Here is a 71699-nt window from a genome sequence, read left to right on the forward strand (position 1 = left end):
AGCAATGAAATGCACATGGTCTATTTGGTCCAAAAACAGAGGTAAATATGGCCTAACTTCAACCCCCTCCCAACTCACCCCTTTACTTGGGAACCCTGAATTCCCACCAGGATGCACCCAAGCCCAAATTGGTCTATTTCAGGACCTCCATATTAGCACGGTGGCGGATCTACTAGAGAATAATGAAGCTCTGTCCTTCCAGGAGCTCAAAAACAAACTAACGGCCCCCCATTTCCCCATTTTTGCATTCTTACAGGTAAGACATTTCCACAGAGCTCTATCCCCGACCTCAAAATTCCCCCCCCTAACCAAATTTGAGTCCCTCTGCCAAGTGAGAGAATACCAAAAAGGGCTAATTACATCAATTTACGGTATAATCGAAAACTCCCTCCCCTCGCCCACACATGCTTATATGCAAAAATGGTGTATAGACCTGGGCATACCATTAGATCTTAAAGACTGGGAGGACATCTGGGAGTCAGCCCCCAAAACCTCAATTTGCTCGACAACAAAAGAAAATATTTACAAAATATTATTTCACTGGTACCTGACCCCGAGTAGATTGAGCCAGATCTTCCCCGGCACACCTGATTTGTGCTGGAGAGGATGTGGTCAAAAAGGAGACATGGCCCACATACTGTATGGTGGACATGCCCTGAGATCCAGAAATTTTGGTCCAGAGTCCAGAGATTGCTGGACGAGATCCTGGGCCTGGAAGTCCCACTGGACCCTCTGACATATGTGCTGGGCAGCCCAATAGAGGACATACCGGCCCCCACATCCAGGCTGATGTCGGCCATACTCACGGCAGCAAGATGCTCGGTGGTAGCATCCTGGAAACAGCTGAAAGCTCCCTCCAGAAGAGCAGTAGTAAACAGAATAAACGTAGTCATGAACATGGAAAAATTAACAGCAATGCTCAAACAAAAAATGCCACAATTTTACAATACCTGGGAACCCTGGACAAGCTCCGGAGCCCCTCCTCCAGACTAGGCCAGACAAAGGCAAACAACTCCCCGATGAAAAAGTCAAACAGAGTGAGAAAACATGACCTGTCCCCTTTCCCCCCACCCCTCCCCCCCTAATATTAAAGATGAGAGAGGAGAACCCGAACACCACCCACCCTCCCCCTCCCTCCCCCCCCCACCCCTCCCACCTCCCCCAGTTTACCCCCTACCCCCACCCCCCTTCTTATGTCATTCCCAACTATCTCCCCCAACCTGAGTCCCCCCCTTCCCACTTCTTACTATAGCTAAATGAGAAAATGTTTTATTGAGACTGTTTACGCGCTCTACAATCAAGTTCAACTATCCCAAAAATGTACAATGCTATACCAATGTAACCCCTGTATGTACCATTACTCATCTGTCTTCAATAAAAGAAAAAAAGATTGGAAAAAAAAAAAAAAGACATTGTACTATTCCTTCCACCAGGGGGAGGAAGTAGTATGGAACCGGAGACTGTAACCCGAGAGCATGCTCTTCAAGAGATTCACCCAGGGGAGGCTCACGGACGCAAAAGTTAGGTACGCCCACCTGATCAGTTAGGGGCACCCCACAAATGGTCTCAGCTCGCTTTGGGTAATTGGTGTGAAGTGCATTGTAACCTGATATTTACAGTAACGACCATGTGATAAGTTGTATTTCCTATGCAATGCATTTTGATTATATAACTTTTGTACCAGGTTATATCGTTCCCCAAGCGGGGACGTTGGATTTTTCATCAGGGGGAGAGAGTAGCCCTGGTCTCCAGCAGCTCCTTGAGACCCCCCTCCTTTGGAGCAGTGCGGTCCCGGGTGCCGCCGGAGCCAGCGCCGGGCCCGACGGCTGCTTCCAAGGGTGGGGGCCGGAGCAGGGAGCAGCGCGTCTCTTCATGTATGCGGCCGGTTGCCGGGGATACAATCGGGCCGTTGCTAAGGCCGCGGTCACGTCGCTAGGGTCCCGGCGGCTCGCGAAGCAGGGCGCCGCCATTGTGAGTGCGGTTGCGCATCTGCAGGAGCCCAACAGCGCTGGAGGCCCACAGAGAGCTCGCGCATGCGCAATGCAGGACTGTCAGCCCCCAGGGTGCCTAGGGGTAGAGCCACATGACCCCAGGGAGCCAATAGGGCTGGAGGATTGCCCTGGAGCAAAGAGATACATTTCGCGGGCTTGGAGCACGCTAGTTAGTGAAGATCAGGAGCAGACAAGGGAAGGAGGTAGGGTGCAGGAGTAAGGGACACCCTGTAATAGGCCAGCAACCCCCAAGGCCCAAGGTAGCTCTGAGTTGCCCAGTAGAGTGAGTGTTGCCAGGGATAGCCTTCAGGTTAGGGACCCTGCCACTTACGTGAGTGATAGCTGGGGAGCAGGAAAGGGTGCAGGGAGCGAGTGAAGCTCCTGCACCGCGTAAGGTCCTTCACATCTCAGGTAGGCCCCAACTCTCCACCAGACTAGTGGGTAAGTTGTAAGGGACGGCCCCAGATAGGGACGCTTGTCAGAGTCACGGCTGGCAGTGCCGTTAGGTCTGGTACGCAGGCACAGTGTTGTGCAGCACATTAGCTACAAGCACCCAGTGGGTTGCGGCATGTTGCTGCAGGCGCTGGGATACGTTAGCTAGTAGTGAGGTAGAGGGGACTTGGGAAGTACGGGAGGAGGTAGTGCGGGTGCGGGGGGAGGGGGTCAGGGACCCACTTGCATAAGATAGCTACCCCGTAGGCCCCTAGGAGTTTTCCCAAGGCCATTACAGGTTGCTGTGCTGTAGGGACGGGCTATAGTACAGAGCTTGTCACTTAGTTCAGAAGGAACCATATAGGGACACAGCGGCCGCTGCGCCACCGTGCAGCGAGTGGGCGCAGTTCTTCGTTGCGGCTGTTGCAGGCCTCTTGGTGGGATCGTTCGGGAAGTGGTTCCGGTGTTCGTCGGTCGCCGGATCCTTTGCGAAGCCAGTTGGAGATCCGAGCACGGGAGTGTTCGGGCAGGTACTATTAACTCTTCAAGTGCACCAATGGGCCCTTAGCTTAATAGTGACTGCGCAGTCACCCATATCCTCTCTCTGCAAGAGTGCGGGACATTGGGTGGGGATCCTTTGGACACTGGGTGGGATCATCCGGTGTTTGGAAAGCGTCCTGCGTGACGCCGTGGTCAGTGTCGCCTCTAGAGAGGGACACCCGTAGATATTCTATTCGTGTTGTATGCTGTTTCTTATGTTTCCTAAGTAAACGTTATTGGTTATCATACATTACGGTGTGTGAGTTATTGTATGTGTCCTGCGAGGAACCATTCCTGCTATGCTAGGAACCATCGCAGGTGGAGGCGCTGTACCGAGTACCAGAGTACTACTAGTCTTAAGATAATTGCCCCAGGTTCCCCGTGGCGGAAGCTCAGCCCTCCTGTGAGCCTAACAGGTAAAGCACCACACCTGGTAACACTGTATGTTCTCTGCACCCACACTGTATATGCGATTGGGTGGGGTGGAATACCCGTTACATGTATAATATATATCTATAGTAAAAGGTTACCTATATCTGTGGATTGTTATAGTTAGTCTTGTCCAGGGAAATCTTACATATCGGGGATCCTAAGCAAGTGGAGGCGCTGCCAAGTTACTTATTGTTGCCCCAGGCTCCCAGTTAGTGGAGGCTCAGATCTCTGTGAGCCACAGGTATATACAGCATCAGTGGACCCGTATAGTTATAAGGAAAGAGGGCTACACTTATATACTTTTCAACAGTCACCTGGCTGGACCAAGCAACTTAATTAGCACATGTGAGGGACATTAAAGCAGATGGGCAGGACAACACCCATCTTAGAAAAAAAATACAAGTGTGAAAGCTAAATTGAATTAAGACACAGCAAGGGATTGTTCATTAATATGGAGGTTGTGGCTTCCTCCTGTGGTACTACTATTGAACTTGATTCTTCCCTGGTAAACACAGAGGCAAAGAATTTGTTTAATACCTCAGCTTTTTCCTTATCTCCAATAATCTGCCTGCCCATCTCACACTGAAAGGGTCCTATATTTTTTTTTCTCATTTTTTTGTTATTAAGGTACTTAAAGAACTTTTTAGGGTTGACCTTACTTTCTATTGCAATCCTTTTTTCATTATCCATTTTTGCTAATTTGATTGCCCTTTTGCAATTTTTGTTACATTCCTTATAATTCTGATACGATGTCTCCGTCCCTTCTGACTTAAAGAATCTAAACGCCTTCCTCTTCTTGTCCATTTCCTCCCCTACCTGTTTATTTAGACACATTGGTTTTGACTTATTTCTTTTATACTTGTAGCCCTGCTTCCTATCGAACACAGGCCACTATCATATGCTGTATTACCAGTAGGCTCACAGGGTCTGAGCCTCTGCCACGGAGAGCCTGGTGTACACACAATACTTATAACTTGGTGCAGCGCCTCCACCAGCGACAGCTTCCGCCAGAGGGGAAGTGGGTCTTCGCAAGACTTATATACCTTCAACACACACACAGCCGTGTACCTTAACCAAACAACTTTACTTGCAATATCCTTACACATATATCCACAGGTGTCCCTCCCTAGAGGAGACACTATAATTAGCGTCACGGCGAACGCTCACCCTCCCGTCTCCCTCCACCGGGTGATCCCACCCCGTGTCCAGTTTCCCTGGGGAATAGTCCTCCCACCCTCAAGTGAGTCAGATATATATATATATATGAGTGTGACTGCGCAGCCACTGTGTCCTGAATGAACGTTGGTGCACTTGGCGAATTACCTGCCGGGTACTCCAGTACCCGGTACTGCTACAAATCTTCACAAAGGATCAGCGAGGTGCAGATGACGTCACCCGTGAATGTCCAGGGCGATCCCACCCGGACACGCTGCGGCTTGCTAGTGGGGTCTGAGCCCAGACCTCCCGCCACTTAGAACTGTCCTGGTGATGGTAGTGCGGCAAAAAAGGGAACCGGAACCTCACTATGGCAAGTCCTTAGCTCCGCTTGTCTCTACTGGGACTCAGGGCCTAATTGGGCCTGGGGCATGCGGCCTACGTAGGGGACGGTTGGCCTTCCCACACCGAAGCTCCATCTCCTCTCCAGCGAGCTCTGAACCAACGTGCGCGCAACCACTTCCTTTTCCTCCTAACTCCCAACCCATTGGCTCAGCTCTATCACGGGGACCCACGGGGGCTGATGGGACCTGTGTCTCGCTACCTCCCTCCAATCGGAACTCTCCTCCTTCGCGGGCTTTGCTTACTCTTGCCTGCGCATGCGCAACCTCTGGCTAGGTTAGGTCTGCACTGGTACCAACCATAACATGGCGCCTTGCACGACGCGGAGCCTCCGTATCGGAGCGCTCACTACTGCAGCATACTCACCCCCCTAACAACAACAAGGGCGAGAAGGGGGTCCCGGCTACATCCTCCCCCCTGTGGATTCCAACGGCCCCGCTTGGACAACACTTAAACTGGCACAACGTTATATAATGGAAAATGCCTAATATACATTCCTCCTTAAATCAGATTGTACATCTCGCTAAACATCACAATCACTGATTGCACTCGATTGCGAGCCCACTGCTGAGCCTCGTAGTGGCGTGCCCCAACCTGATCGTAGGCCATCCTCATTGGAGATTGCCCATTTCTCTGACTCCGCCTTAACGGCTGTTCGGTCACTCCCGTGGGAGAGTGACTGTCTGCGTCTGGTACTTTGAGTTCTTCCCTTGAGGGGATTGCGCTCTCTACCTTGTCATAAATTGGTACGAAGCATGGGCTTAGCGGGTCTAGTACTGAATCTTCCGGAGCCACCCCCTGGGGTGAGCACTTCCTGAGCCCTTTACCCGAAGCTCCACCGGGAGGTGCTCTCTGTTGAGGGCCCCTTTGAGAGGTTCCCTCTTGTGGATCTTCCGGAACCTCGGAGTTCCCTGACTCTTCTTCTGATGACATTTCCCCATCCAAGGGGGATGCCGGCCACTCCAAATCCCCCTCCTCTACTCGGGGAATAGGGAGCAAATGATTACGATGCCAGGTTTTTACCCGGCCCTCCGAGTCTTTGATGCGGTAGACCGGAAGACCGGGCATTTGAGAGGCTACCTCGTACAATCCCTCCCGCCATCAGTCGGCCAATTTATGTTTCCCTGGTACCCCCAGGTTACGGAGAAGTACTACATCACCAGGTTTAATGTCTCTGTGTTTCACCTTATGATCATACCGCCTTTTATTTCCGGCATTCAGTTTTTCAGTGGATCTTTCGGCTTGTACGTAGGCCCGTTGCAGGTTTTCTTGCAATCTCTGCACATAGCGGAAATGTGTAGTATTATGTACTCCATCAGTGGAGACTCTCAACCGTATGTCCACAGGCAGTCTAGCTTCCCGGCCAAACATGAGAAAGTATGCCGAGAACCCGGTAGAATCGTGTCGTGTACAATTGTAAGCATGGACTAGTGTTTCCACGTGCCGACTCCATTCAGTCTTTTCCACTCCCGAAGACGTGCCTAACATGTCTAGTAGGGTAGGGTTGAACCGTTCCGGAAGTGCATCCCCTTCGGGGTGGTAGGGCGTAGTACAGGACTTTTTGATATGTAAGGGGTTTAGCAGTTCTTTTATTAATTTGCTTTCGAAGTCTCGTCCTTGATCGGAGTGGAAGCGTTGAGGAAGCCCATAATGCATAAAATACTTCTCCCAGAGCACCTTGGCCACTGTAATGGCTTTATGATCTTTGGTCGGGAAGGCCTGGGCGTAACGGGTGTAATGATCCATAATGACCAGCACATTTCCTAATCGTTCATCGTAGGCACACCAGGCGGGGATCCTCTGCGTCTCTCCTGGTAAGAGTTTGGTCAACCCTCTCCGCCCGCAGAACAGCAGTCCGTAGTCCTCCGAGGGGGATTGAGGAGGAGCAGGATCTACCTGAACCAGCTGCAACTGTAGGCTGGACATGGGTAGTTCGTTAGCTTCGTGTAAGTAGGCCCGGGTGACGGCTTGCACAAAGTCAGCATTCGTACCGAGGATGATCGGGTACTTAGGTGTATCTTTGGGTTCGGGGCACACCAAGCCGTCCACCTTCATGGGGTGAGATTTCCCCGTGTTGAGCTGTTGTATCTCCAGGCCCACGGTTCCCAGGCCGTCGATGGGATAGTCGTCATAACTTAGGCCTCGTACTTTGATATGTTCGGCGAGTCTCAGAGGCTGCTTTTGGAGATGTCGATCATAGAATCCCTGATATATGATGGTGACTTGAAACCCCGTGTCTAGTAGGGCGGAGGAGTAGATACCGTCCACTAACACCCGGATCAATGCGACCGGTCTCACGCGGTTACCCTCTTCCGCGGGGTCTTCTCCACTTTGGGGGGGCCCCGGAGTTTCTGGACCGGACACATACACCCGGAAACCATGGCCTGGGGCGTGAACTTCTTGGGCGACGGGCTCCGGTGACGAGATTCGCCCATCCGACAGTCGTAAGAGATGTGTCCTTTCTTTCCGCATTTGCAGCAGGACATATCCCGGGGGGTGGTACAGCGGTCGTACGGAGGCGAGGTCCGTCCAGCGTATTTTGGCCTTTCGGGGCTGGGTTTGTCCGGTAGTTCCTCCTTCTTCTCAGCACTTCCTTTTGGTTTAGTGCTGCTGCTTTCCTTAGCCTTCTGGGGGGAGTGCAGCATCAGATGCGTCTCGTGCTCTTTGACTTGATGCAGGAGTTTGATAAACGACGGGGGGAATCTTCTAGTGAGATGATCGCGAATCATGTTGGCTATAGGGTGAGTAGGTGTGGACCCTCGTAGGTATTGCTTGCGGAGGTATTCGTCCATCTGAGAGGCAGTCACATATTTATGATGCAGCAGAGGCCCGAGGGAGATTTGCACTCGGTGTATATACGCAGACAGATCTTCACCCTCCTATTGATTTATGGCATAGTATTTGGCCCACAAGGCGCCATCATTCTCTTTCGTGTTATAGGCTTCAACTAGGAACTCGAGCATCATGCGAGAGGTTAGGTCGGGGTATTGTTCTCGATGAATGCTGATCAAGGTGGACGCCGGGGGTCGCAAGCACTCCATGAGTCGTTGCCGTTTCACCACGTCGGTGCAAGACCATTCTTCCATTACTCCCCTGGTCTGTTCCTTCCATGGATCTATCCCATCCTCTCCCGTGGGCACAGGTAGCGTCCCCGACAAGGCCTTTAACTTCCGGTAGCTTTGGGCATGGGTGGCTAAGGTAAGCTACCTTCTACTAGCGGCGGTAAGCTGGTGGGGGTGGTTAACTGGTCTATCTTGTCATTGAGTTTCTGTAGCATATCACTACGCACCCCTGCTTCCGTGGATGTGCTCGACCCGGGATAGCTGGATTCTGACCGACAACTAGCCGCCTCGCTCTCGGGATAGTGAGCAAAGGGGAGGGTGGGGTCGTCATCATCTAGTTCCCCTACAGGAGGGTCCCGAAGGGGGTAGACAAAAGGGCTACCGCCAGGTGGGGCAGCGGCAGATATTGGGGAGCGGCAGGTTCAAGTACTACTAGGTCTCGCCGGCAGTCCACTAGCAAGGTGTTCCATTTAGCATCTTGGTCTATGAGCACATCTACCAGGCGGGCTTTGGCAAAACCCGGGAGCTTTCGTAAGGCCGTTTGCAAAGTCTCTAAGGGTAAGGCCATGGGTACTCGGGTCACAGCTACGGCGCGATGGGCAGGCGTGCGCATTTGGCGTGCCCAGTTGCGTATTTTCTGCCGGGAAGAAAGGGCCATGGTGGCGGTAATTTCGTCTCGAGGGGGCACCCCAGGTCTAAGATCTCAGCAGCGCCTCCAAATGTAGCCCTGCTTCCTATCGAACACAGGCCACTATCATATGCTGTATTACCTGTAGGCTCACAGGGTCTGAGCCTCTGCCACGGAGAGCCTGGGGTACACACAATACTTATAACTTGGTGCAGCGCCTCCACCTGCGACAGCTTCCGCCAGAGGGGAAGTGAGTCTTCGCAGGACTTATACTGTATACCTTCAACACACACACAGCAGTGTACCTTAACCAATCAACTTTACTTGCAATATCCTTACAGATATATCCACAGGTGTCCCTCCCTAGAGGAGACACTATAATCAGCGTCCCGGCGAACACTCACCCTCCCGTCTCCCTCCACCGGGTGATCCCACCCCGTGTCCAGTTCCCCTGGGGAATAGTCCTCCCACCCTCAAGTGAGTCAGATATATATATATATGTAGCCATGCATAATAATGGTATACAACTTTCTCTCTGTTGGCAATAAGTCCTGGTAAGTACAGGTATGCCAGCAGTTGTTATGGAGGTTTTCCCTCACATCCTGGTGAGGTGCCCTATGTATGGATGGGAGTGGCTGCATGTTCTGAGTCCCTGGATAGTGACCTCAGAAATGTGCCTGCCCCCTGAGGTATATAAGGCACAACACTGTAGAGTTATAGTTGTTGTTGCTAAAGTGTTTGGCTCCTGCATAAGGGATTGTAGGATAACTTTGTGACCCTAATGCTGTAACTAGTGGTACAGGTTGACCAATCAAGTCTGTCTAGGCCACTCTGTGTCCAGGGACCTGGCACAGAGGTGATCTCCCTAAGAGGAAAGGGAATCCCACTTCAATACGGGAGGGCGTACCTGGCAAAGGGACAGCACGGAGAAATGTGCGGCTAGAGCCGGCAGCTGCATGGGGCAGTCTGCTACATCCAAATCAACAATAAAGATGGCCTTGTTAAAGATATCCCCACTGTGTGAGTGTGAGATTACTCGACAGTGGCAGTCACCACCAAGAAGGAGTTCCTCACCAGGACCATCTCCCTGCGGAAGCATAGATCCTGATGAGGTGGAGGCGCTGCACATGAAGTAAGTTGGACTCGCACCCACTACCTCAGCTACCTGTTCCTGAAGACATCCCCTAATACCATCAAGCGGGAGACTCAGGAGTCCTGTTACTTGCAGGTGCACCACCATACACGATCACGTAATGGGGACTGGTTAGACCACACGGGCCAATGTGAGATTGGGTGGGTCAGACTAGGGGGAACACCCGTTACATTTGTAGGCGCTGCTGAGATACCTGTCAACAGGACAGGCTTTTGCTAGGCACACTAGGAAACAGGGAGAGTGTCTGCTGCCACTTTGTGCTGCGTGGGACAGAGCCAGGGGTAGTTGGGGAGCTGCTGGAGCTGCAGACCGCACAGATGCCTTGGGATCCTGCTAGGGGTTAGTGAGTCTGGAGCAGGGGGCTATTGCTGTTCTAGTCGCCTTGAGGTAGCGCTAGCTGGGGATACCTGAAGGGATAAACTGGTAACTTAGGGCAGGAATTCTGGAAGGGTCCGCACTAGGCTAGCCAACAGTAGGTAGACGCCCAAAGTATTGCATGGAAGAGCCAGAGTACTCTAGTCTCCATTCCAGATCACTTACCAAGGAGCACAGACTGGAGGAAAGCATTACAGTAGACACAGAAAGAGTGAGCCTAGCCTGAGGTAGTGCAAACACGAGTCAGATCTACGTTAGGTACACAAGGTGGTGCACAAGGCATTTTTATTGTATCGATGTGGTAGCTGCCCCGCAGAGCGGAGCTCCATGTACAAGAATTTTATATTCAGTGACCGAGAGAGAACCGCAAGAATGGAGGATCTGCAAAGAGCAGAAGGTCCAGGATGGCGGACAGAGGAAGAGAGCGCACCTATTCTGTGCGCGGTTGATGAAGAACAAGCTACAGAAGAGACTTTTGTTAGCCTGTTGTAGAATGGCGTGAGAGCTGTGGCTGCGCCGTGTTTGTCCTGCTTATGCTCTTGGAATAGAACCCCCGAGGACAGTGAGGACGACAGTATTGTAAGATGGGAGGAACGAAATGGACTTGCTTATCATTCGATACACAAACAACCAAACGCTACCTCAAATGTGATGCAAAAAGACAGTACTAACCAAAATGGCGGTTCCCGCGTTCCCGGGCCACCGTGTGGGCCAGCTGCAGAAAGTCTAGCAACTTTGCAGTTTGCTGATTGCTGGCCAGGATTGGCGCCAATGAGAAAACCCCACCCTATTGGGGAGTTTGGCGCGAAAACTGGAGCCGCGCCCTCATGGACTATGACTCACTCCGCCCCTGTGCTGGGTCAGCCTACAAGTCTACAAGACATCCCCCTAGTTTCAACCAGAGGGACTGGTTTGCAGTTCCGCCGGATGCTGATGGAGAAAGTAGTAGGAGGGGTTGCCAAACCAGCCCCTGCACTCAAGTCGCGATGAGCCATTGATCAGTACAGACCTCTGAAGCGAGTTCCTCCACTTGTGAATATGGCTAGTGTCTCTGAACCAAGTGAACAGAGTCCGTTGATAACAACCCATCCCTACTCGGCTCCAGGAGGCTTCCTGATCCTCCGGGTAGAGGGTGTGGAGACGGTGGCGTGTCTCTGCCTGCAGTGCAGACTACCGGGCAGAGCTGTGGGCACTGCGGCCCGATGCCCTCATTGTGGACTGCAGTACCTGTGGCCCATGCCGACTTTTGTGCCGGTGCAAGCCGTGGAAGTCAAGGAGGATGTCCCGATGTTGGCTGCTGAGCTTCCGGGTGCATTATGGCAAGGGAATGCAGGTTCCGAAGAAAGGGGACCGGGTCCGGTTCTCAAGAAGGAGAAAACCAGTCATCGGAGGGGTGACAAGAAGGGGGCTCATCGCCAATCTCCTACTGGGATACCCCGCCCCGAATGCCAAGCTGGAGTCCTCAGACGAGGAGTGCGCAAGGCTGTCGGATGCGCTGGACTTGTTGCCCGGGTGCCATACCAGTGGTACGCCTTGGCGAGATGCTATCCCTCGTGGTGTGGAAACACGGATCGAGTGTCGCCAGTGCCGAGACAACCCGAGCGGCGGAGTCCCACGGCCGTGGTGACTAGCGGGTCAGAGGGAGGTCGATTCACCCCGACGCTACGAAATAGTAAGCTAACGAGGATAATAGTACAGGCTGAAAAAAAACTTAAATGCATGCTTACTAATGCAAGAAGCCTGACAAATAAAATGGGGGAGCTTGAATTAATAGCAACAAGGGAGCAGTATGATATCATAGGCATTACTGAAACATGGTGGGATGAAACTCATGATTGGACCGTTAATTTAGAGGGTTATTCTCTTTTTCGGAAGGATCGAACAAATAGAAGGGGAGGTGCAGTATGTCTATATGTTAAACCAGATCTAAAACCTATTATAAGGGATGATGTCTATGAAGGGAATGATGAAAATGTAGAGTCCTTGTGGATAGAAATTAGCAGTGGAGGTAAAAGTATAAAGAAAATGTTTGTGGGAATATGCTATAAACCACCAAATATCTGTGAGATTGAGGAAGCTAAAATACTTTTGCAAATGGAGAAGGCATCAAAACTGGGTCATGTTTGCATAATGGGGGATTTTAATTATCCTGACATAGACTGGGGCAATGAGATTAGCGTTACAACAAAAGGGAACAGGTTTTTGGGGGTGCTTAAAGACAATTATATGACCCAAATTATTGATGAACCAACCAGGAGAGGGGCAGTTCTGGATTTGGTCATATCAAACAATGTAGAAGTAATAACAAATATTCAAGTCTTGGAACATTTGGGTAACAGTGATCATAACATGGTCTCATTTGAAATAAATTATCAAAAAACAGATTACTTGGGTTCAACAAAGACTTTAAACTTTAGAAAGGCAGATTTTAATAAACTGAGGTCTAATCTAGTGGTAATACAATGGGATGATGTTTTTGCAGGGAAAAATATAGAAGATAAATGGGCAATCTTTAAAACATTGTTAGAAAAGCACACGTATCAGTGTATACCCTTGGGTAATAAGTATAAAAGAAATAAGTCAAAACCAATGTGGCTAAATAAACAGGTAGGGGAGGAAATGGACAAGAAGAGGAGGGCGTTTAGAATCTTTAAGTCAGAAGGGACAGAGACATCGTATCAGAATTATAAGGAATGTAACAAAAATTGCAAAAGGGCAATTAAATTAGCAAAAATGGATAATGAAAAAAGGATTGCAATAGAAAGTAAGGTCAACCCTAAAAAGTTCTTTAAGTACCTTAATAACAAAAAAATGCGAAAAGAAAATATAGGACCCTTTCAGTGTGAGGTGGGTAGGCAGATTATTGGAGATAAGGAAAAAACAGGGGTATTAAACAAATTCTTTGCCTCTGTGTTTACCAGGGAAGAATCAAGTTCAATAGTAGCGCCGCAAGAGGAAGCCACAACCTCCATATTAATGACCAATTGGTTAACTGAGGAAGAAGTTCATAAGCGACTTGAAAAAATTTAAGTAAATAAGGCACCTGGCCCCGATGGCATACATCCAAGAGTTCTCAAGGAGTTAAGCTCAGTAATAGCAAAACCATTCTATTTACTGTAATATTCAAGGACTCCATTTCCACAGGCTCAGTACCACAAGATTGGCGTAAAGCAGATGTGGTGCCTATATTTAAAAAGGGAGCTAGATCACACCCGGGGAATTACAGACCTGTAAGCCTGACTTCAATAGTAGGGAAACTACTTGAAGGTTTAATACGGGATAATATTCAGGAATACCTAATGGAAAACAAAATTATTAGTAATAGTCAGCAAGGATTTATGAAGGATAGATCTTGCCAAACTAACCTTATTTGTTTCTTTGAGAAGGTAAGTAGGAATTTAGACCAGGGTAATGCAGTTGATGTGGTCTACTTAGATTTTGCAAAGGCTTTTGATACGGTTTCACACAAGAGGTTGGTGTACAAAATAAAGAAAATTGGACTCAGTAATAATATATGTACCTGGATTGAAAACTGGTTAAAGGACAGACAACAGAGGGTTGTCATAAATGGAACTTTTTCAGGTTGGGCTAAAGTCCTGAGTGGAGTACCTCAAGGATCGGTACTGGGACCCCTGCTTTTTAACTTGTTTATTAATGACCTTGAGGTTGGGATCGAGAGCAAAGTCTCCATCTTTGCTGATGATACTAAATTGTGTAAGGTAATAGAATCAGAGCAGGATGTAATTTCTCTTTAGAAGGACTTGGAGAGACTGGAAACGTGGGCAGGTAAATGGCAAATGAGGTTTAATACAGATAAATGTAAGGTTATGCATTTGGGATGCAAGAATAAAAAGGCGACTTACAAATTAAATGGAGATATATTGGGGGAATCCTTGATGGAGAAGGATTTAGGAGTGCTTGTAGACAGCAGGCTTAGCAATAGTGCCCAATGTCATGCAGTAGCTGCAAAGGCAAACAAGATCTTATCTTGCATCAAACGGGCAATGGATGGAAGGGAAGTAAACATAATTATGCCCCTTTACAAAGCATTAGTAAGACCACACCTTGAATATGGAGTACAATTTTGGGCACCAATCCTTAGAAAAGACATTATGGAACTAGAGAGAGTGCAGAGAAGAGCCACCAAATTAATAAAGGGGATGGACATTCTAACTTATGAGGAGAGGCTAGCTAAATTAGATTTATTTACATTAGGAAAGAGGCGTCTAAGAGGGAATATGATAACTATTTACAAATATATTCAGGGACAATACAAGGAGCTTTCAAAAGAACTATTCATCCCACAGGCAGTACAAAGGACTCGGGGCTATCCCTTAAGGTTGGAGGAAAGAAAATTTCACCAGCAACAAAGGAAAGGGTTCTTTACAGTAAGGGCAGTTAAAATGCGGAATTCATTACCCATGGAGACTGTGATGGCAGATACAATAGATTTGTTCAAAAATAGGTTGGACATCTTTTAGATGGGAAAGGTATACAGGGATATACCAAATAAGTATACATGGGAAGGATGTTGATCCAGGGATTAATCCGACTGCCAATTCTTGGAGTCAGGAAGGAATTAATTTTTCCCCTTAATGGGGTTTTTTGTTTGCCTTCCTCTGGATCAATAAGTAAGTATAGATATAGAATACAGTATCTGTTGTCTAAATTTAGCATAGGTTGATCTTGATGGACGTACGTCTTTTTTCAACCTCATCTACTATGTAACTATGTAACTATGTAACGCAGTGTTCATCGCAGACCCCGGGGGTGGTACTGGAAAAAGAAGAGAGGATCCAGGGCCAAACTGGATCACGCAGCAGAAGGGCGTTGCTGGATGTCCTCGTGGAGGAAGAAGTCTCGATTGGGGACCCAACCCAAGATGGCGCCGAGGCACGTGCGTGCACGGAGCATATTCCTGCCGACCAGAGTGGCATCGAGTGGGAGATGATCGCGCCTCTGCGGTCGAGCAGCGGAAGCCGATCACCTACTGTCAGAAGGAATGGCTGTTCCAGTCGGAGGGTAAAGAGCCCAAGCACCGGTGAAGAGGAGAGACTTTGTGGTGGAGCTGAGTCGGGTATTGCTGGGGAGCAGGTCGTAACCCGGCCTATACCTACTGTTCGTCCCCGACCCAAAACCCGTCCACTCCCAAAGTTAGCCCCAAGGCCTTAGATAAAACCCCTGTTCCCGTTGTGTGTACGTTCGGGTCCACTTCTAGTTTAGGGATGTCAGGGGATTCCCGGGGCCCTTCCAAGGATCAGACTGAAAGCCTGGACTGGGGAACGTCGGATGATGGATCGGTGGGAGGGGGGAGGATTTCCCGACAAGTGTCGGTGTCTAGTGACTGCCCTAGTTGCTGAGTGTCACCATTGGGAACAAGTCACAGCTCCGGGGAATTGCTGCACTGTCTGAGGGTACTTCGGGTGTATCTTCGGGTGGGCCCGAGGAGGAGGAGTCCCTAGAATCTGGGCAGGAGGAGCTCAGGGAGACTAGATGGTGGGCGCCCCTATATCAGGGGTATGTAGTGTGGCTTGACCGCACCCGTTTCATTCTAGAGAGGGATGGGATAGTGGACCATTGGTGGGCTCCAGGGGAGTTCAACGATGACGCGTACCTCAAAGAGTTGCGAGTGAGGTTGAGCAAAATTAAGAGAGGGTTAATTACGCCTAAAGGTTCCGAAGGATTAGAGGGTCCCATGGAATCAGATTAGCCCCTATCATGGGTGTTGCCGGGGAGGGCGGGACAAGCTAAATTGACCTGGGCCTGCCGGGCCGAGCGAGCTATTGCGGCAAAGTATAAGAGGTCTCACGGGCTTGAGTATCCTTTTGTCCCCGAACCTCTAATGAGGGAGATAGAGGAGGACCGGGAGAGATGGCTCCGGACTGATATAGAGTATTACATCATCAATAAGGGAGGTGCCATTAAGGGAGTTCAGGCTGAACAAAGGGTTTCCCAACTAATAAGGGTTTGGAAGATCGGGCGCAGTATTTACATGAATAAAGTAGTGTACTGTAATGAACGAGGCCTGCCCCGGGAATATAGTGTGACAGTCACCGATGCAGCGGGACGGGAGGTGAGGAAACCAGACCCTCAACACTATTATTAGGAACCAAGACAGAGGGGTCTGCATTTTCTTTCAGCGCTCTCTGCTGGTCAGTGAGTGTGATGTTCTGACATTATTATGTAGATGTGATGATGTTTGACGCTTAATTTGTGTGTTCTTTTGCAGTGTTTCCTAACGCAAGGTACACCAAATTTAGGTCCCAGCTGGGACAGTGGGGATTCACCAGGGGGATTATGTAGCCATGCATAATAATGGTATACAACTTTCTCTCTGTTGGCAGTAAGTCCTGGTAAGTACAGGTATGCCAGCAGTAGTTATGGAGGTTTTCCCTCACATCCTGGTGAGGTGCCCTATGTATGGATGGAGTGGCTGCATGTTCTGAGTCCCTGGATAGTGACCTCAGAAATGTGCCTGCCCCCTGAGGTATATAAGGCACAACACTGTAGAGTTATAGTTGTTGTTGCTAAAGTGTTTGGCTCCTGCATAAGGGATTGTAGGATAACTTTGTGACCCTAGTGCTGTAACTAGTGGTACAGGTTGACCAATCAAGTCTGTCTAGGCCACTCTGTGTCCAGGGACCTGGCACAGAGGTGATCTCCCTAGGAGGAAAGGGAATCCCACTTCAATACGGGAGGGCGTACCTGGCAAAGGGACAGCACAGAGAAATGTGCGGCTAGAGCCGGCAGCTGCATGGGGCAGTCTGCTACGTCCAAATCAACAATAAAGATGGCCTTGTTAAAGATATCCCCACTGTGTGAGTGTGAGATTACTCGACAGTGGCAGTCACCACCAAGAAGGAGTTCCTCACCAGGACCATCTCCCTGCGGAAGCATAGATCCTGATGAGGTGGAGGCGCTGCACATGAAGCAAGTTGGACTCGCACCCACTACCTCAGCTACCTGTTCCTGAAGACATCCCCTAATACCATCAAGCGGGAGACTCAGGAGTCCTGTTACTTGCAGGTGCACCACCATACACGATCACGAAATGGGGACTGGTTAGACCACACGGGCCAATGTGAGATTGGGTGGGTCAGACTAGGGGGAACAACCGTTACATATATATATATATATATATATATATATATATATATATATATATATATATATATATGAGTGTGACTGCGCAGCCACTGTGTCCTGAATGAACGATGGTACCGTTGGTGCACTTGGCGAATTACCTGCCGGGTACTCCAGTACCTGGTACTGCTACAAATCTTCACAAAGGATCAGCGAGGTGCAGATTACATCACCCGTGGATGTCCAGGGCGATCCCACCCGGACACGCTGCAGCTTGCTAGTGGGGTCTGAGCCCAGACCTCCCGCCACTTAGAACTGTCCTGGTGATGGTAGTTCGGCAAAAAAGGGAACCGGAACCTCACTCCGCTTGTCTCTACTGGGACTCAGGGCCTAACTGGGCCTGCTGCATGCGGCCTACGTAGGGGGCGGTTGGCCTCCCCACACCGAAGCTCTGTCTCCTCTCCTCTCCAGCCAGCTCTGAACCAACGTGCGCGCAACCACTTCCTTTTCCTCCTAACCTCGCAACCCATTGGCTCAGCTCTATCACGGGGACCCACGGGGGCTGATGGGACCTGTGTCTCGCTACCTCCTTCCAATCGGAACTCTCCTCCTTCGCGGGCTTTGCTTACTTTTGCCTGCGCATGCGCTCACCTCTGGCTAGGTTAGGTCTGCACTGGTACCAACCATAACATGGCGCCTTGCACAACGCGGAGCCTCCGTATAGGAGCGCTCCCTACTGCAGCATACCCACCCCCCCAACAACAACAAGGGCGAGAAGGTGGTCCCGGCTACATACTTATTACCCAAGGGTATACACTGATACGTGTGCTTTTCTAACAATGTTTTAAACACTGCCCATTTATCTTCTACATTTTTTCCTGCAAAAACATCATCCCAGTGTATTACTTGTAGATTAGACCTCAGTTGATTAAAATCTGCCTTTCTAAAGATTAAGGTCTTTGTTGAACCCAAGTAATCTGTTTTTTGATAATTTATTTAAAATGAGACCATGTTATGATCACTGTTAGGCTAAGGCCCCGCTGCCTCAGACCATGCACCCGCACTGCAGACAGGCGGCACTTGGGGCTTTTTCCGGTCCAAAGGGACCATTTTTGCAAGCGGGATGGGGGGGGGGGGGCGGGCCAAAATGGGTGGGGGGGCGTGGCCATGACGTGGGGAGGAGCGAAGCCATGAAGTGAGGGGGCGGGACCGCCCGACAGCCGTTCAGCCCCTCAACTCCTCAGCCGTTCAGCCCCTCAGCCGCTGTCGCTGTCGCTGATCCCATCAACTCCTCAGCCCCTCAACTCCTCACACACAGACACGCACTCAGGCACACACTCAGACAGGCACACACATACACACACACAGACAGGCACTCACGCACTCACAAATACACACGGGGGTGGGTGGGGGGTGAATCGGAGCCTGGGGGATCGGAAGGGTGGAAGGAGAGAGTCTGTGGGAGGGAGCAGGGGGGACTTCCTTGGTGCTGCAGTTTATATAAAATCGCTGCTTTCCCCCCACACTCTCCTCCCCGCCTCCCCTCCTCATTGGCTCAGAGCCCTGGAATCAGTACGGTATATCAAATGTTAGAAAGCAAACTGTCACCACAGCAACTTATAAAATTGCATCCTTACTGCATATCTGGCTCGTTGGTCTAGGGGTATGATTCTCGCTTAGGGTGCGAGAGGTCCCGGGTTCAAATCCCGGACGAGCCCTATTTTTGGAACTCTATTACATAACTGATTCATACATTTCCCCCCCACAATGATTTCAATATAAAATTACTGTACCAATATGCTGATGGTATATAGAAAACATATTTATGAATTACAAAACATACATTAAACTGGTCTTGAGTGACAAAAGTAAGTTCTGCTTCTTAGGCTTGTAATATAGTGCGCGCACGTGAATGATAATTGCAGGGTGTGAGCCTGAAGTTGCTATACAAAGACCGCGCGGAGCAATCACAGTACCTTAAGGCAATGATCGCAGCCATGGACCACGCGAGGAATCAGTTACATTTGCCCCCCCTCGCGTCTAGCCTGGCCAGAAAAATATCCCGCTAAACGTGGGTGGTAACGTGGTTTCTTTGGATACAACATTCAGTATAAAATTACCTGTATGCTGATGGTATATAGCAGCACGCGCAATCTTTCTTGCTCGCGCCCCCCCCCCCTCCTGCTTCCCTCCCTGCTCGCGCCCCCCCCTCCCCTACTTCCTCTCTGGCATCAAATGACGATGTGGGGTCACGTGACGTCACGTTGCCATGCCAACGTGACGTCACATAACCCACAGCGTCATTTGCCGCGGCATTGCTATGGCGATGCGTCGCCGAAGAGAAGGTAAGTTAGTTGCAAAGGCCTCGCAATCCCCCGGCATTCATTTAAATGCCTTGGAAGAAGAGAACGGGACCCCTGCTACCACCCGCAGCCCCCCTGAATAATTTTGCGCCCCCCCCCCCCCCGGGAGCGCGCCCCCCAGTTTGCGCACCGGTGGACTATATAGAACACATATTTATGAATTACAAAACATACATTAAACTTGTCTTGAGTGACAAAGTTATGCTTCTTAGGCTTGTAATATAGTGAACGCACATGCGGTACCGTGCGCACGTCAATGATAATTGCAGGGTGTGATCCTGTAGTTGCTATACTTGAGACGCGCGTGTGCATGGCCGTGAACGTTGATGCGGCAGATCTGTGAAAATACAATACATTTTTATTTTCGTGCTGCGAGCCAATCACAATGCGGCCTAGCGCTGTGACATCAGAACCACGCCCCCTAGCCGCACACGTCCCCACTTGCGCTATAGCAACTAAATGCGCACGCCACGTGCACGTGCAACACAGGGCTCACACCAAGCGCATACTATATAACAAGCCTTAGGCTGAGTCCATAGAAGGACTCAATGAGTCTCAATGAGGATGTCTTGAGAGGGGGCTTCCGAGAGCATCCGCAGGCGTGCTGAGGCGCAGGGATTTTCAGCGGACATCAGAAATTGTATCTGAGCGCGCTGACGGCTGAAACACCCAATCGGAGCGAAGCAGCTTCATGACGTTGACGTCGGCGTTTCGCGGGCTATTGGCCCCATGACTTCAGTGCTCCGCCTCCTGATCGTGCATGCTAGAGGAGTACTGTCGGTGCTTCTATGGACGCCCGACAGCGCGGAGCACTCACAATGCTATAAAGGTAACGATCGCAGTCATGGACCACTCCCGCTAAACGCGGGTGGTGTTACGCGCGCTCGGTCTTTGGGAGCACGGACGCAGCCTAAATTTGTTAGTGGCTTTTTGGTCTGTCAAGGTATAATTATCGCGAGAGTTCCCGGCCCGGATTAAAATCTCAGACTAGTCCTATTTTGTTATTTATGTTTATTGTTATCCGATACGTCTATATCTATGCCAGCAATATTCGCCTTTCTCTGCAGTTGCCACTGGAAAACATATAGGTGTGTTTCTTTGGATATATATATTACCATTTCAAAAATTTTCAGTTGGCTCGTTGGTCTAGGGGTATGATTCTCGCTTTGGGTGCGAGAGGTCCCGGGTTCAAATCCCGGACGAGCCCTACTTTTACTTTTTGTAACTCAACTAATTTTAATTGATATATGAACTTTTTTTCCATGATTTCAATATAAAATGATCAATCTGTTTGTTTTAATTGTATCTATGTTTATAGTTACCCTATACGTTTTTACCAATGTCATAGCAATATTCCCCTCTCTCTGGAAGTCCTAGACTTGAGTGGGGTCTCACTGAAAAAAATCAGCACTGTTAAAATACCATGTACTGGTCCTAGACCCCAAATCTCACTAATTTGACCTGTGTGACTGTTTATTGATTTTGGGATCAGGGATCACGTTTTTACCTATGTCATAGCAATATTCGCATTTCTCTGGACTTGCTACTGTATTTAGCACAATACTGATCAAGCTATGTTGTGTCATGTGGTCTATCAGGATGCATATGGTATTTATCAAAAAGCCTCCAGCTGGCTGGCTCAGGCAGCGGTATGATTCTGTATGGTATATATATGCCATACAATAGGTAGGAGGTACTACTCCCTGGCTGTTGAAAGCATTGTTCTGTAATTCATTTTAAGTACATCTGGCAGCAAGCGTAATTTTTATTACTGACTTGAATTGAGTAAGAAATCATGTTTTCTTAATAAACCAGCACCTAAAGGATACGAGGTAATGTAGTATTTTCTCGTATTATGATACTGTCAATTATAACCATAACTGCACACTAGATTCTTTGTTGTGAACAATATCTATAATGGTAACAAACACTTTTACTATGTGGCTCGTTGGTCTAGGGGTATGATTCTCGCTTTGGGTGCGAGAGGTCCCGGGTTCAAATCCCGGACGAGCCCTATTTTTGTTTTTTCTCGATATGCTGAAGTTTTTTTAGAAATATAAAAACTGTGCTGTTTATTTGCAAATGTTTGTGCCTATTAATAAAAGAGACTCTAGAAGTGTAAAAATGCAGAAACAGAAAGTGACTACATTAGGTCAGTGTTTTCCAAACTATGACTTCCATTTTCTTTTTTATTTAAATGTCCTACATTATTACTGTATAAATTCGTTTTTTCAAACACTATACACTATCATTTCATCAGACTGCAATATTGATCCATTTAAACGTGTACATAGACACACTCTATATGTCCATACAAAAAAACAACCCTTCTGTCCTAATGGGACCTTTGTCAGGGCGACGAAAATGTATTTTCACGCATTCACAGGCCAAAACATTGCAATTATTCTACATGCAAAGGTGTACCTAGTGCAGCGGTGCGCAAAGTGGGGGGCACCCCCCGCTGAGACTACATTTACATTAATGTCGGGGGAGCTGCAGGGTCTCTGTAAACTTCTCCTTACCTTGTTTCAGACGCTCCTGGTCACGCGTCGCCATGGCAACGCGGCGGGGTCATGTGACGTTGCATTGCCGTGGCAACGTGACGTCATGACGCCCGGACGTCTGAATCAAGGTAAGCAGGGAGGGCGCGAGGAGAGGGGGGCAGACGGCAGGGGGGCGCAGGGGAAAAAGTTTGCGCTCCCCTGATTCGTAGTGCATAGTAAGGTATGTTCCTCTGTCTCTGTACATGAAGGAGTTAGAGGTATGTGCCCATAATACTGTCTCTGTTATACCTAGTGCATAGTAAGGTATGTTTCTCTGTCTCAGTACATAGAGGTATGTGCCCATAATACTGTCTCTGTTATACCTAGTGCATAGTAAGGTATGTTTCTCTGTCTCTGTACATGAAGGAGTTAGAGGTATGTGCCCATAATACTGTCTCTGTTATACCTAGTGCATAGTAAGGTATGTTTCTCTGTCTCTGTACATGAAGGAGTTAGAGGTATGTGCCCATAATACTGTCTCTGTTATACCTAGTGCATAGTAAGGTATGTTTCTCTGTCTCAGTACATAGAGGTATGTGCCCATAATACTATCTCTGTTATACCTAGTGCATAGTAAGGTATGTTTCTCTGTCTCAGTACATCCGGACGTTCCTCCTTCTCCTTCCGTGCACCCCAAAACTGGAACAACCTACCAGAGACTCTCATATCCACCACCAGCTTAAGTTCTTTCAAATCTAAGGCTGTCTCACACTTTAATCTGGTCTGTAACTGTTTCATACGCTCATAATATATATTTTCTTTAACTGTGCATGCAATGTCTTGTATATAAATGTATACCTTGTTCATTTATGTAACTGTATTTGTAACCATGTATTATTTGTTTTACTCTGTGCCCAGGACATACTTGAAAACGAGAGGTAACTCTCAATGTATTACTTCCTGGTAAAATATTTTATAAATAAATAAATAAATAAATAGAGGTATGTGCCCATAATACTTTCTCGATACCTAGTGTATAGTAAGGTTTGTTTCTCTGTCTCTATATATAGAGGTATGTGCCCATAATACTGTCTCTGTAGATATGCCCTTCCTGTGGGAGGATGAGGTGAGATAGATCTGCCACTAGTGTTGGTTAATATATCACCACTTCAGCATGAACAGTTCCTGCCCTGTGACCACGACATCTCTGAGTTGTTACTTCAAAGAATACGAGTACCTTTTTTAGCAGGAAACCACAATATAAGAAAAAACCCACATTAAACGTTCCGTATGGGCCCAGTATGACTGTGATGAATTATAAATAAAATTATACAAAGCTTAGGTAAAAGCTTTTGAGGGATATGAAATCTGCGCTGTCAAATCCTTTCTTTAGGATATTCTTTTATCGAGCAAAGTTTTGGGAAGACCAAATAAAGAATTGTGAATTTAGTTTTGGTCGTTTCTGTATCTCCAACACCCAACCGTGACGAGTTTGCTACATATGGCTGCGTCCCTGCTGGAGCTGAGCGTGCTGTGCAGTTGGCGCTTGCCGCTTTTACTTATTGCAGTCTTTATGTGGAAGTCTCTGCTCACGCGGTGCGCGCATGCTCACCCACGCTTGTAGCTTGAACAGACAAAAAAACCTGACTTTGAAGCGCAACGCCCCTCCCCCCCCCCCCCCCCCCATCCACGCTTGCAAAATAGGCAGGACACCCGGCGCTCATGCTTAGAGAGTTGGTGTCTCAAGCATGAGCGCGGTCAGAGCCAGGGGGGACGCAGCCTTAGGCTGAGTTGCCTGTGACGTCACCAACTCTCCAAGCACGAGCGCCGGGTGTCCTTGCTATTTCGCAAGCGCGTGCAGGAGAGTGTTGCAGGCAAGCTGAGCGCGGTTCAAAGTCAGATTTTTTTGTTTACACAAGCGCCAAGCGTGGATGAGTGTCCGAGCCCATGCACGAGGGCACACGCACCGCGTGAGCGGGGACATAAAATTTGAAATAGCCATAAGCAACCTCACCAAGCACCGCGCGCTCAGCGGCACAGGGGACTCAGCCTTAGAAGGGTTACTTAATGTACATAGCCTAGCACCAGCGAGCACTAAGCTCCTAAATTCTCTAAAAACTCAATTACTGCCCCAAGGTAGTATTTATTAAAGTCTCCCAAACTACTGCAATGGTTTATCAAAGAAAATTAATTCCATTGAAAACAATTCGATTTTTTTGCCTTTTATAAATCTTTAATAGACAGGTAAAACCCCTATAGTGCCTGTTTGTTAGGGTGAATGGTACCTTTAACACTTAATGTTTCTTAGATTGTAAGCTCTTCGGGGCAGGGATTTTCTATCCTATTGTCTGATTTTGCTGCGCTTATTGTATTATTATAATTTCCTGTACTGTATTCTTGGTGAAGCGCTGAGTACACTTTTGGCGCTATATAAATAAAGATATATATACAGTACATACACTACTACTGTAGATTACACATTTGAGTGTTTCACACATACAATGAAAGCAGAGTATATTCCATAGCAATACCACATGGTTCAGTGTCTTTTGCTCAGACCACAAGTTCTGCTGCTGAGCGATAAACCACAAACACACTGAGAGTGGAGTCTTCTGGGAAACTCTGAGCCGCAGGCTGCCTTGCGCCCCCATATATATCACCTGCAACATCTCTGTCCTTTATTCTGTCGCCACTGCATTCAGCTAGCCATGAAGTCAGTCCTTCTCTTGGTTTGTATGATACAGCATGCTAAAACAGGTACGTGAGTTCACTCGTTCATCAGACCGATTTTTAGTATCATTGTCTTCCTAGACATGAGTGGAGCCTCACTGAAAAAAAATCAGCACTGTTCCATTAAAATACCATTTATTGGCCCTAGACCCCCAAATCTCACTAATTTGTCCGTGACGGGTTTAGGTTTTTGAGATCAGGGATCAGTAAGTGAGTGGATATATTTTATATTAAAATGCATCAGAAGCCTCCCAAATCTGTTTATGGATTATCTGCGCACTGTACCTACCACCCTCTTTTCCCTCAGTACCTCAGTTTGGGGAGAATCTTTTCCCCTAGTGGATTTTCAAATAACGACTGTCTTGTGTCACCCTGTCCCTGAGACAGATGGCATTGTGGGTGGACAGGAGGCTTGTCCCCATTCGAAACCCTACATGGCACTACTTAATATATCGGCTTCACCACCTCAAAAAGACACCAGAAGATGTGGCGGGATCCTGATTGACCCTCACTTTGTCCTGACAGCAGCTCACTGCAAAGACCAGTAAGTATGTTAGGGTTAAATGCCCTCAGGGTTTCCGCAGGAGGGAAAAGATTAGATGGTGACATAGGTCTGGACATTGGACAATGTTCACATGTTTTGGTTTAATTCATGTTAAATAGTTACATAGTTAAATAATAGATGAGGTTGAAATAAGATAATAAATTAGATGTGGTCACCAAGACATTTTAAATTTGGTGAAGGCCTCCCATCTTGTTGAACTGCACCGCATGCTAAAGCAAGATGCCACATTGTGTAAAAACAAACCGTGGACCCCACTTGTAATTGTATATATCAGGGTTTCCCAAACTTTTTTTTTCCGTGACCCGGTTATTTTTTGAACTTCTCCTTCGTGACCCACTAAAAATTTTATCGCCTATACTGGCCTACACACAGCCACTGATACACACACACACAGCCACTGATACACACACACACACAGCCACTGACAGACACGCAGCCACTGACACACACACTGATACATACACACAGCCTCTGATACACACACACGCAGCCACTGACACACACACGCAGCCACTGACACACACACACGCAGTCACTGACACACACACGCAGCCACTGACACACACACACGCAGCCACTGACACACACGCAGCCACACAGATACACACGCAGCCACACAGATACACACACACACACACACTCGCTCTCCCCTATACCCACACACACTCGCTCTCCCCTATACCCACACAGACACAAACAGTGAATTACAGGCAACGACGGATGTGAGTGACTGGAGAGGGGGCCAGGGGCACTTGGGTGGGAGGGAGGGGGCCAGGGGCACTTGGGAGGGAGGGAGGGGGCCAGGGGCACTTGGGTGGGAGGGAGGGAGGGGGCCAGGGGCACTTTGGGGGCCAGGGGCACTTGGGTGGGAGGGAGGGGGCCAGGGGCACTTGGGTGGGAGGGAGGGGGCATGGGGCACTTGGGTGGGAGGGAGGGGGCCAGGGGCACTTGGGTGGGAGGGAGGGGGCCAGGGGCACTTGGGTGGGAGGGAGGGGGCCAGGGGCACTTGGGTGGGAGGGAGGGAGGGGGACCAGGGGCACTTGGGTGGGAGGGAGGGAGGGGGCCAGGGGCACTTGGGTGGGAGGGAGACCAGGGGCACTTGGGTGGGAGGGAGGGAGGGGGACCAGGGGCACTTGGGTGGGAGGGAGGGAGGGGGACCAGGGGCACTTGGGTGGGAGGGAGGAAGGGGGACCAGGGGCACTTGGGTGGGAGGGAGGGGGACCAGGGGCACTTGGGTGGGAGGGTGGGAGGGGGACCAGGGGCACTTGGGTGGGAGGGGGACCAGGGGCACTTGGGTGGGAGGGTGGGAGGGGGACCAGGGGCACTTGGGTGGGAGGGTGGGAGGGGGACCAGGGGCACTTGGGTGGGAGGGGGACCAGGGGCACTTGGGTGGGTGGGAGGGGGACCAGGGGCACTTGGGTGGGTGGGAGGGGGACCAGGGGCACTTGGGTGGGTGGGTGGGAGGGGGACCAGGGGCACTTGGGTGGGAGGGTGGGAGGGGGACCAGGGGCACTTGGGTGGGTGGGAGGGGGACCAGGGGCACTTGGGTGGGTGGGTGGGAGGGGGACCAGGGGCACTTGGGTGGGTGGGAGGGGGCCCAGGGGCACTTGGGTGGGTGGGAGGGGGACCAGGGGCACTTGGGTGGGTGGGAGGGGGACCAGGGGCACTTGGGTGGGTGGGAGGGGGACCAGGGGCACTTGGGTGGGTGGGAGGGGGACCAGGGGCACTTGGGTGGGTGGGAGGGGGACCAGGGGCACTTGGGTGGGTGGGAGGGGGACCAGGGGCACTTGGGTGGGTGGGAGGGGGACCAGGGGCACTTGGGTGGGTGGGAGGGGGACCAGGGGCACTTGGGTGGGTGGGAGGGGGACCAGGGGCACTTGGGTGGGTGGGAGGGGGACCAGGGGCACTTGGGTGGGAGGCAGTGACTGGGTGGGGTGACTTACCTTGCCGCCGGACGCTTTCCCCTGCTGCCCCCGATATCCCCTGCTGCCCGGGACGGGAGGTGGGCTTGGGGGGACGGGAGGTGGGCTCGGGAGGGGGTGCCACGGGAGGTGTGCTCGGGAAGCTGGCTGCGGGGGGAAGCTGGCTGCGGGGGGAAGCTGGCTGCGGGGGGAAGCACGCCGCAGTAGGAGCTTGAACTTCCCCCTCCGTCCCACGTTGGGAGCGGGGGGGGAGGAAGGGAGCAGGCCCTGCTTGCCCTGCGCAAGTGCGCGGGACCGCAGGGGGAAATCGCCGGCATTTTTTTAAAATTGAGCAGGGGGGACGGGAGACACCGCGCGGCCAGCCTTGCTGCGACCCGGCAATTTTGGTGCCGTGGCCCGGTGCCGGGTCGCGACCCACCGTTTGGGAAACGCTGGTATATATGTATATATATATATATATATATATATATATATATATATATATATATATATATACTGTATATATACATATATATATATATATATGTATATATATATATATATATATATATATATATATATATATATATTTGTGTGTAAATAAGTTTTGGTGCTTATCCCATAAAGCAATAACAGACCATACGATACCGGTTGCAACACGACATCAAGGGACAGCACGCAGGTAAGTAAATTATACATTTTCTATATTTGATAGAAGACACAAAAACCGACGTTTCGGTCCCCCAGTGGGACCTTTCTCAAGGTGGTGCCTAATATATTTGTTTATCACAGGTAAATGAATGTTTGGTTTGCTCTATCTTTGTAAAGTATCTGTAAAGTTCTGCCTTTGACTTGGATGGCAGGTCATGCAGGATTGTGATGAGATAACCCACATCTGAAGTTTCTAAATCTCCCTCTTTGTGGTCTTGTTTTTTTTTTTAGGAAAATCACTGTGACTTTGGGAGCACACAACATTGGTGTGCGGGAAGATTCACAGCAGAAATTAGAAGTCTGTGAGCAGATTTCACACCCGTTGTATGATAACAAGAAGCACACCAATGATATCATGTTACTAAAGGTATTTCCAATTCTATAAAGCCTATTATTCATGTAGCAATTAATAGAACAATCAGTACACAAAGATGTAGAAGCAAACATTGGGAGAGGAATTCCTGCCCCCAAAACATATCATTGAATTATCCTATATATTTCCCTTGGATTCCAAGGGCAATTAAATGGCCAAGGTGATGACCAAAAGTAAGATGGGAGGATGAAAGCAGAAAATGCCCGGAAGCCCGCACCGCCGCCGCCGCAAAGCAAAATATAACTTTCGCTGACGGCGACGGGTGACGTCACCCGTCCCGTCGCCGGTCGCGGGCACTATAAGCGCGGCCTAAGACGTGAATGCGGTCACAAGTGATCTTTTTATTTGCTATTTGCAATACGGTGGAGGTTTCTTGTTGCCTTTTTCACCCACCATAACTTGAGAGAGAGAATAAATGTGACAGCTGGCACACAAAAGGTAAGCAGTAGGTGCATGTCCCATAATTAATGTATAAAACACAATACCGTTTTTGCATGAAATCAGGATACAGCACTCAGGTAATGTAGATATAAAGTATGTATTGATGGTAAAACAAGGCACAATATACCGACGTTTCGGTCCCTAAATGGGACCTTTCTCAAGGAGATAGATAGATAGATAGATAGATAGATAGATAGATAGATAGATAGATAGATAGATAGATAGATAGATACAGTAGATAGATGTGATACACAATATGATATCATCCCTTAAAGTTGGAGCAAAGGAGATTTCTCCAGCAACAAAAGAAAGGGTTATTTACAGTAAGGGCAGTTAAAATGTGGAATTCATTACCCATAGAGACTGTGATGGCAGATACAATGGATTTGTTCAAAAAAGGTTGGACATCTTTTTAGAAAGGAAAGGTATACAGGGATATACCAAATAAGTAAACATAGGGAGGATGTTGATCCAGTGACTAATCTGTTTGCCAATATTTGGAGTCAGGAAGGAATATATTTTGACCCTTATGAGATGATGATATTTCACTGGGGTTTTTTGTTTGCCTTCCTCTGGATCAATCTATCTTAATATATAAAATCCAAAGGTTGGTACTAGCAGTGGTGAATCTGATTGTTCCTCAGCCTCTGGCCAATCAGATTGGTGGCTCTGACTTCACCCAACTGCCACTGTCTTCCCCCTCGGCCACACACACACACTCTCTTCTCTCTCCTCTTTCTCCTCTCTCTCCGGCGCTCACTCACATTCCTTCCCCGGCGCTCACTCACCTCCCTCCCCGGTGCTCACTCACCTCCCTCCCCGGCACTCAGCTCCTTCCCTCCCTCCCCGGCGCTCAGCTCCCTCCCCGGTGGGGGGACAGGCAGTGGGCAGACAGCTGTGCTCCTTCCCTCCCTCCCCGGCGCTCAGCTCCTTCCCTCCGTCCCCGGCGCTCAGCTCCTTCCCTCCCTCCCCGGCGCTCAGCTCCTTCCCACCTTCCCTCCCTCCCTCTTCGGTGCTCAGCTCCTTCCCTCCATCCCTTCCCGGTGCTCAGTTCCTTCCCTCCCTCCCTCCACGGCGCTCAGCTCACCTCCCTCCCCGGCGGGGGGATAGTCAGTGGGCAGGCAGCCTAGAGCTGCCTCGTGGCGCTCACCTCTCTCCCCGGTGCACAGCTCACCTCCCTCCCTGGCGGGGGGACAGGCAGTGGGCAGGCAGCCTACAGCTGCCTCGCGGCACTCACCTCTCTGCCCGGCGCACAGCTCACGTCCCTCCCTGGCGGGGGGACAGACAGTGGGCAGGCAGCCTGCAGCTGCCTCGCGGCGCCAAGTGCCTAAGATGGTGGCGTCCGGAAGGACCCACTTCCTCCCTCGCGGTGCCGAGTGCCTAAGATGGCGGCGCCCGGAAGGAGAGGTGACATATCTGTGTGTGTGTGTGTGTGTGTGTGTGTGTGTGTGTGTGTGTGTGTGTGTGTGTGTGTGTGTGTGTGTGTGTGTGTGTGTGTGTGTGTGTGTGTGACACTGTGTGTGTGTGTGTGTGTGTGTGTGTGTGTGTGTGTGTGTGTGTCACTGTGTGTGTGTGTGTGTGTCACTGTGTGTGTGTGTGTGACACTGTGTGTGTGTGTGTGTGTGTGTGTGTGTGTGTCACTGTAGGGTGTGGACCAGAGCTGCGCATGGGGGGGGGGAGGGAGGAGCAAAGAGAGAGGGGGGAGCGGTGAAACATGTCCACTGTCCCCCCCCTCCTGTCCACAGTCACCCCTCCTGTCCACTGTCCCCCCCTCCTGTCTACTGCCCCCCCTCCTGTCCACTGCCCCCCCCTCCTGTCCACTGTCCCCCCACCCCCTCCTGTCCACTGTCAGATAGATAGATAGATAGATAGATAGATAGATAGATAGATAGATAGATAGATAGATAGATAGATAGATAGATAGATAGATAGATAGATAGATAGATAGATGGGATACACAATATGATATCATCCCTTAAAGTTGGATATCATCCCTTAAAGTTGGAGCAAAGGAGATTTCTCCAGCAACAAAAGAAAGGGTTATTTACAGTAAGGGCAGTTAAAATGTGGAATTCATTACCCATAGAGACTGTGATGGCAGATACAATGGATTTGTTCAAAAAAGGTTGGACATCTTTTTAGAAAGGAAAGGTATACAGGGATATACCAAATAAGTAAACATAGGGAGGATGTTGATCCAGTGACTAATCTGTTTGCCAATATTTGGAGTCAGGAAGGAATATATTTTGACCCTTATGAGATGATGATATTTCACTGGGGTTTTTTGTTTGCCTTCCTCTGGATCAATCTATCTTAATATATAAAATCCAAAGGTTGGTACTAGCAGTGGTGAATCTGATTGTTCCTCAGCCTCTGGCCAATCAGATTGGTGGCTCTGACTTCACCCAACTGCCACTGTCTTCCCCCTCGGCCACACACACACACTCTCTTCTCTCTCCTCTTTCTCCTCTCTCTCCGGCGCTCACTCACATTCCTTCCCCGGCGCTCACTCACCTCCCTCCCCGGTGCTCACTCACCTCCCTCCCCGGCACTCAGCTCCTTCCCTCCCTCCCCGGCGCTCAGCTCCCTCCCCGGTGGGGGGACAGGCAGTGGGCAGACAGCTGTGCTCCTTCCCTCCCTCCCCGGCGCTCAGCTCCTTCCCTCCGTCCCCGGCGCTCAGCTCCTTCCCTCCCTCCCCGGCGCTCAGCTCCTTCCCACCTTCCCTCCCTCCCTCTTCGGTGCTCAGCTCCTTCCCTCCATCCCTTCCCGGTGCTCAGTTCCTTCCCTCCCTCCCTCCACGGCGCTCAGCTCACCTCCCTCCCCGGCGGGGGGATAGTCAGTGGGCAGGCAGCCTAGAGCTGCCTCGTGGCGCTCACCTCTCTCCCCGGTGCACAGCTCACCTCCCTCCCTGGCGGGGGGACAGGCAGTGGGCAGGCAGCCTACAGCTGCCTCGCGGCACTCACCTCTCTGCCCGGCGCACAGCTCACGTCCCTCCCTGGCGGGGGGACAGACAGTGGGCAGGCAGCCTGCAGCTGCCTCGCGGCGCCAAGTGCCTAAGATGGTGGCGTCCGGAAGGACCCACTTCCTCCCTCGCGGCGCCGAGTGCCTAAGATGGCGGCGCCCGGAAGGAGAGGTGACATATCTGTGTGTGTGTGTGTGTGTGTGTGTGTGTGTGTGTGTGTGTGTGTGTGTGTGTGTGTGTGTGTGTGTGTGTGTGTGTGTGTGTGTGTGTGTGTGTGTGTGTGTGTGTGTGAGACACTGTGTGTGTGTGTGTGTGTGTGTGTGTCACTGTGTGTGTGTGTGTGTGTGTGTGTCACTGTGTGTGTGTGTGACACTGTGTGTGTGTGTGTGTGTGTGTCACTGTAGGGTGTGGACCAGAGCTGCGCATGGGGGGGGGAGGGAGGAGCAAAGAGAGAGGGGGGAGCGGTGAAACATGTCCACTGTCCCCCCCCTCCTGTCCACAGTCACCCCTCCTGTCCACTGTCCCCCCCTCCTGTCTACTGCCCCCCCTCCTGTCCACTGCCCCCCCCTCCTGTCCACTGTCCCCCCACCCCCTCCTGTCCACTGTCAGATAGATAGATAGATAGATAGATAGATAGATAGATAGATAGATAGATAGATAGATAGATAGATAGATAGATAGATAGATAGATAGATGGGATACACAATATGATATCATCCCTTAAAGTTGGAGCAAAGGAGATTTCTCCAGCAACAAAAGAAAGGGTTATTTACAGTAAGGGCAGTTAAAATGTGGAATTCATTAACCCATAGAGACTGTGATGGCAGATACAATGGATTTGTTCAAAAAAGGTTGGACATCTTTTTAGAAAGGAAAGGTATACAGGGATATACCAAATAAGTAAACATAGGGAGGATGTTGATCCAGTGACTAATCTGTTTGCCAATATTTGGAGTCAGGAAGGAATATATTTTGACCCTTATGAGATGATGATATTTCACTGGGGTTTTTTGTTTGCCTTCCTCTGGATCAATCTATCTTAATATATAAAATCCAAAGGTTGGTACTAGCAGTGGTGAATCTGATTGTTCCTCAGCCTCTGGCCAATCAGATTGGTGGCTCTGACTTCACCCAACTGCCACTGTCTTCCCCCTCGGCCACACACACACACTCTCTTCTCTCTCCTCTTTCTCCTCTCTCTCCGGCGCTCACTCACATTCCTTCCCCGGCGCTCACTCACCTCCCTCCCCGGTGCTCACTCACCTCCCTCCCCGGCACTCAGCTCCTTCCCTCCCTCCCCGGCGCTCAGCTCCCTCCCCGGTGGGGGGACAGGCAGTGGGCAGACAGCTGTGCTCCTTCCCTCCCTCCCCGGCGCTCAGCTCCTTCCCTCCGTCCCCGGTTGATCCAGTGACTAAGGTGTGTGTGTGTGTGTGTGTGTGTGTGTGTGTGTGTGTGTGTGTGTGTGTGTGTGTGTGTGTGACACTGTGTGTGTGTGGGACACTGTGTGTGTGTGTCACTGTGTGTGTCACTGTGTGTGTGTGTGTGTGTGTGTGTGTGTGTGTGTGTGTGTGTGTGTGTGTGTGTGTGTGTGTGTGTGTGTGTGTGTGTGTGTGTGTGTGTGTGTGTGTGTGTGTGTGTGTGTGTGTGTGTGTGTGTGTGTGTGACACTGTGTGTGTGTGACACTGTGTGTGTGTGTGTGTTACTGTAGGGTGTGGACCAGAGCTGCGCATGGGGGGGGAGGGAGGAGCAAAGAGAGAGGGGGGAGCGGTGAAACATGTCCACTGTCCCCCCTCCTATCCACTGTCACCCCTCCTGTCCATTGTCCCCCCCTCCTGTCCACTGCCCCCCCTCCTGTCCACTGCCCCCCCTCCTGTCCACTGTCCCTCCACCCCCTCCTGTCCACTGTCCCCCCACCCCCTCCTGTCCACTGTCCCCCCACCCCCTCCTGTCCACTGTCCCCCTCCCATCCCTCCTGTCCACTGTCCCCCCCCACCCCTCCTGTCCACTGTCCCCCCCGCACCTCCTGTCCACTGTCCCACCCCACCCCTCCACTGTCCCCCCCACCCCTCCTGTCCACTGTCCCCCGTCCCCCCCCACCCATCCTCTCCACTGCCCCCCCTCCTGTCCACTGTCCCCCTCTGTCCACTGTCCCCCAACTCCTGTCCACTGCCCCCCCCTCCTGTCCACTGCCCCCCCTCCTGTCCACTGCCCCCCCTCCTGTCCACTGTCCCCCCACCCCCTCCTGTCCACTGTCCCCCCACCCCCTCCTGTCCACTGTCCCCCCCACCCCCTCCTGTCCACTGTCCCCCCCCCACCCCTCCTGTCCACTGTCCCCCCCACCCCTCCTGTCCACTGTCCCCCTCCCACCCCTCCTGTCCACTGTCCCCCCTGCCCCTCCTGTCCACTGTCGTCCCCCCCCCTCCTGTCCACTGTCCCCCCCTCCTGTCCACTGCCCCCCCCCTCCTGTCCACGGTCCCTCCCCCCCTCCGGTCCACTGTCCCCCCCTCCTGTCCACTGTCCCCCCCTCCTGTCCACTGCCCCCCCCCCTCATAGCAGGAAATTTAACTCACGGGCAACGCCGGGTCTCTCAGCTGGTAATATATAAAATCGAAAGGTTAGTGCTAGATGCAGTGAATCTGATTGGTCCTGAGCCTCTGGCCAATCAGATTGGTGGCTCTGACGTAACCCAACTGCCACTCTCTTCCCCCTCGGCCACACACAAACACACACATACACTCTCTGTCCTTTCCCCCCCCCCTCCCCCATCACACTCACTCTCACGTGCGCCGCCCTGCACGGCTCCCGGACGGAGGGGAAGCGCGGCGCGGCCCTCCTGCCCCAGCCGCAAACGCTCACTTCTCTCCTTCCCCGGCGCTCACTTCCCTCCCTCCCCGGCGCTCACTTCCCTCCCCGGCGGGGGGACAGGCAGTGGGCAAGCAGCCTCCGGAAGGACCCCCTTCCTCCTGCAGCTGCCTAGCGGCGCCGAGTGGGTAAGATGGCGGCGCCCGGAAGGACCCCCTTCCTCATGCAGCTGCCTCGCGGCGCCGAGTGGGTAAGATGGTGGCGCCCGGAAGGACCCCCTTCCTCCTGCAGCTGCCTCGCTGCGCCGAGTGGGTAAGATGGCGGCGCCCGGAAGGACCCGCTTCCTCCTGCAGCTGCCTCGAGGTGCCGAGTGGGTAAGATGGCGGCGCACAGCAGACAGGCGGAGGGTGGTATTCAGTCAGGAGAGAGGGGGGTGGTATTCAGTCAGGAGAGAGGGGGGTGGTATTCAGTCAGGAGAGAGGGGGGGGAGTCAGTCAGGAGAGGGGGGTGGTGTTCAGTCAGGAGGGAGGGGGGAGTCAGTCAGGAGAGGGGGGGAGTCAGTCAGGAGAGAGGGGGGCGGTCAGTCAGGAGAGAGGGGGGGGAGTCAGGAGAGGGGGAGAGAGAGTCAGGAGAGAGGGGGGAGAGAGGGAGTCAGGAGAGAGGTGGGAGAGGGAGTCAGGAGAGCGGGGGGAAGAGAGGGTCAGGAGAGAGGGGGGAGAGGGAGTCAGGAGAGGGGGGGAGAGAGGGAGTCAGGAGAGAGGTGGGAGAGGGAGTCAGGAGAGCGGGGGGAAGAGAGGGTCAGGAGAGAGGGGGGAGAGGGAGTCAGGAGAGGGGGGGAGAGAGGGAGTCAGGAGAGAGGGGGGAGAGAGTCAAGAGAGTGGGGGAGGAGGGAGTCAGGAGGGAGGGGGGGGAGGGAGTCAGGAGAGAGGGGGGGGGGAGTCAGGAGAGAAGGGGGGGAAGCCTGAACAGCTGTGAAGAGGGGGGAAGGGAGTTGAGAGGGAGGATGGGAGAGCCAGAACATTACATCACGGGCAACGCCGGGTATATCGCCAGAGAGGGAGGAGAGAGAGAAGAGAGTGTGTGTGTGGCCGAGGGGGAAGAGAGTGGCAGTTGGGTGACGTCAGAGCCACCAATCTGATTGGCCAGAGGCTGAGGACCAATCAGATTCACCGCTGCTAGTACCAACCTTTGGATTTTATATATTAAGATATATATATTTATTTATTTATATATATATATATGATTCTTGATTTACTCGCCACTTATCACAGATTTATTTCAATTCATTCATTTCATCCTCATTATTTGACAAATTACCTCTTGTCATGTTATCACTCTCAAAACTTCCCATCGTACCACTCAAATGTTCCTGCCCAATCCCATTCATTACACACAGACCGATTTCTCTCTAAATATAGCGGTATCTAATGGCGGATCTTTATTGGGGAGCAGTATGTAGGCAGGTTGTCTATGGTAAAATCATATTTAAATAAATATTCAAGTAATACATCCATTTATATAGGACCTGTAACTACATGCAAAATGCTGACATGTCTACAAATGCTGCCATTGTTTTTCTTTGTCTCCCGGTTCTCTCGCATGCTCACACGGGGCAGCTTAAGAACAGAGCGCAGCAGAACCGATATATCCTGGCCATACCGGTTTTCCAAAGCGGGAGGAAGCTGAAGCCGGGAGATCTCTGTAACGTTGCTGGCTGGGGAAATGTTAACAGTTACAATAACAAACAAGCTACAAATCTGCAAGAAGTTGATCTGAAAGTGGTTTCACCAGATACGTGTAAAGAGAGTTTTCCCGAAATCAATACCACACAGTAAGAGCTTTGGAGGGGAGGCAGTTGTTATCTCGTTTAGCATTATGGGCACGCAGGGATGACACGAGGCACATTATATCTGTCCTTGGTCTTGTATGTATAGCCCTGGTAGGTTTGGGCTATTATTCTGTCCTCCTTCTGTGCAATAATCCCTGGTAAGGGCAGGTTTGCCAGGAGTTAAGATGTGTTTTCCCCACTCACTGCAGATCAGTGAGGCAGAGAAAGCAGTGCAGTCAGGCCTGTGTCCAATAAGGGACAGGGCGGGCTCTTGTTGTATCTGTCTTAATGATCTGCATTTCCTGTATTGAGTCAGTTGCTCCTACCCTGAGAGGAGCTGAGTCTTACCTAACCGAGCTGTCAGGGACCTGGCAGGCTTGAGGCCCTCCCCCTGGGAGAGGCTGGTAGACTGTTCCCATTACTCTGATAGGGGGTAGTGGAAGAGCTAGGCCTGCTTCCAGGGCCCTGACCGGGAGTGAAAGGCCAGGTCATCCTGAGGGAGAACTCCTGAGAAGTACTTGCTGTGACTGTGTATGCTGTACAGTGTGCTGCAGAGGAAATAAAGTGTTCCTGATTACAAAGAAGTGGTTGTGAGACTGGAATCTCTCATCCCTGAGTGGGACGTTCTATTCCAGGGATTCCACCCCATATCCTGGGGCCTGCAATAGATGGAGGCACTGTCACCGTGAGTAAGTACTGGGTATGTCCCCAGAAACCTGTCCTGACCTTCCCCATAATACCATCAAGCGGGAGACTCAGGAGTCCTGTAAGCCAGCAGGTGCGCCACACTATTATGCCTTGTAACCAGAGTAGCATTTCCCCTAGGAGACCCTATTTGCGATTGGGTGAGGGGAAAACCCGTTACAATTGGAGGCACTGCTGAGATAATCAGGACAGGCTTTCAGCAACGCAAAAGAGAAAGATTGAAAGTATGCTTCCAGAACAAGTGCTGCTGAAAGGGGAAGTCTAGGGTTAGTCAGGAGAACGAAAAAACCTCGCAAAGCATGCCCTAGACTGTCCTAAAAGGTGAATAGGTCTGGAGACAAGGCTATTGCTGTTCTAGTCAAACCTGAGGCGGGTAGTCAGGATGCCTAGGGGGTGGCCTGGTTAACGCAGTTAAGAGGGACCCCTGGATAGGATCCATGATACTGGCAGCCAAGAGGGGGAGACACAAGAGTACTGCACAGGGAAGAGCCCAGAGTACTACTACAGAGGCGACACGTTTTATTTAAATTGGGCTAGAGCCGCAAGCCGGGAGGTTTCCCGGCTTGTTAAACAAATCCCCTCGGCGTGCCGCACGTCACCGATGCGCGGTCACGCTTCATCGGGTCCGTGCGCGCCATGCGCTCATGCCCAGGGCTCCCCGAGGGAGCCCTGGTGTCCCGCGATGTGGGGGATGGCGGTGGGGGGTTCCGGGGGACCCGGCGGACCCGGAGAGGGGAGGGGGAAGCCCCGATCGGAGGACCGTTCCTCCGAGGCTTCGGCGCGCGCACGGGACACCCCGGCGCTCGCCCGGTTTCTGTCGCGGCCGAGACCAGGTAAAAGTTAGAATAAACTCGGCCGCGACAGTAGCCAGTAGTCAGACTATGAACTGCAGAGCACATGTATGGACTGTTATCGTGTGCAGTGTACTACAGAAAGAGTTTTGCCTAGCCTGGGATATGCCGAGTTTACCACTTGCCAGAGGCTACATGTATTGCAGTGTTCACAAGAGAGCGAGTTCCCTGCCAAACAGTGAGGGTTGCGCTACAGTGAAAATTGTGGGTTCACCTAAGATGGCGGCTGCTATATGCGATAGTGCACCGCGCGGTGTGAAGAAGCTAAAATGGCGTTTCCCGCCGAGTCTGGATGACGCACGTGCTGCGTGCAAAAAGACTGTGAGCAGGTTATTTGCAGAGATTTGGCCGAGTCTATTAACCTCTTTGTTACAGAAGGAACTAGCTCCTCTGGCAGCAAACGGATTAAAAATCAGTACTTACAAAATATTTGCTCGTTCTGATAGATCCCACAAATTTACATAGTTGCAGAAATAGAAAGGATCTGTCGGTGAGTCCTCTAATTTCAGGGAAAGCCTGACACAGAGACAAAATGGTCTGTGGAAACTCCCTTTCACCGCACGGTGAGATAGTGACAGAAAAAGATGGGATGTATCACCTATTTATCGCTTTCACTTTTTAGTCGGGTCCATGTTATAATGGACAAGAAGCTAAAAGTGACACACTGTGAGTACTCATTTGCATTTCATTACCCAGAATCGTTGGCTGCACTGGAAGCATTGCCTGCTAAGAGAATAATGGGGAAAGTCAGGGTTGCAGACATGTCTGGGAGATCTGAATGTGCTCAAAAGTGGTATTTGTATTTACTTTTTAGTAACACACAGACAGGAGTTAAGCTATTTGTTCTATTAAACCTATCACATGGTAACAGACTGTATCCCTCTGCTGCAGTGATAGACAGAAGAGACTTATGGTTCATCAAATCTTTTCCTCCCACTGGACAGTGGTGTATTGACAGAGGCAGAAGGACTTATTAGCTTCCAGCACTGCATCTCTCCATAAAGATAACTCCACTTATTTTCCTACCCACAGGGTGATTCAGGGGGACCTCTCTTCTGTGGGAAATATCTTGACGGGATTGTGTGGGGGGGAAGGATTTCGCTAAACCTCCCCGACTATTCACCAAAGTCTCCCCCCACATTCCGTGGATCAACAAGGTCCTGGGTAATCCTAAATGCAAGAAATAGGAGGCCTAGCGACTCAACGGAATAGGAGCGCATGAGATGGGTTCAGTCTGGGCAGCATTTAACATCGCAACGCTGGGGCATGGAGTTCAAGCCCTACGGAAAGACACGGAGAAATGAAAACAGGGAAAATATGACCCAGCAAGTCTGTCGCAGTGTGTTTTGTTTAATTTCTTTATTACTTTATTTTCCCTGTATCAGTTTGTTAATAAAGATTTTTGGGAAAAGGTGCTGAATCCATCATTTTAAAGCAGCAGTTCCTCCTGCTCACTATTTTAAAAAATAGAAAATATTACTCACCTGAAACCGACAAGCAACGAGCATGTTTGTCTGGGATTTCTCATACTAAATAGCAGTCTCACTTATCCAAATATAATCTCTCACTGAGTGTAATCCTAAATCATTGAAACTAATGCCGCTCTTATAGTAGCGGCAAAACAAATACATGAAGTCCGTCGTGGGTGTCCATAGTGGACACGACAGCAATCGCACTACGCAGCGACAGAGCGTCCAAAATCACAGTAGTCAAGGGATTTTGTGATTTACAGCGATAGCCGCACCCCGTGACTGGAAGCTAGCCAATCACAGAGCTTCTGACTTCCCCCTTGCTGATGTCACCGCCCCTTGCCGACAGCCAAATCGCACTACTAGAGTGCAACTTTCGCTATAGCGACGTGTGACGTCAGCGGTCGCGAGCACGTTGCCGTCGCTGCTACTATAAGCACGGCCTAAGGCTTTGTATAGTGTTAGGGATCTTACCTCATTATAATTCAGGTTCACTTTTTGGTGTATTTATCACTTGTGGTAGTAACCAGGATATGCCCTGTTTTGATGTCTGTATAATGTTCAGCACATATATTAGAAACCGGCACACTCCCAAAATCTCTTCATAGGAATTTATCTGGGCTCCATTTCCCAGCTCACGGTGCTGGATCCACTTAAAGTAGCAATCCTGCTTTACTTGTATCTAAAAAAAGAAATAGCTTTGAAGCAAGAGACAACGGTGGCTGGACTGCATCCATTTCAGCTCCAGGGACCCCGTGCGGCCTGAGATAGGAGGTGTGGTAGCGGCTGGGCTATGTGTGGGAAACAATGGTGACTTAAATGTCTCACGTCACTCTGCCTAATAGGAAGCCGTGATGTCATCACTTGCGGCTTCCTATTGTCCCATGTGACCAGGACCTTTAAACCTCCGGAGTTGCTACCGACATCCACTACAGATGTATCTTGGTGAGAAGGGGGTCCCCAGAGCTGAAATGAACGCGGTTCAGTCCGGAGACCACCTACTTCCCACCTGTTTAAAAAATAAATAAAAAACATGTTCTGCCCCTTTAATGCACCAGTTCAAGTGGGGGGTCGGAGGGGGTTAAAAACAAATTAGCGAACTGAGAGGTGAGATGGGGATGGGGGGGGGGGGGTAAAAACGTTGCTGTGGGGGGGGGGGGTTAAAAACTGAGCTGTGGGGAGGGGGGAGATTAAAAACGTAGCTGTGGGGAGTGGGATAAAAATGGGGCAGTGTGGGGGGGTTAATTCAGAGCTGTGGGGAGGGGTGGGGGAATAATGCTTGAACTGCCCCTTTAAGGCTGCGTGTACACTGCCACTGAGCACTCTCACTTAATTTAAAATCAATTTGTACAGCCGCGCTCACACGGTGCTCGTGAGAATGCACGTATGCTCCCCCATGGGGAGATAAACCAAATTGATTTTCGAGTGTCACATGACCCTTCAACAACCAATCAGTGCCAGTCAATGCTCGGCCATGATACACGCCCCTCAAGCATGAGCGCGCTCAGCGGCAGCGTGGCCGCAGCCTAAGGCTTGTAATATAGTATGCGCTGGTGCGCGCGCACGACGTTGCATGTGCACGTGGCGCACGCGTTATGTCTATAGGGCAAGCGGTGACACGCGCGGCTAGGAGGCGTGGCTATGTCACAGCATTAGGTCACACTGTGATTGGCTCACAGTCACGTGGCGCGGCAACAGTGGGATAATACACATTTCTTCTACTTCCTCAGATCTGCCGCGCCAATGCTCACGGCCGTGCGCACGCGTGTCTCAACTAGAGCAACGTCAGGCTCAAACAGGCAATTATCATTGACGCGAGCACGGTAGCGTACGCACGCGCACTATATTTTACAGGCTTAAAGCAATTTCCTGAAGCTTGCAGCTCATATTCAGTTTACAAATATCAGCGCAACTAGATCGGTGCCCAAAAGTACTGTACACAAAATGTGCTATTTCCCATCTTCACAGTGCAGAGAAGTGTGTGGGTTTCAGGTGTGGGCCTCCTGATAAAATATTGTGCTACTCTTTCTCTGTACTAATGTGAAATAACACAATGTGTGTACTTTCGGACACCTATCCTGTTATGCTGATACTTTATTGCAAACGACTATAAGGTCGACTGAGCGCGCTTGCCTCTTTAAATCTTTATCTTCACGTCCCTGCTCATGCTGCACGCTCGTACGCACTCCTTGGGGAGACAGTTCAATTTGACTTTCGAGCGCAGAGCAGGGTCACATGACCCTGCTCTGACCAATGGGGAGAGAGGCAGTATAGGCTGAGTGGAGCGAGGTGGAAGGGGGGGTAGCGGAGCGAGGTGGAAGGCAAGGGGGGGGAGAGGAGCAGGGAGAGGTGAGGGGTGCAGGGGGGAGAGAAGGGAAAGAGGAGGGAAGGGGGGAATGGAGATAGGTGAAAGGGGAGCGGAGAGGTGGAAGGGAGGGGGAGAGAGGAGCAGGGGGGAGGAGAAGGGTGCAAGGGGACAGAATGGAGAGGCGGGGAAGGAGAGAAGGGAGAGGGGAGCAGGGGGAGGGGGAGAGAGGAGCAGGGGGGAGGGGGAGAGAGGAGCAGGGGGGGAGGGGTGCAGGGGAGGAGAGAATGGAGAGGAGTTGGGAGAAGGGGGGGAGAGAAGGGAAGGGGGAGAGAGGGGAGCAGGGGGAGAGAGGAGCAAGGGGGAGGGGTGCAGGGGAGGAGAGAATGGAGAGGAAGTGGGGAAGAGGGGAGAGAAGGGAAGGGGGAGGGGAGCAGCAGGAGGGGGAGAGAGGAGCAGGGGGTTGCAGGGGAGGAGAGAATGGAGAGAAGGGAAGGGTGGAGAGAGGGGAAGAGCAGGGGGAGGGAGGGGGAGGAGAGGGATGCAGAGGGAGGGAGGAGAGTGATGCAGGGGGGGGGGGAGAAGGGAAGGGGGAGAGAGGGAAGCAGGGGGAGGTAGAGAGAGGGGACCAGGGAGAGAGGAACAGGGGGTAGAGAAGGGAAGGGGGAGGGGGGAGGTGGAGAGACGGGAGCAGGGGGAGGGAGGAGGAGAGGGATGCAGGAGGGAGGAGAGGGATGCAGGGGAGAAACAAGAGCCGGGGGGAGAGACGGGAGGAGAGGGATGCAGAGGGGAGAGAAGAGGGAAAGGAGAGAAGGGGGGATAGAGAGGAGGGAAGGGGGAGAGAGAGGAGGGAACGGGGAGAGAGATGAGGGAAGAGGTGGAGAGACAGGAGCAGGGGGAGGGAGGAGAGGTATGCAGGGGGGAGAGAAGGGGGAAAGGAGAGAAGGGGGATAGAGAGGAGGGAAGGGGGAGAGAGGAGGAAGAGCGGGAGAGAGAAAATGGTGGGAGGGGGAAAGGAGAGAATGGAGGGGGAGGGAGAGAATGGAGGGGAGGGGGGTGGAGAGAATGGAGGGTAGGGGGAGGAGAGAATGGAAGAGGAGGGAGAGAATAGAGGGGGGAGGGAGAGAATGGAGGGGAGGGAGATAATGGAGGGGGGAGGGAGAGAATGGAGGGGAGGGAGAGAATGGAGGGGGGGCGGAGAGAATGGAGGGTGGGAGGGAGAGAATGGAGGGGAGGGGGGAGGGAGGGAATTGAGGGGGGAGGGAGAGAATGGAGGGGATGGGGGATGGAGAAAATGGAGGGGAGGTGGGAGGGAGAGAATGGAGGGGAGGGGGAGGGAGAGAAAGGAGGGGAGGGGGAGAGAGAGAATGGAGGGGAGGGAGAGATTGGTGGGGAGGGGGGGAAGGAGAGAATGGAGGGGGGAGGGAGAGAATGGAGGGGAGGGGGAGAGAATGGAGGGAAGGGAGAGAATGGAGGGGAGGGAGAGAATGGAGGGGAGGGAGAGAATGGAGGGGAGGGAGAGAATGGAGGGGAGGGAGAGAATGGAGGGAAGGGGGGGAGAGAATGGAGGGGAGGGGGGAGAGAATGGAGGGGAGGGGGGGAGAGAGAGAATGGAGGGGAGGGGGGAGGGAGAGAATGGAGGGAAGGGGGAGGGAGAAAATGGAGGAGAGGGAGAGAATGAAGAGTCACAGACACACACAGAGACACAGAGACAGAGACACCCACAGACACAGTGACACACACAAACTGCCCCTATCCAGCCAATGACCCACCTCTCCCTGCTATGAAATGATTGCGGAACAGCCTGCGCTCGTGCTTGGACAGTTGGTGACGTCACGCTCTCATGGATGAGCGAGCGCAGCGTGTGCATACCAGCAGAGCAACCTGCAAATATAATCACTATCATTGTGACGCACTCTCACAGTGTCACACTCTCACATTGTCACAGTGTCACACACGGGCATGTCACAGTGCCACACCCTCACATTGTCACACACGGGTGTCAAGGGAGAGGGGGTTTGGCCCGGTATTAAAGGGGTTGCAACCCATATGGCCACCCCCTGACCTCACTTGGGAGGCAAGGGGTTAACTGGACTGCGGTCCAGTAATGTGTTTTTACCCTGCTTCAGCACCCAAATGTGTATTCCCCTGTAACAATGTATTTCCCCCATTCCAGTGTCTGCACCAACACTCACACTGGGATCCATTCGGGAGGAGAAGGATGTCACGGTACCTTATGACAAGTGTAACAGGGGACTTATCCCTGTTCAGTAATGTGCCTTTAATCCAGCAGTGTGGTGGTTAACCTCTGGTAGTTAATTACTAAACAACACCTGCCTGATTGAGATTCTTTACAAAAACCTGTCTGTTCAGACAGGAAGTGACTCTCTCCTTAGCTCTGACTGAGAGCTGACCCTTGGAGCTGACTAGTCTTGAGCTCTGCACAGCAGAGCTGATTTCAAGACACAGGGAAAACTACTGCACCTGAAGCTGAACCAGGAAGTGAGATTTTCCCTCCAAGAAACAGATAAGACTTTTATTCTTAAGAGACTGCTTATATCTGCTTATTTCATGTTATATGTTTTGAGGCTGCGAGAACTGCTTGACTAGGGGAGATGTGAATTATTGCATAGTGTTTCACTAGAAATACTCCCAAGTGAATGGAAGCTTTGTTCCCCCCCTGTGTTTGGATGAATTTCCTGATGAAAAGGAAAAGGCACAATAAAGCCTTATTATAATTTCACATTATAAACGACTTCAAGTGTGTACCTCTGTGAACGTCCGTCTACATTTGGTGTCCGAGGTGGGACAAGATGTGTCCTTGCAATTAAAAAGGACCGGAGATTTTTATGTGAAATTTTTTTTTTATGCTTTTTGCCTACAAACAATCTGGAAAAAAAAAAAAAAAAAAACCTCTCATGCAGCAGAGGCAGAGTTAAAGGTGTACACACCACTGAAACTTACACTGCACTGAAACTTACAAAAACCACAGATGGACTCTTTTCCCCAATCCCAAGAGACTGCTGAAGCAGGTAAACCTTTAATTGCCTATCACAAAGTGTAATACGGTCATTGAAATAGGGATTTTGCCTTCTAGCCATAGTCAGGGTTCAAGAAGTGAGTCAGCCCTTAAAAAAGGGATAGGTGTTTGTTGTTTTCAAAAGTTTCGCTGAAGCAGTGAATACATATGGTGACCCATGAGTGGTACTGATTTTGCAAATAAAGGTTGCCACACCGTATAGGGCTACCAGCTGTGAATTGAGTATATGCAGAAAAGTGTGAAAATTGATACAAAGACTGTGCTGAAGCAGGGGTATTTTTAGCAAACAAATGCTGAGTGTAAAATTGCCCTATAAAGGAAAAAGATATTTCAAAGCCAATTGCTGAGTGTTGAGTCACCCTGCCGGGAATTAAAGAAATAGTCCACTGCAAAGAATGTTTTTATGCAAATAAAAATCTGCCTATATACTGTATATCTTGGGAGAAAACAGATACCCAAAGATGAGACTGAAAATTACTGAACTCAGGCAGAAAACCAAATTCTGTTGCTGAAGCGGAGGGATTGCACCTAGCAAATAAATGGTGTATAGCAAATAGACTTTTTTACCTAGCAACTGCACAATCTTGTATACCTGATAAAAGAAAATGCATGCACAGGACTGCTGATATTGAAGAAAAAAAAATTACCCAAGAAAGAAAAGTCTACAGAGATGCCTGTGAGAGCTACAACCTCTACAAGCAAAATATGCCCATCTGTAGGACTACCACAATTGGGGGTTCTAGCAAATACAGTGGCAACAGCTGCAATAGCGCCTCCTGAGGTCAGGAAGAAAATTACACCTGATAGCCTAAAAATGGAGGACAAGATGCAGCGTTCCTGTAATGAACCCTACCCCATGGAAGAGTGGCCCTTCCAGTCCAATAAAGAGGAAGACATCTCTTACAGGGAACCCGAACCGAGTCACACCCACAAAACACCCCAAGAATGGTGGGGGTGTCTGAACTCGACACAAACCGAAAAGACCGCTCCCTTTGACGAATATGATCAGCAGGAGAAAGAGCGGGAGAAGTGGATCACCGAATATTTCTGTCAGCTAAAGCAGCTGCAAGAAAAGCCTGGCGTATATAATGAAGCTGCTAAAACTTCAAATGAAGGTGGAGACCCCAGTATCCCTGAAGGGACGGTGTCATCCAAATCAAAAAGGAAGAAAAAGAAAAGCGGTTCTTCACTTACCGTGGAAGTAACAGACACGTCCGCAGATCCTGTGGAGAAAAAGGGGGACCGAGTTGCCCTGCAGCCTAGAAAAAATGGAGAATTCGTCCCACGGTTAACCGAATATCCAGAGGGCCCAAGGCAGAAGTCGTGTACCCCAAAGAAGTGTCTGTCCGGTGCCAACAGTGAGGAACCCTCAACCAACCATCCCAGGGAAGTGGAGCCGGAACCAGTGTGTGACGATCCCTTGACCAGCCCTGAAGACGCCCTGAAAATTTCCAGGCGTGACTGTGATCTACTTCGAGAACAATTGAAACTTGAGAGAGCAGATAATGCTGAGTTACAGATGGCGGTGCTCACAATGTACTCTGAATCTGGAACAGAATTGGACGATCTCAAGACTGAGCTAGATACAGCAAAGGCTACTATTTCCGCCATGGATGTAAAGCAGAGCCAATCTGACAAAATGGTGGCTACGCTAAAGCGGAAGTATGAGGAGGCACTGAAGCAGATGACAGTCTTCCAGCAAGAGGTTCACACTCTGCGCATAGAGTTGAATGCCTCACAACAGGAGATCAACAGTGTCCGGATAGAAGTGGACGTATCTCAGAAAGAGGTTCAGACACTCCGCAGAGCACTGGATGCCTCATATCATGAGACCAACAGCTGCCGCACAGACCTGGAAGTTTCCAGAAAGGAACTACACAGGCTCACTGAGGAGCTGGACATTGCTAAAGAAACTATTGGTAATCTTGATATAGATGTCAAAGTCGCTCAGAAGGAGCTTCAGACCCTCAACCTAGAGAAGGACGTCTCACGCCAGGAGATTGTCATTCTCAAAGCAGATGTGCGTAAATGGAAGGAGGACTGCAAAGAAGCCCTGAAGAATACAGAGACCGAAAAAAGAAAAAATTCAAGATTAAAAACAGAAAACTTAAAACTGAAAGAAGAAATTTTTCAGTTGACAGAAGAAGTCAAGGAAAAGTTTGAAGCAGAGCACCGACTGCAGAACCAACTGCAAGGTCTGCGTACGCACCTTGAGAAGGCAGAGGAGAAGCAGCGAACTCTGCAGGATGACAATCTGCAGGCTGTTAAAGAAATTCAAGTGCTGCAGGAACGTCTGATGACCCAGTATGTCCCTGCAAAGCAGCATGAGAAACTGAAGGCTACCCTGAGCATCACCAAAGCAATGCTAAAAGCCAAGCTTAGAACCCAGGTGACGCGGCACAAAAGGGAGCACAAGAAGGTCCAGAAACTGAAACAAGTAACTGTGGCCCAAGCAAAGAAGTTCATAGTGCTTCACAATGCAATAAAAATGTGGAGGCAAGCTCAGAGAAAGCAAAGCATGCAGATAATTTCTCTGAGAAGAGACTTGCAAAACGCACTCAAAAAACAGGGATCTCTCGCGGATGAGATTACAGTCCTACAAGGACAAGTATTGACCCTGACTAAGCGTCAGTATCCCACAGCCTCAAAAACCCATTAAGACAAGGGTACAGTGAGAGCTGGGAATACCGCTCATCTAAAAGACAAGGTTGCAAAATTTGAACCACCTAAACAAGCACTAGCAAAACCTTCAGCCACCCAGCAGGCAACAAAAGAAGGTACACGTGCTGAACTAAAACCAGAAGAATCCTTAGCTGATGAAGCTGAAAAGATGGGACATTCTCTGGAAGTGGGTGTGGAATTGCAACTCAATCTAAAAGGGGCTGTTTTTAAACGCTCTGCAACTGCTGCCATACAGTATGCCTACAATGGGACGAGCACCCGACGCAAGGGAAATCTCATGACCGCGCACGCAGAAAAGAGACTATATTTGGAGAAAGTCCTCCTCGAGTGACTGAGGGGTGCTGATCTCAAACACCTTCAGGAGGAGACACAAATAAACTGGAGAAAGGGCTCCAATCCCAACGGGACTGAGGGTTCTCTTCCTCCATCCACTCTCATTCAAGTCACAGAGATATCTAGAATGAGAGTGGAAGGATGGGCTTTGGCCGTGGTAAGCCCGAGCTTCCCACAAACGGGGAGGTATATAACAGGGGACTTATCCCTGTTCAGTAATGTGCCTTTAATCCAGCAGTGTGGTGGTTAACCTCTGGTAGTTAATTACTAAACACCACCTGCCTGATTGAGATTGTTTACAAAAACCTGTCTGTTCAGACAGGAAGTGACTCTCTCCTTAGCTCTGACTGAGCTGACCCTTGAAGCTGACCAGTCTTGAGCTCTGCCCAGCAGAGCTGATTTCAAGGCACAGGGAAAACTACTGCACCTGATGCTGAACCAGGAAGTGAGATTTTCCCTCCAAGAAACAGATAAGACTTTTATTCTTAAGAGACTGCTTATATCTGCTTATTTCATGTTATATGTTTTGGGGCTGCGAGAACTGCTTGACTAAGGGAGATGTGAATTATTGCATAGTGTTTCACTAGAAATACTCCCAAGTGAATAGAAGCTTTGTTCCCCCCCCCCTGTGTTTGGATGAATTTCCTGATGAAAAGGAAAAGGCACAATAAAGCCTTATTATAATTTCACATTATAAACGACTCCAAGTGTGTACCTCTGTGAACGGCCGTCTACAACAAGATATAATGAACACCAAATATCTGGGTTGAACTGAACGAGGCTTAGATATAATAAAATATATTTATTCCTTAAAAAGGTGAACACAGCAATATAGTACAATTAACAGGCAAGAAGGTAACACTTACTTACGGTTGGGGGATGGAGAAGTATCAGCTAGCAATTCTCCAGCAATCCGGAGACATTCCGGGTGGAATCAGAAGCACAACTAAAAACTGTAGGGTTGACACAGTTTATATACCTGTGTAACCCTATTCTTAACATTGAATACAGACTATTGGTGAACAATTAGCTGTATCCAATCCCTAACGTGGAGACATAGATTAACCCATGACCTCCAGCAAATTAGCCCATGTGTACTGGGACTTTGAGGGTCTTATTTCTGTAGCCCCATAATTAAATCAGGGGCGACGACCAGTCTACCAAATTAAGTATCTGGTAGGATCTGCATTGTTTGTAGGTGTAGACATAACACGTACAAATCACTCCAGTTTGATGATTCTCCGCCCTCAGGTAACAATTAGAGTGGCAGAGTCTTGTTGATTAGTACTTGGTCTGTTGATTAGTACTTAGTGTAAACAATCAGGGCAGTTAACTTTGATCACAGTGCTTAGGCTCAATCAGCCGGCTGCCCTTCATGACCTATTAGCATAGCAGATTTAGTCTGCATTTTCAGAGCAGATCCAAAATACCATACATATAAACTTTAATATCTACACATATTAATAAGTTCCATTCTGGTGGGCTCAGTGGGTCGAAATTTGCCAGTTCTTAATGCCTACAGTGACTCCACATATTGGCCAAATATCAACTCTCTGTGACCTCCAAAACAGGAGATACTGAAATGCACTTTTAAACATTAAAATACAGGATTATAACGAAACATGGGAACAGGGGAACATACATTTTCCTGACATGACAAGGTGTAAGCCACATTCCTGGACCGCAGTCCAGTTAACCCCTTGCCTCCCTGGTGAGGTCAGGGGGTGGCCATATGGGGTGCAACGCCTTTAATACCGGGCCAACCCCCTCTCCCTCTACACCTCCCCTTCTTAATGGGTGACCTGTGGCCCACTGGCCCTAACGGGGAGTGGGGCACTGCTGGCACCCTTAACGAACTCAGTCTCAGAGGGATAGTCCTGACGTGAAAGTCCATCAGCATTGCTGTTTTCACTACCCTTTTTGTGGTGAATAGTAAACTCGAATTCTTGTAAGGCCAAGCTCCACCTTAGCAACTTGGCATTCTCCCCTGATGCCCTATGCAGCCAACTCAGGGGTTGTGGTCTTTGAGGACCGTGAAACCCCTTCCATACACATAGGGCTGGAGCTTTTTGAGTGCCCACACAATGGCCAAGCACTCTTTCTCAATGGTGGCATAGGCCACCTCTCTTGGGAGTAGTTTTCGGCTGAGGTACACCACAGGGTGCTCTCTACCGTCATCCCCCACTTGGCTCAACACAGCCCCAATGCCATAGTCCGAGGCATCAGTCTGTATGAGGAAATGTTTGGTATAGTCCGGGGCAGCCAATATGGGGGCCCCAGCAAGCGCAGTTTTCAGTGCCTGGAAAGCTGTTTCATAGGCAGGAGTCCAGGTGATAAGCACAGGCAGTTGCTTCCTAGTCAAATCAGTCAGGGGTTTGGCCACGGCGCTGTACTGTGGGACAAACTTCCTATAGTACCCTGCGGTGCCCAAAAATGCCATGACCTGTTTCTTGTTTTTTGGAACAGGCCACTGAACTATAGCTTCTACCTTTGCTGGCTCTGGTTTGAGGTGCCCTCCACCCACCCTGTGCCCTAAGTACAGGACCTCTGCCATCCCTACCATACACTTAGTGGGTTTCAAGGTAAGCCCAGCCTCCCTGATCCTATCCAGCACCGCAGCTACATGTCCTAAGTGGGAGTCCCAGGAATTACTAAAGACAGCAATGTCATCTAAGTAAGCCCTGGCATAGCTCTGCATCCCTTCCAATAACCTATTGACCAGGCGTTGGAAGGTAGCCGGGGCATTCTTCATCCCAAATGGCATCACCAAAAACTCATAGAGGCCACTTGGAGTGATGAATACTGACTTCTCCCTAGCCTCCAGGGTCAGGGGGATTTGCCAATAGCCTTTGCTCAAATCCATAGTGGTCAGATACTTTGCCCCCGTGAGTTCATCCAGTAACTCATTCATGCGGGGCATAGGGTAGGCATCTGACACCGTCCCAGCGTTGAGCAAGCGGTAGTCCACACAAAACCGGGTGGTCTTGTCCTTCTTAGGGACTAGGTAAGTGAAGAAAAACGGCGGTCACTGCTACTCCACAAAAAACTCCAACCAGGCGCTTAAAAACTAAATAATTTTAATGATCAAAAACAAAAAAGAACTCCCACATGGTGGTAACCTCTGACGCGTTTCGTTCTATTGTAGAACTTTTTGATAAAGTTCTACAATAGAACGAAACGCGTCAGAGGTTACCACCATGTGGAAGTTCTTCTTCTTTTTTGTTTTTGATCATTAAAATTATTTAGTTTTTAAGCGCCTGGTTGGAGTTTTTTGTGGAGTAGCAGTGACCGCCGTTTTTCTTCACTTACCTGTTTACCACTAGCGAGCAGGAGCACGCCACCGCTCTCAGCAACTACAGCATATCCCTCTCAGACAGCACCTGGCAGATCTACAGCTTGATCGGAAATGTGGGCCAGCTGACTTAACCCTTCGACTACCAGATGCAGGTGAGGCAAGCAGAAGCTGGACATTTGACTTACTGTGGGGCTCTGTTCTGATACGGCTCCACTGTACTTCTACCAGCCATGCTTAAAAGCCCCCATCTAGGTTTATGGGTTCATTATAGAAGGTTTTTTGATATTATTGAACTTTATATTTTGTTGCTGCGGTGTTTTACTCTACTGCCTATTATACATCCACTTATCTGCATCGTTGTAGCATCAATGCTATGGGTGTCAACCCTTCTTCCAAACTTCTTAGGGACTAGAACTACCGGGCTTGCCCAAGGACACTGGGACGGAGTAATTACCCCTAGGGTCAGCATCTCCTCTATCTCCCTTTCCATACTGGTCTTGACCTCTGCTGACACTCTATAAGCGTGCTTATGCAGAGGCTGCAGATCCCCTGTGTGCACTGGGTGTTTTGTGAGATGTGTGGTCCCTGGCATGTCAGTAAAGAGGGCCCTAAACTTAGCTAGCATGTCCCTGGCTTCTACCTGCTGCCTAGCACTCAACTGTGCCCCTATCTCTACCTGCTCCACAGTGTTTCCCTGCCTAGCCTCTCCTAGGAGATAAGGCAGAGCATTCCTCACCGGATCCTCCAGCAGTGGGCTACAAATAGCCATTACTGCTCCCATACTCGGTGCTCTGTACTTTTTCAGCATATTGACGTGATATGTCTTATGCCTCTCAGGCTCTACCTATACAACGTAGTTGTACTCATTCACCTTTCGGATATCCGGGTACGGTCCCGACCAGGGAGCCATCAACTTGTTCTCCCGAGTGGGTTTGAGAACAAGCACCTGCTGGCCTGGAATGAATTCCCTGCTACGGGCATTCCGGTCATACCATTGCTATTGCTTGGTCTGAGCGGCCCTGAGCCACTCCCATGAGCATCTCTAACCGGTCTCGGAGATCTACTACATACTGGATCACTGAAGCATCAGTAGCAGTAGCCTCCCCTTCCCATCCCTCACGGAATAGGTCCAGAGGTCCATGCTCCCATACTCGGTGCTCTGTACTCTTTCAGCATATTGACGTGATATGTCTTATGCCTCTCAGGCTCTACCTATACAACGTAGTTGTACTCATTCACCTTTCGGATAACCGGGTACGGTGTACGGTCCCGACCAGGGAGCCATCAACTTGTTCTCCCGAGTGGGTTTGAGAACAAGCACCTGCTGGCCTGGAATGAATTCCCTGCTACGGGCATTCCGGTCATATCATTGCTATTGCTTGGTCTGAGCGGCCCTGAGGTGGTCCTGGGCCACGCCCATGAGCATCTCTAACCAGTCTCGGAGATCTACTACATACTGGATCACTGAAGCATCAGTAGCAGTAGCCTCCCCTTCCCATCCCTCACGGAATAGGTCCAGAGGTCCATGTACCCTGCAGCCATATAGTAGCTCGAAGGGGGAGAAGCCTGTAGATTCCTGCGGTACCTCTCGGTAGGCAAACAGCAAGTGCTGTAAATGAATCTCCCAGTCTTTCCCCTCCGCCTCTATAAAGGTCCGAAACATCTGCTTCAGGGTACCGTTAAACCTCTCACATAATCCGTTTGTCTGGGGATGGTAAGGGGTAGTGCGCCGGTGCTGTACACCGCATGCATCCCAGAGACAATGTAACAGTTCACTCATGAACTGCGACCCCTGATCGGTTAGGATCTCACTAGGGAAACCTACCCTAGAAAAGATGTTCAGCAAAGCTGCTGCCACTGTCTTGGCATCTATGGTGCCAAGCGCTACCGCCTCAGGGTATCGGGTGGCAAAATCCACCACCGTGAGGATGTAGCGCTTCCCTGACCTGCTAGGAATCATAAGGGGTCCTACAAGATCCATCGCTACTTTCTGGAAGGGTTCCCCTATTATCGGTAGAGGTTTCAGGGGTGCCTTCACACGGTCGCCCGCCTTACCCACTCGCTGGCAGGCATCACAAGAGCGGCAGAAATTGCCAACATCTCGAGATGCCCCCGGCCAGTAGTAACGCTGTAATAACCAGGCTCGCGTTCTGTTGACCCCCTGATGTCCCGCTAACAGAATAGAGTGAGCTACCTGTAACAGTTGCTGTCGGTACCCCTGGGGCACTACTAGCTGTCGCTTACCGGTCAATCCCTCCTCTATCCCTGGGTTCCCTTCTTCTCTATACAGGAGTCCCTTATCCCATAGGCAGTGCTCAGTGCCTTCCCCTGCCTGAGATTCGGACGCCCGAAGTCTCACGCCGGCCAGGGTAGGGTCTGTCTTCACTCCCTCCCTAAACTGGGCTCCTAATTCTGACCACCCCCCAGTCATGTCATTGTCTGGAGAATGGGGAAGGGTGAGTTGAAACAGTAAGTCAGTCTGTGGTTGCAACTGATCCTGGCTTACCTCCCCAGGCTCCTCTGCGCCCTCTGCTAACGTTAGTCCCAAAGGCTGGGGAACTGGTGCCGCCGCCATTGCCGCTGTCTGGCTCCGGGTAACCGCCGCCACTGCAGCGGGTTTGGGCACTCGGTCGTAGGTGCAGGTCATCGGTCCCAGATCGTTGCCAAGAAGAACTTCAGCATCCAAACCGGGTAAAACCCCCACCTCCCGCACACCCTGGCCCTCCCCCAATCCAAAAAGATTCTGGCCACTTGCAGGAAACGTGGCTCTCTGTCGGCCACAGTGATCTGCATCCCAGGACTTGGGAGCAATTCCTCTGACCGGACCATATTAGGTCGGACCAGGGTCACTGCAGCTCCTGAATCCAGCAAGCCGACTGCTTGCCGGTCACCGACTGTGACCGGGGTGAGATGTCTGCTCCGGCTGTCCATCTGCTGCAGGTCCGCGCTGGGATGTCCTCCACTCCTGGCTGTAGGCACCGATGAAACCGGGACAGGCGTTGCATGGGACGTCTCGCTGGGCGTTGGTTCCATGATTGGTCCGGAGTCTGTGGTGGAAGCCACCCGCACGCGGGCTACTGGCTTCGCAGCTGGGGTGCGTTGCCCCTGATGGGGTCCGCCGGAACGTGCCGGGGCTCCCCCGCCTTCGGTGTACTGCTGCCCGCAGGTGGCCTCTGAGTCCATTGGGGGGTATTGGCAGAGTTTCTGTCCGGTGCCACCGCCACCGCCGCCTTGGCTACTGCTTTGGCAGACATCAGGGCTCGGCTGGCCACATAGTCGTCTGCAAGCCTCGCCGCCTCCTGGTAAGTCTTGGGCTTCTTGTCGTACACCCAAGCCCTCACCGCCGGTGGGCACTGCTGCATGAGCTGCTCCTGAAAGATGAGGTCCAGCAGGCGTTGGTAAGTCTGTGCCTCATAGCCCTCCACCCAACGTATCCCGTACAAAGCCATGTGGGTCACGTAGGTAACATAGGACTCCTGGGGCTGCCTCTCTTCCTGCCGGAATTTACCCCGGTAGGCTTCAGGGGTAAAACCGTACTGAAACAATAACAGTTCTTTCAGGTGGTCATAGTCATCAGCATACTCATCTGGAAGCGCCATCATCGTCTGCTTAGCTAAGCCGGACAGTAAGGGGTCTAAACGTGCAACCCTATGCTGTGGAAGCACTTTGTACCGCCGACACTGTGTCTCGAAGTTCTTTAGAAAACTGTCGATCTGATCAGTACCTTCCACGAACTTGGTGAGACTGTGCTGATCCAGTTTAAGTTCATCGTTGTTGGGTTGGAGAGGGGGGCAATAAGCGGGTCTGTTCACTGCCATAGTGATAAACTGCAGCCGCTCCTCCGGTGTACCTCTGTCTCCCCACGCAGTAATCAGTGCCAACATTTCAGGGGTGAACGGACTGGTAGCCGCAGCAACCAGTACCCCTCCTGTTGCACTGCTCCCAGGAGGTGCACTCGTTCCCTCCCTGAGATTCCGCGCCCCGGCACTGGGTTCCTTCCCTGATCTCCGGGTGGCTGTAAAAGGGCAAGCTGAGCCGTATCCTGAGGCTCTGCAAGCCGGGCTTCATAGTCACCGATTGCGTCAACCATGTCTGCGACCTCCTGGTTCTCATAGGGCAGTCCATATTCACGGCACTTGTCCTTCAGCTGAGCTCGGGTCCTCATGTTGGATGAGCCTTCAGCCCCGCTCATGGTTCACTGTCGCAGCAGTGAGGTGGTGTTACAATTTGTGTTAACTGTTGCACTACTGTATGTTCAATATCTTTAGTCCCAGGAACTCGCAATTACTCTCGAGTTCCCACTATATGACAGAGTCCCACAGAACACTGTAATATAGGTTCAGTTCAATCCCGCCGCTGCCACCAGTTAATTATAGAGCTTGTCACGGTAGCTTATGACAAGATATAATGAACACCAAATATCTGGGTTGAACTGAACGAGGATGAATTTCCTGATGAAAAGGAAAAGGCACAATAAAGCCTTATTATAATTTCACATTATAAACGACTCCAAGTGTGTACCTCTGTGAACGGCCGTCTACAACAAGATATAATGAACACCAAATATCTGGGTTGAACTGAACGAGGCTTAGATATAATAAAATATATTTATTCCTTAAAAAGGTGAACACAGCAATATAGTACAATTAAGAGGCAAGAAGGTAACACTTACTTAGGGTTGGGGGATGGAGAAGTATCAGCTAGCAATTCTCCAGCAATCCGGAGACATTCCGGGTGGAATCAGAAGCACAACTAAAAACTGTAGGGTTGACACAGTTTATATACCCTATTAGATCCAAAATACCATACATATACACTTTAATATCTACACATATTAATAAGTTCCATTCTGGTGGGCTCAGTGGGTCGAAATTTGCCAGTTCTTAATGCCAACAGTGACTCCACACATTGGCCAAATATCAACTCTCTGTGACCTCCAGAACTGGAGATACAGAAATGCAATTTGTAGGTGGACGCTCACAGAGGTATGCAAGGGAGACTTGTTATAGTGAAATTAAATAAGGCCTTTATTGCGCCTGTTTCCTTAACATCAGGAAACCATCCAAACAAGGGGTAAACAAAGCTTCTATTCACTTGGGAGTATTTCTAGTTAAATACTATGCAATTCACCACTCCCTTTAGATAAGCATGTCTCCCAGCCCCAAACATATAGCATGAAATGAACAGATATAAAAAGTCTTGTATATGAAAGTCTTATCTGTTTGTAGTGGTTTGAAGGGGAAATCTTCTCTGTCCCTGGTTGCTCCCTTTTCCTCAAGGTGTGTCAGCGTTCAGGTTTAGAAGTTTCCCCTGTGTCTTGAAAGCAGCTCTGCTGTTTCTTCTGGCAGGGCTCAAGACAAGTGGTGAGTCAAGGACAATCTCTGCTCTGTCTCCAAGTTCAGCTCAGGTGTGAGCTAAGGAGTCTCACTTCCTGTCTCAAAAGACAGGCTTTTCTAAGCCATCTAATCAGGCGGTGTTTGTTAATTGACTACAAGCAGTTAACCACCACACTGCTGAATTAGAGACACATTACCTGAACAGGGATAACTCCCCTGTTACACACTTTAAAACATTAAAATACAGGATTATAATGAAACATGGGAACATACATTTTCATGACATAAGGTGTAAGCCACATTCCTGAACCGCAGTCCAGTTAACCCCTTGCCTCCCTGGTGAGGTCAGGGGGTGGCCATATGGGGTGCAACCCCTTTAATACCGGGCCAACCCCCTCTCCCTCTACAAAGGGTTAATAGTTAGGAAGTGATTATAGCCCTTTGTTCCATTTTCTCGCCTTTGCAGGCTCCATTTTGCAGTTCCCCCATAGGCCGTCATGGCAGCTCCTTACAATCCTATGGGGATTCCGGCGATTTGGTCCCATTCTCAGAGAAGACCTGCAGGTGGCGCCCGAGAAAAGGAGTGGCGGTCCCCCATTTATTTCAATAGAGATTCCTCGACACCGACCTCCAGGAATGGGTTGGCAGCCATCCAAACCGCAGACCGCAGAAGCGGATACAATATCTAAAAAAGAGCTTTTGATCACACTAGTTCAAGTTCAAATACAATTGGCGTGGGAAACTTAGGTTCTAGGGCACCCAGGAATAAAATTATTTTTACCCCTAGACCTAGGAACTCCCACACTCGACCACCACCTGGTCCGAGAATTAAGGACCCCCGTAAAGGGTCGCGCTCGCCACGAGGGTCACGTCACTGACTCTAATAAGGTAAGAGCCACGAGTTGAAACGGCTAAGTCCGAAAGTGTATAAAGTGTAAACGAGGGAACACAGAAGAATTCTGCTGCCAGTGCTCAAGGGCCAAAGCGTAGAATGTCTTATTCTTAGAACATAATGGCACACATCTGCAGCATATAACTATCACTCTAAACAAACGTATTAAGCGGACCCAGTGGAGCAGGCTGGGGAGAGGGGTAAGGTGAAGTGACGCTAAGAGTCGCCGACCATCCAGAGAACAGCCATGCTCACGCTAAGTCACCCACCGTCCCCTCTGCCAATGAAAATACCCGCTGTCACGCTGCTTAATCCGGTGTAGCCAAAGGTGAACCACCGTTGAGTGAATGCCTGCAGTGATGTGTGTCCTGGGATCCACGTGCAACCAGCAAAGGTACACTTACTTAGGGGTTGGACAATGAAGCAATCAGGTACAGGATTGGCAATTCATTCAGCAATACAGGATACAAATGAAGACATCACAAAAGACACTGGGTATAGGGCTTACACACGTTTATATGGAGTTTCAGCCCCATACCCTAACCTTGGGCGCCTGAAAGTCTACCAGACTTGTATCTAGTCAGGAAACCCTTTTGTCTGTCTGTAAGTGTGAATTATGGCACTTACAGACCACTCAGGCTATGCGTTTCTCCGCCCTATTGTACACAATCAGAGTTTTCAAGTCTTTGATCAGGGGGGCTGTTGTAGACAAAGGGTCGCCCCCCTGAACATTAACATAAAGCATAGCCAGTAACTTTCCCGGGCTTTTACACCAGCCTTGCAAAACAGTATATTCTTTAATATCTGAGCGGGCTGAAATTTGCTGGGTCCTCATGCCGGAGGACCCTTGCCATAGTGGCCAAATATCAACCGTCCACGACCCCTAGAACCGGAGATACAAAAAACAAGTTAAAATCCCATATTAACTTTAATGCAGGGTTCTCCGCTATAAGCTAGAAGAAATCACTGCATTTCACTCTTCCATTGAAATCAATGGGCTCCGCCGCTATCGGCTTTCAATGGAGCAACTCCGCCACTGAAGTCAATGGGGAAATCACAATTTTCACATTTGCCCATACTCCGTCTGGTTGATCGGAGAGGGCTGGAAATGGCCATGCAGTCATGCCGGAGCAGTGACTACATGCGACCAAAATCCCAGCCCTCTGGTACTCACAGAACCGGAGATAAAGGTTTACACTTTATAGCCAAACGAAGAAGCGGTGCACTGAGGTCAGTAGAGAACCACACGCAGCTCTAACAAAAAACGACTAATTTATTGAAAAAAAGGGAACAAACATCATGAAGCTAAGAACCTCTGACGCGTTTCATAATGCAAGGGACTTTGTCAAAGAGTGAGTGGTAAACTATCTCATACCCCTCTATATACCACCAGCTTGACTGTGATAGGTCAATAATAAATTGATTAAGAACGGTAACTCCTATATGCATCTGCAGATTAATTAATGAGACTGCCGTTCCATCTATACAAGCATAGTGGTGTGTAGAAGGGGAGAGAAGGATAACAACATACAAGTGTATACATAGTACACATTTATCAACAAATAAACAACTTATTTATTATTTATTTATAAAATATTTTACCAGGAAGTAATACATTGAGAGTTACCTCTCGTTTTCAAGTATGTCCTGGGCACAGAGTAAAACAAATAATACATGGTTACAAGTACAGTTACATAAATGAACAAGGTATATACATTATATACAAGACATTGCGTGCACAGTTAAAGAAAATATATATTATGAGCGTATGAAACAGTTACAGACCAGATTAAAGTGTGAGACAGCCTTAGATTTGAAAGAACTTAAGCTGGTGGTGGATATGAGAGTCTCTGGTAGGTTGTTCCAGTTTTGGGGTGCACGGTAAGAGAAGGAGGAACGTCCGGATACTTTGTTGCGTCTTGGGACCATGAATAGTCTTTTGGAGTCTGATCTCAGGTGATAGGTGTTGCATGTGGTAGGGGTGAGGAGCTTGTTCAGGTAGCTGGGTAGCTTGCTCAGAAAGTATTTGAGGGTGAGACAGGAAAGGTGAACTTTGCGCCTAGACTCTAGTGATGACCAATCTAGTTCTTTGAGCTTATTGCAAAACTAATGTAAAATAGTATAAACAGTAGTAGTAAGAGATAATTAAAACCAACATTCAAGCAACATAGATGAAAACAAGAACAAAAAGAACGCTGCGACGTTCGAAATGCATTGGATGGGTCTTTTGCCACATTAAAGTGCCCTTTTAAATCATTTTTTTGTTCTGGTTTCTTCCTGCTCCGTTTGTGCTGGTGCGCTTTTTGGTCTCCCTTTTCCCTGTAGATGAAAACAAGGAATGGATTAGAGTGTAAAGAAATAATATAATAAAGAAAGATAAAGGACAGGTAAAATATATATATTATATTACAATAAGAAATATTGAAAAGTATATTATAATCACTCAACATAATAAAACAATTATAATAATCATAAATATTAACCTGTCTTATATCACTATAAATGAAAGAAATAAAAATAAGAAATTGTCAAAAATGAAAACAATAGTAAAGAAGATAAATATAAAAATAAATATAATAATGATAGAAATATAGCATATCATAAATATACTAATAATAAAGTATACATAATATCCCATATGGTGAGCAACAGCATATATCTAAATGACATTATAACAACACAAGAGTAGCAAAAAGCAGAAGCAAGTCAATACTTAAACATATTTCTTTAGTTAGACTAGGAAATGTTTAAGCTCCCAATCGGTATTTATACCGTATTTATACCGTAGGGATGCAATGTATTCATGATATAGATCCAGTGCATCTCTCTCTTACTTAATAAATTTAACCTACTGTATCACCACCTCTTGGATGACATGGACATGTTCAATCCCAATAAACAAGAAATTGGATATATCGCCATGAGGGCAGGTAGAAAAGTGACGAGACACTGGATGTTTATCATCCTTCTTTTTAATGAGACGTATATGTTCCATAATACGTGACCGTAAAGGTCGCGTAGTACGTCCCACATATTTTTATGGCATCCACATTGTAATACATATACATACATATACACGGGCATGTCAGTGTCACACTCTCACATTGTCACACTCTCACATTGTCACACACGGGCATGCCACTGTGTCACACTCTCACATTGTCACACGGGCATTTCAGTGTCACACTCTCACATTGTAACAGTGTCACACACGGGCATGTTACATTGTCAGTGTCACACTCTCACGTCACAGTATCAGACACGGGCATGTCACAGTGTGACACACGGGCATGTCACAGTGTGACACACGGGCATGTCACAGTGTCACAGTGTCACAGTGCCAGACACAGGCATGTCACAGTGTCACACTCTCACATTGTCACACATGGGTATGTCACAGTGTCACTCTCACATTGTCACACACGGGCATGTCACAGTGTCACACTCTCACATTGTCACACACGGGCATGTCACAGTGTCACACACGGTCATGTCACAGTGTCACAAACGGTCGTCATGCTCACACACTCCCCCGTGGCCCAGCTCACTTCAGGGGGCGGGCTATGTCTCACACACTCCCCCGTGGCCCAGCTCACATCCGGGGGCGGGCTATGTCTCACACACGCCCACGTGGCCCAGCTCACTTCCGGGGGCGGGCTATGTCTCACACACTCCCCCGTGGCCCAGCTCACTTCCGGGGGCGGGCTATGTCATGCTCACACACTCCCCCGTGGCTCAGCTCACTTCCGGGGGCGGGCTATGTCTCACACACTCCCCGTGGCCCAGCTCACTTCCGGGGGCGGGCTATGTCATGCTCACACACTCCCCCGTGGCACAGCTAACTTCCGGGGGCGGGCTATGTCATGCTCACACACTCCCCCGTGGCACAGGTCACTTCCGGGGGCGGGCTATGTCATGCTCACACACTCCCCCGTGGTACAGCTCACTTCCGGGGGCGGGCTATGTCATGCTCACACTCCCCCGTGGCACAGGTCACTTCCGGGGCCGGGCTATGTCATGCTCACACTCCCCCGTGGCACAGCTCACTTCCGGGGGCGGGCTATGTCATGCTCACACACTCCCCCGTGGCACAGCTCACTTCCGGGGGCGGGCTATGTCATGCTCACACACTAATACACTCCTCAGTCCCGCGGAAGCAGCTGCAGGTGGGTGCGCGTGTACACACAGGTACCCGGCCTTTCTCTCAGAGAATATAACGTAAAAGCGGGGTGCGGGGCCCGTGTTCCGGGATCTCGGGGTCACTGGTTGTTATTAAGGAATGCGGAGTCTTTGTGTCGCGATACGCGGTGATTGTCCATGTCCTGAGCAGCATTCCTCCTACCAGGCCCCATGCGGAGAGGCTGGGATTACTGGGGCCTGTGTTTAATATCATAGTAATATCTATCCTGCTTAATGATTCCGTATACAGCACGTGCTTCATACTGCAGGCGTCGGCCATCTTTTGTTTGGGAAGATGCATGAATTGCTTCCTTTCCCGGTCTCAGACAACGCTGGCAGCCATCTTGTTTGAGGGCAGAAGCGCCCGCCCGTACTTTTTATTCTATGTTTAAATTTACATTTTTATATGTGAAAACTTCTACATTTTGAATTAGATCTATTGGCACAAACTGTAACAGCCTCATTGGTGCAATTAGATCCAGTTTAAGGCAGTGCCACTAAAGAAGCTAGAGTTTAGTATCAGGCCAGTAGCACAATTTGCTTTCAGAGGGGAGCACAATATGTCATTCTCTGGTCCTGCTAGATCAGGATGTATGTAATGACTTTGTTCCACTTTTCCATACAGGAAGCGCGCTGTTCCTCCCCCAGAGAGGATCCGGGGATTTCTGAAGGTTTGTCTCAAATCCTGTTTTGTTTTACTCTCTAAATTCCGTGTAAATGCTCTATGCTAGTGTAACTAATAACACCATGATACTGTGACTTGTAATGGGGATGGAGTAGGAGTCATAAAGTCAATAGATCATATGAACTTGACTGGTTTCCCAGGAGGGATAGGGTGTGTGCTATGCGAGCCGTTGTGCTTTGTTGCATGCACAATGATTACCATGTTTTGCTGTTCTAGGGCTGGGGTGTGCATTTATCTCTTCTCCCCCCCCCCCCGCCCCCCCCAGGCAACCTGCTGTCTGTACTCTCTTCTCCCCCTCCTTACCATGTCTCCGGCGTCTGGTTACGTCACGTTGCCATGGCAATGCGTCGTCACTGGACCAAATGGCGACGCATTGCGGGAGACAAGGTAAGTGACGTGGCAGAGGCCTCACGCGATCCCCGGCATTTAATTTAAATGCCTTGGGGAAGATCGCGGGGCCTCTGCAACCGACGTACCCTCCCCCCAAATCTCAGGGGGTGTGCACCCCTGTTCTAGTGATACAACAAGAAAAAATGCTGCACACCAATGTGTAATAAAGAGATTGATATGGTTACCGGTGCTCCCATCGATCTACGATCGGCTGCGTCCAATCCACGGCATACAATGAAAATAGAAGATGGGGCGCACGGATTTCAAAAATAGAAAATATTTATTATAGCATACACAACGTTTCGACCTAATAGGTCTTTGTCAAATGCACAAAAGCACTTTTTTGCATTTGACAAATACCTATTGGGTCAAAATGTTGTGTATGCTATAATAAATATTTTCTATTTTTGAAATCTGTGTGCCCCATCTTCTATTTTCCTTACACCCCTGTTCTAGGACATGTCGCGCATTAAACCCAGCTTCTGATCAAGATGCAATCTGGATGAGATAAGGTTTGGAGACTTTAGTTGGCCTATTTAATGTGGGAAGATTCTGCAACCTAATTGCTGTAGAGGGTGGACCTGCCATGATGAGTTTGCATAGTCCGTGTTTCACCTGAGGACCATATGATTATTTTTATGCTCTGAGCTGGATTCCCTCAACCTCAGTGGGGTGCAGTTGCCTAAAAGCTATAAACCCCTATTTTGCATCTTGCTTATTTTTGTTTTCTCTTTTAAAGATGTCCTATTGGAGATCTTCACATCCTGCTTCCCCTGTGTGTTACTGAAAGGTGACCCATGAGTGCCGAATCTCAGATGTATGATTACCTAATGTGATGGGTAAGAAATGACACTGCTTCCATACTGCATCTCAATCTCAAGGCTTGCAAAGCTGTGTATGCTCTAATAATTCTTATGCTGCCAAACGCCTGAACAGTTTACTGTATGTGGATTATCATACCTAATAACAGAACAATTCCCATGCACGGTACTACTTTAATGACGTCTGTATGTTGCTTGGGTGTTTGTCCTTTAAAATAAAACCTGCACGATGAGCAATGCTTGTACAGTTTTAATTTTAAGATATTTAATGCTATAATACGGTAAAGTTTAAGTTGCCAGTTTGTGCAGAATACCAACTTTTTTCGCAGTGGTTAGAATAGCCCGTTCGTTAATTTTCGGGTAACAAGGCTTTTAATATTGCACAACTAACACTGAGGGCAAAGGTAGGGGCTGTTTAGTGGTTGTCTAGACTTCCATTATGCTGCAATTGCTAATTAAAAGGGAAAAAAAATTATGAAGTAAAATACAGGCATACCCCACATTAACGTACGCAATGGGACCGGAGCGTGTATGTAAAGCGAAAATGTACTTAAAGTGAAGCACTACCTTTTTCCCACTTATCGATGCATGTACCTTACTGCAATCATCTACGTGCATAACTGATGTAAATAACGCATGTGTAACATGCTCTATAGTCTCCCCACTTGCGCACAGATTCGGTACAGGTAGGGAGCCGGTATTGCTGTTCAGGCCGTGCTGACAGGCGCATGCGTGAGCTGCCGTTTGCTTATTGAGCGAGATGTACTTACTCGCGAGTGTACTTAAAGTGAGTGTCCTTAAACCGGGGTATGCCTGTAGTGCAGAGTAGATTGATATTGGTGGTTGTACCAGCCATGCTTCTGGCTGAGGGTCTGGCCTGTGGTGATGAGTTGGCATAGTCCGTGTTTCACCTGAATTCTGTGATTACCCTATATGCTCTGAGCAGGCCTTTATCTCTGCCATGTGGCATCCTCTGATTGCTAGAAACTCAATGGGCAGTCTAGTGATGGTACTGCTTCAGCTGACTTGGAAGTAGGCAAGCAATGGGAAAATCCAATGTTCAGTTGTAGAGTGATGTCACTATAGACCATTGGTAAGACCTCACCTAGAGTACTTTTCCAGTTCTGGAGGACATGGCTAAGGGGAATGTTAAAAACTTTGTAGAAAGTGTGGTGGTATATTCTCGTAACAGGGGTGGTAGGAGTTAATACAGTAAGGGAATACAATAATGCTTGGGATACATGTGGCTATACCAAATGACAGAACTCCAATTCAACATGACAAGTCATAGTTAAATACTTCTGTTCTTTTCTCATAAGTGATGGTCACATGGTTAACCCTTTTGGCCAAAGCATTTGTAAGCTTGCAGACCACATCAATGTGTGCCCTCTTTCTGCAAGTCCCAACACTATCTCTGCAAACATTCCCTTAGCCTCTGCTAAGGGAGTAGTCTTAATAGCCTAGTTATTCACAGCTGCATCTCAGGACTTGCATGTTTTGTGCTTTGGGGTTCTTATCTTTTTGTTTTATACATTCTTGCATTCCCAGTAGTACTCCTTTCGACACATAAAATATATGTTGGGTGTGCAGGCCAGGGTTGCGCAGGATTGAATTTTTCGGGGCCCGCGGTGTTCCCCAAGGCATGTAAAGTAAATGGTGGGATTGCGCGAGGCCTCTAACCTACTGACTGGGATTCGGAAGCCGCCTTGTACCACGTGACCATGGCAACTCAGTGTCAAATGATGCCGTAGAGCAATGCGACGTCACATGACCCAGTGGTGCTATTTGACACGCGTCACCACGGCAATGGGGTAATGTGACGTCACCCGCGCCATCATTTGATGCTGGTAAAAAAAGTAATGGAGGCGCAAGCACCTGGTGTGGGGCAGGCAGGGAAGGCGCAGCTCCAAGTTCGAGCTCCCCTGGTGTAGGCTATACAAAACATGGCCATGGGTCAATTTGTATCATCTAAATCTCAGATGAGAGCAACTTGGCCCATCGAGTCTACCTGCTTTATATCAGTCAAATGTTTGTTTGTTTTGTGTTCAGTTTTCAACAAGATACTCTCCCTAATCGAGTTGTTTGACGTTATTCCTTCTATGCAAAATAACCAATGTTTCTCCTGTGTTTTTTTTATTTTTTTAAGATTTATTCCCTTGAGGGCACCTGGTTGCAGCTTCAGACACAGCAAATTAATTGTAGGTAATTTAGCAAGTCTATTTTTATATCTTCTCTTCCCATTACAACCTCTAGCACAATCCATAGAACAGATATACCATGTAGCAATCACATGCATGGTATGTGCCACCTAATGACTCTATAACATGTAGCACTCACATGCATAGTATGTGCCACCTAATGACGCTATACCATGTAGCACTCACATGCATGGTATGTGCCACCTAATGACTCAGCGGTGTGCACCCACCGCTGTGTCTGATAGAGGGCAAAAAAGCTGTAGTATTCAGTCTTGTATAAATGCCTCTCGGGTCCCAGTGATCTAAACATACTTGAGGTTAGTGGGGTTGTTGACTTATTACACCCTTTCGGTGACTGCCATACTCTTATTACAAGTTCTGGCTGTTGCCGTTTTAATCTGTATTAGAGCTTCTCGACAGCCGTTCCTCTCTCTTTGCCCCAAGCAATGGGCTGTGGGATTTTAGGCTTTCGCAGATTAAAATGACCTTTTTCACTCTGGGGGTGGTGTGGCAGGTTGGCTGCCAAATCCGCTCTCTGAATTTTGCGGGGTCAGACAAATGGTTGTGTTTAAAATATATTTAATTCCCAGCATCGCTGCAAAACTACTTTATTAGAGGTTAGAGTCTCTGAACTGATATCTCTTCACAGCTTCCAGGTGTTCGGGCTCAGAATGGGACATTCTGATTCGCTGCTGGAACCTCAGCCACCGGCCACTTTTATGGTAAGGCTTTTACTGGTTGGGGTTAATATAAGTGTTGTAGTGGGTTTACTTACCCATTGCGGGTGACTGCTTGCAGCGGAGAGTTGCGGTTAAACGGCCATGACCAAATGTCCTACTCTACTTGGGCTTATTGTGTACAATAGTAAATTCCACATATATTTTTTTTTTTTTTATTAATTCTCTAGGGGTTACAAGACCAGGAAACAGACTATTTTTACGGTGTAAAACTTGAAGGCGAGTTACCTTCACAATCTTGTGCCTAAAAGGATAGTTAAAAGGTCCTCTGGCTGCCATGGGGTAAATTGGTTTAAAACACAAGCTGGTACGTTACTGAGGCCAGCAGAAGAAATCTGATCCTGTGCTCCGAGTAAATACACATGGATCATTTGGTGCCACCCATGACAGCTGTTTCACCTCTGCCCTGGGTGATGGGCTATGGGATTTCAGTTTGGTTCATGGCTGTGCTCCGGGAAGGATATTGCTTGAACTGCCCCTTTAAATCTGCTTCCGGAAGCTTATGTTTAGTTTAAAAAATATCAGCAACTAGATCGGTGCCCAAAAGTACTGTACACAAATTGGGCTATTTCCCATCCTCACAGTGCAGAGAAGTGTGTGGGTCTCCTGATGAAATATTGTGCTACTCTTTCTCTGCACTAACGTGAAATAACACATTGCAAAAATGCGGAGAGGCTGGGGTTACTGGGGCCGTGTTTGGCCCTGCGCGTGTTTAAGATCATAGTAATATCTCTATCCTGCTTAATGATTCCATATACTGCAGGTGCCAGCCATCTTTTGTTTGGGAAGCTGCATGAATTGCTTCCTTTCCCGGTCTCAGACAACGCTGGCAGCCATCTTGTTTGAGGGCAGAAGCGCCCGCCCGTACTTTTTATTCTATGTTTAAATTTACATTTTTATATGTGAAAACTTCTACATTTTGAATTAGATCTATTGGCACAAACTGTAACAGCCTCATTGGTGCAATTAGATCCAGTTTAAGGCAGTGCCACTAAAGAAGCTAGAGTTTAGTATCAGGCCAGTAGCACAATTTGCTTTCAGAGGGGAGCGCAATATATGTCATTCTCTGGTCCTGCTAGATCAGGATGTATGTAATGACTTTGTTCCACTTTTCCATACAGGAAGCGCGCTGTTCCTCCCCCAGAGAGGATCCGGGGATTTCTGAAGGTTTGTCTCAAATCCTGTTTTGTTTTACTCTCTAAATTCCGTGTAAATGCTCTATGCTAGTGTAACTAATAACACCATGATACTGTGACTTGTAATGGGGATGGAGTAGGAGTCATAAAGTCAATAGATCATATGAACTTGACTGGTTTCCCAGGAGGGATAGGGTGTGTGCTATGCGAGCCGTTGTGCTTTGTTGCATGCACAATGATTACCATGTTTTGCTGTTCTAGGGCTGGGGTGTGCATTTATCTCTTCTCCCCCCCCCCCCCCCCCCCCCAGGCAACCTGCTGTCTGTGCTCTCTTCTCCCCCTCCTTACCATGTTTCCGGCGTCTGGTTACGTCACGTTGCCATGGCAATGCGTCGTCACTGGACCAAATGGCGACGCATTGCGGGAGACAAGGTAAGTGACGTGGCAGAGGCCTCACGCGATCCCCGGCATTTAATTTAAATGCCTTGGGGAAGATCGCGGGGCCTCTGCAACCGACGTACCCTCCCCCCAAATCTCAGGGGGTGTGCACCCCTGTTCTAGTGATACAACAAGAAAAAATGCTGCACACCAATGTGTAATAAAGAGATTGATATGGTTACCGGTGCTCCCATCGATCTACGATCGGCTGCGTCCAATCCACGGCATACAATGAAAATAGAAGATGGGGCGCACGGATTTCAAAAATAGAAAATATTTATTATAGCATACACAACGTTTCGACCTAATAGGTCTTTGTCAAGTGCACAAAAGCACTTTTTTGCATTTGACAAATACCTATTGGGTCAAAATGTTGTGTATGCTATAATAAATATTTTCTATTTTTGAAATCTGTGTGCCCCATCTTCTATTTTCCTTACACCCCTGTTCTAGGACATGTCGCGCATTAAACCCAGCTTCTGATCAAGATGCAATCTGGATGAGATAAGGTTTGGAGACTTTAGTTGGCCTATTTAATGTGGGAAGATTCTGCAACCTAATTGCTGTAGAGGGTGGACCTGCCATGATGAGTTTGCATAGTCCGTGTTTCACCTGAGGACCATATGATTATTTTTATGCTCTGAGCTGGATCCCCTGAACCTCAGTGGGGTGCAGTTGCCTAAAAGCTATAAACCCCTATTTTGCATCTTGCTTATTTTTGTTTTCTCTTTTAAAGATGTCCTATTGGAGATCTTCACATCCTGCTTCCCCTGTGTGTTACTGAAAGGTGACCCATGAGTGCCGAATCTCAGATGTATGATTACCTAATGTGATGGGTAAGAAATGACACTGCTTCCATACTGCATCTCAAACTCAAGGCTTGCAAAGCTGTGTATGCTCTACTAATTCTTATGCTGCCAAACGCCTGAACAGTTTACTGTATGTGGATTATCATACCTAATAACAGAACAATTCCCATGCACGGTACTACTTTAATGACGTCTGTATGTTGCTTGGGTGTTTGTCCTTTAAAATAAGACCTGCACGATGAGCAATGCTTGTACAGTTTTAATTTTAAGATATTTAATGCTATAATACGGTAAAGTTTAAGTTGCCAGTTTGTGCAGAATACCAACTTTTTTCGCAGTGGTTAGAATAGCCCGTTCGTTAATTTTCGGGTAACAAGGCTTTTAATATTGCACAACTAACACTGAGGGCAAAGGTAGGGGCTGTTTAGTGGTTGTCTAGACTTCCATTATGCTGCAATTGCTAATTAAAAGGAAAAAAAAATTATGAAGTCAAATACAGGCATACCCCACATTAACGTACGCAATGGGACCGGAGCGTGTATGTAAAGCGAAAATGTACTTAAAGTGAAGCACTACCTTTTTCCCACTTATCGATGCATGTACCTTACTGCAATCATCTACGTGCATAACTGATGTAAATAACGCATGTGTAACAGGCTCTATAGTCTCCCCACTTGCGCACAGATTCGGTACAGGTAGGGAGCCGGTATTGCTGTTCAGGCCGTGCTGACAGGCGCATGCGTGAGCTGCCGTTTGCTTATTGAGCGAGATGTACTTACTCGCGAGTGTACTTAAAGTGAGTGTCCTTAAACCGGGGTATGCCTGTAGTGCAGAGTAGATTGATATTGGTGGTTGTACCAGCCATGCTTCTGGCTGAGGGTCTGGCCTGTGGTGATGAGTTGGCATAGTCCGTGTTTCACCTGAATTCTGTGATTACCCTATATGCTCTGAGCAGGCCTTTATCTCTGCCATGTGGCATCCTCTGATTGCTAGAAACTCAATGGGCAGTCTAGTGATGGTACTGCTTCAGCTGACTTGGAAGTAGGCAAGCAATGGGAAAATCCAATGTTCAGTTGTAGAGTGATGTCACTATAGACCATTGGTAAGACCTCACCTAGAGTACTTTTCCAGTTCTGGAGGACATGGCTAAGGGGAATGTTAAAAACTTTGTAGAAAGTGTGGTGGTATATTCTCGTAACAGGGGTGGTAGGAGTTAATACAGTAAGGGAATACAATAATGCTTGGGATACATGTGGCTATACCAAATGACAGAACTCCAATTCAACATGACAAGTCATAGTTAAATACTTCTGTTCTTTTCTCATAAGTGAGGGTCACATGGTTAACCCTTTTGGCCAAAGCATTTGTAAGCTTGCAGACCACATCAATGTGTGCCCTCTTTCTGCAAGTCCCAACACTATCTCTGCAAACATTCCCTTAGCCTCTGCTAAGGGAGTAGTCTTAATAGCCTAGTTATTCACAGCTGCATCTCAGGACTTGCATGTTTTGTGCTTTGGGGTTCTTATCTTTTTGTTTTATACATTCTTGCATTCCCAGTAGTACTCCTTTCGACACATAAAATATATGTTGGGTGTGCAGGCCAGGGTTGCGCAGGATTGAATTTTTCGGGGCCCGCGGTGTTCCCCAAGGCATGTAAAGTAAATGGTGGGATTGCGCGAGGCCTCTAACCTACTGACTGGGATTCGGAAGCCGCCTTGTACCACGTGACCATGGCAACTCAGTGTCAAATGATGCCGTAGAGCAATGCGACGTCACATGACCCAGTGGTGCTATTTGACACGCGTCACCACGGCAATGGGGTAATGTGACGTCACCCGCGCCATCATTTGATGCTGGTAAAAAAAGTAATGGAGGCGCAAGCACCTGGTGTGGGGCAGGCAGGGAAGGCGCAGCTCCAAGTTCGAGCTCCCCTGGTGTAGGCTATACAAAACATGGCCATGGGTCAATTTGTATCATCTAAATCTCAGATGAGAACAACTTGGCCCATCGAGTCTACCTGCTTTATATCAGTCAAATGTTTGTTTGTTTTGTGTTCAGTTTTCAACAAGATACTCTCCCTAATCGAGTTGTTTGACGTTATTCCTTCTATGCAAAATAACCAATGTTTCTCCTGTGTTTTTTTTATTTTTTTTAAGATTTATTCCCTTGAGGGCACCTGGTTGCAGCTTCAGACACAGCAAATTAATTGTAGGTAATTTAGCAAGTCTATTTTTATATCTTCTCTTCCCATTACAACCTCTAGCACAATCCATAGAACAGATATACCATGTAGCAATCACATGCATGGTATGTGCCACCTAATGACTCTATAACATGTAGCACTCACATGCATAGTATGTGCCACCTAATGACGCTATACCATGTAGCACTCACATGCATGGTATGTGCCACCTAATGACTCAGCGGTGTGCACCCACCGCTGTGTCTGATAGAGGGCAAAAAAGCTGTAGTATTCAGTCTTGTATAAATGCCTCTCGGGTCCCAGTGATCTAAACATACTTGAGGTTAGTGGGGTTGTTGACTTATTACACCCTTTCGGTGACTGCCATACTCTTATTACAAGTTCTGGCTGTTGCCGTTTTAATCTGTATTAGAGCTTCTCGACAGCCGTTCCTCTCTCTTTGCCCCAAGCAATGGGCTGTGGGATTTTAGGCTTTCGCAGATTAAAATGACCTTTTTCACTCTGGGGGTGGTGTGGCAGGTTGGCTGCCAAATCCGCTCTCTGAATTTTGCGGGGTCAGACAAATGGTTGTGTTTAAAATATATTTAATTCCCAGCATCGCTGCAAAACTACTTTATTAGAGGTTAGAGTCTCTGAACTGATATCTCTTCACAGCTTCCAGGTGTTCGGGCTCAGAATGGGACATTCTGATTCGCTGCTGGAACCTCAGCCACCGGCCACTTTTATGGTAAGGCTTTTACTGGTTGGGGTTAATATAAGTGTTGTAGTGGGTTTACTTACCCA

At 49.2% G+C, this 71699-nt stretch overlaps 1 protein-coding gene, 1 long non-coding RNA gene and 5 other non-coding genes across 7 annotated transcripts; 6 read left to right on the forward strand and 1 right to left on the reverse strand.

Annotated features, from left to right (window-relative positions):
* Nucleotides 1–18899: 18899 nt before the first annotated feature.
* On the forward strand, nt 18900–18971 carry TRNAP-AGG (transfer RNA proline (anticodon AGG)). The gene has a single exon. It is a non-coding gene; the product is annotated as a tRNA-Pro (tRNA).
* Nucleotides 18972–20751: 1780 nt separating this feature from the next.
* Nucleotides 20752–20823, forward strand: TRNAP-UGG (transfer RNA proline (anticodon UGG)). The gene has a single exon. It is a non-coding gene; the product is annotated as a tRNA-Pro (tRNA).
* A 735-nt stretch (nt 20824–21558) lies between these two features.
* On the forward strand, nt 21559–21630 carry TRNAP-UGG (transfer RNA proline (anticodon UGG)). Its single transcript has one exon. It is a non-coding gene; the product is annotated as a tRNA-Pro (tRNA).
* Nucleotides 21631–24543: 2913 nt separating this feature from the next.
* LOC142464665 (chymase-like) lies at nt 24544–39379 on the forward strand. The gene is given in 7 exon segments (XM_075568024.1): nt 24544–24856; nt 25217–25373; nt 28238–28373; nt 36201–36415; nt 38591–38624; nt 39001–39049; nt 39052–39379. Coding segments are annotated over 7 exon segments (744 nt in total). The 5' UTR covers nt 24544–24807; the 3' UTR covers nt 39156–39379.
* Nucleotides 39380–58573: 19194 nt separating this feature from the next.
* On the reverse strand, nt 58574–61004 carry LOC142465196 (uncharacterized). The gene is made up of 2 exons (XR_012787828.1): nt 60173–61004; nt 58574–59639 (listed from the first exon to the last, which is right to left on the reverse strand). It is a non-coding gene; the product is annotated as an uncharacterized LOC142465196 (long non-coding RNA).
* A 5003-nt stretch (nt 61005–66007) lies between these two features.
* On the forward strand, nt 66008–66153 carry LOC142465327 (small nucleolar RNA SNORA79). Its single transcript, XR_012787855.1, has one exon. It is a non-coding gene; the product is annotated as a small nucleolar RNA SNORA79 (small nucleolar RNA).
* A 5182-nt stretch (nt 66154–71335) lies between these two features.
* Nucleotides 71336–71481, forward strand: LOC142465328 (small nucleolar RNA SNORA79). The gene has a single exon (XR_012787856.1). It is a non-coding gene; the product is annotated as a small nucleolar RNA SNORA79 (small nucleolar RNA).
* Nucleotides 71482–71699: the final 218 nt, after the last annotated feature.

This window comes from Ascaphus truei, chromosome 13, assembly GCF_040206685.1.
Source record: "Ascaphus truei isolate aAscTru1 chromosome 13, aAscTru1.hap1, whole genome shotgun sequence".
NCBI classification, from domain to species: Eukaryota; Metazoa; Chordata; class Amphibia; order Anura; family Ascaphidae; genus Ascaphus; species Ascaphus truei.